Source organism: Zalophus californianus, chromosome 1 (genome assembly GCF_009762305.2).
Source record: "Zalophus californianus isolate mZalCal1 chromosome 1, mZalCal1.pri.v2, whole genome shotgun sequence".
Taxonomy (NCBI): domain Eukaryota; kingdom Metazoa; phylum Chordata; class Mammalia; order Carnivora; family Otariidae; genus Zalophus; species Zalophus californianus.
In genome coordinates this window covers 105,338,334-105,410,422 of record NC_045595.1, presented here as the reverse complement: position 1 = coordinate 105,410,422, position 72,089 = coordinate 105,338,334, and the positions used below count along the sequence as shown (strand labels likewise).

Sequence of the window (72,089 nt, the reverse complement as noted above, 5' to 3'; positions counted from 1 at the left end):
GATTTTTATGAAGAGTCTCAACATATTGGTAAAATAGGAGTAAGGAACAATCAGAAGAGATGGAGTTGAAAATTCTAAAGATGACAAGTCATGAATTCATTCATTGATATGAGCCCCTGTTAGAGAGAAGAGACTGTGTGGGGTGCTGGAAACAGGGCAGACAGCCACACGGGAATAGTTTCTGCCCTTGTAGAGCTTCACATTCCATCAGAGGACGCTGACCAAGCAACTATCTACATAAGGAAGTGATTACAATCATGAACAGCTCTGTGAAGGAGAAGTAGCAGAGGCTCTGAGATACAGTAGAGGGTCCTGACCCCGTCTAAGGGCTCAGGGAAGTGAAGTCTGAGTGGACATCTACAGGAGGAGTTCAGGGTCAGAAGAGGGGGTGGTGGTATAGGCTGAAGTGGAGGGGGCCATGCAGGGTGGGGAAGCTGAGCAAGCGGGAGGGACAAAAAGGTGGCCTGTGTGGCCTGTGGCCGCAGTACAAACATCAAGGAAAGGAGGCCAGAGACACAAGGCAGATCACAGGAGGTATTACAACTTGTGTTCAGGGTTTGACCTTTCTCCCAAAAGCAGTAAGAAGCCACTGTTTGAAGGGTTTTAAGTTGGGGAGCTAGATGATAGGATTGGATTTGCACTTTTATTTTATTTTTAAAAACCTGAATTATTTTATTTTCATTTTTTTAATTTAAATTCAATTAATTAACATATATTATTTATTTCAGGGGTACAGGCCTGTGATTCATCAGTTTTATATAATACCCAGTGCTCATTACAACACATACCCTCCCCAATGTCCATCACCCAGCCACCCCATCCCTCCAACCCACCTCCCTTCCAGCGACCCTCAATTTGTTTCCTATGATTAAGTCTCTCATGGTTTGTCTCCCTCTCTGGTTTCATCTTGTTTTATTTTTCCTCTCTTCCCCTATGATCTTCTGCCTTGTTTCTTAAATTCCACATATGAGTGAGATCATGTGATAATTGTCTTTCTCTGATTGACTTTATTTCACTTAGCATAATTCCCTCCAGTTCCATCCACGTCATTGCAAATGGCAAGATTTCATTTTTGCACTTTTAAATGATGACTCTGGCTGCAATCTGAAGAATGCAAAAATAAGAAGGAATGTAAGCAGATCTTTCAGGAAGGGATGTTAACTAATCCAGGCCAGAGACAAAGGTAATTTAAGTCCAGAATTGGGGACACTAGAGAGATTTGAGAAGAAACTAGGAGAAATTTTGAAGAAACTTCGTGAATGATTGGATTCAGGGGCTAGGAAGTGGAAGATGTCAAGGATGACTCTGTGGTTGGATACATAATGGCACCACAGATTTGATAATGTGGGGGAAGGAGCAGGTTGCGGATAAGGGAGCTCCTGAGTTCATTCCAGAGAAGCTAAATTTAGGTGCCTAGGAAACACCGAGCGGAGAGGTGGAGTGGACAGTCTGATATACAACTTTGGAACTCAGGGGATGCTCAGGGTGCAGATGGTAAATGTGGAGCCTTGGGTGGAGATAAGCTGATTTAGGGAAAAGGTGTGGAATTAGAAGAGAAGGAGCCTATTGATGAAGCATGAGTCACTGCAATATTTAAAGTCACATAGAAGAGAATTCACCAGCAGAAGAGGCTAAGGAGAGACGAAAGAGGTAAGATGAGAATTGGGAAAGTTACTTGAGTCAAGAGATAAGAGTTTCAAGGAGAGAGTAATCAACAGTATTAGAAACAACACAACGACCACTGGATTTAGCGACAGAGAGGTCACTGGTGACCTCAGCAGGACCTAATGTGTTGAGTGGGAGGGGCTGAAGTCAGGCTGGAGTGAGGTGAGGAAATTGAGAGGAGGTGAGTAGGCAACTCCTTTAAGAACTAAGGGGGTAAAGGGCATAAGAGGAGGAACAGCTAAAAGGAGATGTGCAGTCACGGGAGGGTTGCATTTAAGACGGCAAGCTGAGGCATATTTAAATATGGAGGAGAAAGACTCACCCTATTGATAGAAACAAGAGGATGAGGTACAGAGGCGACAAAGCTGAGTGACAAAGATCTCAGCTTCTGAAGCCAGACCACTTGGGTTCAATTCTGGCTCCTCTATCTGCTGCCCGTGTGGCTTTGAGTGGGATGTTTGGCCTCTCTGTGCCTCAGTTTTCTCATCTCTAAAATGGAGGAAAAAGGGGCACCCGGGTGGCTCAGTTGGTTGAGCATCTGACTCTCAGTTTTGGCTCAGGTCATGATCTCAGGGAGATGGGATCGAGCCCCACGTTGGACTCCGTGCTCAGTAGGGAGTCTGATTGAGATTCTCTCCCTCTGCCCCCACCCTCAGCTCACGCATGTGCTCTCTCTCTCAAATAAATAGAGAAATCTTTTTTAAAAAAGAAAATAAAATGGAGGGGGGGAAATGGGACTACTGTTGGAAGGGTTAAATAAGAGAGCATATGGAAAGGGATGAGATTTGGATAGAGTCACTTTGCCAATTCAGGATTCCAGAACCACACTGATCATCTTCACCAGTCTCTGGAGCTTTGCTCTCAGATAACCCCCTCTTGCTCCCCCTTTAAATTCTGACAGCAACAACCAGCTTCGGATTCAAAGGGGGTGATGGTAAACTATTTCTACAATTAAAAACAAAGCACCAACAGAATGTGAACGTAGGCTCACCAGAAGTCGTAGACTAGAAAGTTCAGAGCAGCATGATTCACAATAGCCTCAAGTTGGAAGCTATTCAAATACCCATCAACAGAATAATCAATAAACTGGTATATTCAGACAATGAATACCGTATGGCAACAAGAATACACAATCTACAACCACACACAGCAATACATGAGAGAAGCCAGATGCAAAAGAGTGTGTGTCGTATGGTTCTATTTATATAAAGGACAAAAAGAGACAAAACTCATCGTCACTGTTAGAATAACAGGACAGGGATTTCCCTTGGGGGTGGGTAGAGACTAGAAGTGGGGGAGGTTTGGACAAAAGGGAGTTTCCTAGGGGGTTGCTAATAATAATAATACTTTTTAAAAAAACGTTAAATAAAGGACATATTTGGAAAAATTACTGCTTGATGATGCTCTATAGCCATCTTTCAAATTCAAGTTTCTTTAGCGGGTTGGTAAAAAAAATACATCCGTTCTGAAATGCAAAGCGACACAAGTTTTTGCATTGTTCCCAAAAAGACAATGACCCCAGACTCTATAAAAGGTGTTCAAGAGGCACCACTTTACAGAGGAGAAAAAACAAAACAAAACAAAACAAAACAAAACAAAAACTTCTCATGTTTTCTTAGGATTTGAGGTCTTTCTTTTCTCAGAACATTCCAGATGAGTAGCTTTAAAGGAAGCATCTTCCTGACTGAGCCTCAGGGAGAGTCAGTATGTCTGGCCAGGCAGTCTCACCCATGGGTTTGAACCAGCATCTAACTGCTGACCTTCTCTCTAGGACATGCTTGCCCAGAAACTAGGAGTTCTGACTGACAGTTACTTCTCATCCGACATCGAAATCCCTGGATGTTTCCGAGACAAAGCTGAGTTGCAGCCGTAGCCCTACCCTGACCTTCTCCTGCCTGAGTCTCTTGATCTTATTTTGCTCTTCATTCAGAGCTTTTGCCTGGACTTCTGACAGAATGACTGGAGTGACCTAGCTCTGAAATTAGTATCAAACCTTTACCAAATTTTCTCTGAAACTATACCTTCAGCTCGTTTCCATCATACTGGATTCCCTAGGATTTGAGAAAATAAGAACTGCACTGGGTAGGTCACATGCTGCTTGGGACCTGACCTGAGTGATGGCCTCTTCCCTGGGCCCTGCTTCTGTTCCTACTTGTCCCTTATTTCTTGTTCTCTTCATATTTGGGCTCCTTCCCATTTTCCCAGGTGTGTCCCCTAATGTCCTGCTTGGGGCCAACTGTGATACTACAGGGTTAAAAATTTCCCCTTTCTCTTTCCTCCACCTGCCTGCTTAGCGCCGACGCCTATAAATAGATTCCTTCCAGTTTTTGGTAATTGCCTCAGGAAACATAATTCTTTTTTCTTCTTTCTTTTTTTTTTTTTTTAGAGAAAGGGGGAGAGAGCATGTGGGCAGGGGCTGAAGAAAAGGGAGAGAGAGAAGAGACCCATGCAGGGCTCAGTCTCATGACCCTGAGATCATGAACTGAGCTGAAATCAACAGTCAGATGCCTAACTGACTGAGTCACCCAGGTGCCCCAACATAATTATTTTCAAATTGAGCTGCCTTTGTTTTTGACTTAATTCCATAAATTAGTATTTGGAAATTCAACTACCTCACTTAGCCAATTCAAGAAGGGAGGAAGTAACTAAATAAATCACGTTCCATTTTGTCCTGAAGAACCAAGGCCTATATTAATAAAGTTCTCATTAAAATATGAATAAACAGCTATAAAAATAACACACTGCACATATCTTTGTGAAGTAAACACACAGTGAAATCTGCTTATCAGAGATGCTTCAAGTGAAGAGGTTTAAATGGCTTTGCAAGATATGCTATCGGAATTAGCCTGGAGAGAGAAACAGAATATTAGGAAATCAAAAGTAGAGTGGTTGTGCTCCTTTATGGTGAGCAGTTGATCTAGTCTAAACTGCAATCGTCTCCTCAATAATATAATGGTGAAGGATTCCAGAACTTCACAACTGAAAATGTCGGGCTCAATTATATTATTATTGGTATACGAACCCGTCTTTGTTAATTCCTACAAAACCAATCCAAGCATGTTGGCGCAGAGTGCTCTCAATGTTTGATCCCCAGACCAGTAATATCAGCATCATCCAGCAAATTGTTAGGAACAAAAAATTCCCAGAACCACCTCTGACCCACAGAATCAAAACCCCAGGGAGTGATGCCCACCAACCTATATTTTGACAAGCCTTCTAGGTAATTCTGACGCATACTCAAGTTTGACTCGAACTCATCTTCCCCTAGCACACAGAAACACCAGGTGCCCCTCCTTTTGTGTGCAGTCATACTGGTGTCTCTCCTCCGTGTCCCATTAGCCCACCTGGGTATGAGACTTCATTCTCTACCTCTCTTAACCAGGGCCATGATAGAGACTGCTATCCTCAGGACCCATTCATTCCTTATCCGTCTTACAATTACAATCATCACCTACCCCATTCCACAACTTTTAACAGGTCACCGGGCTTTCCAGCAAGAAATTACATATCCAATCCTCTCTTACCTCTAGAGATGACTATGCAAATAATTAGTCTGGATCAAGAACACATGAATGGAAGTGATGCATTCAACTTCCAGATTATATCTTTTTAAAAATCCCAAACAACCTGGTTACCCTCCCTCCTCCCCCTCCCCTCTCCCCAACCGGAATGCTAATATGGTTATTTGGCCCTGAGGGTGAGGACCACTTTGCTCTGAGAGAGCTGCAAGATAGAGGACACCTGGGTCCTTGGATGCTCCTAGATCAGAGCTGCCCCAAGAACCTCAACTACATTCTTCTGGACTGTTAAACGAGAGAGAAATAAATACACTGTGATTTTACTGCTATCTCTCTCTCTGTTACAACCTAGCCTATTTCTTTAGTGGGCAGAGCTTCCTTCCTAGAGCTTCAATCCTATTTCCTTTCCTAAGGCTGAGATTTCATGCCTCATTCCCATAAATCCACCTTTTATATACATTCCCATCCAAGACAGTTGGCACTTTACATAAAGGACTTCCAGTCATACCTGGATTTGGTAATTTGGACCAACTTTCCCACTGAGGACCTCTACAAAAGCCAGACACATCTACTTAAAGTCATTGAAGAGGTAACAAGGCAGTTTAGATAGCTAAGCTGAGATAATGGAGAAGAGGGAAATCCAAAATGGTACATTTGGGCTTGCTTTTTACCCAGGCATTTGACAATTCTGGAAGAGGTGACTGAGAGGCTGAGCAAGATTTCTGACAGCCTTGAATGGGCTAAGGAAATTTTTAAAGAAAGAGAATCAGAGTCCACCAACTACGGGAGAGAGGTGCCGCTAACCCCCACACTTGAGACGAGGACACTGAAGGCTGCATTCCAGCATAGGATGAAGTGGAAGTAGAATAATCCTCGTAGGGATGCAATCTAGCTTTGAATCACGGTAATCACCCGAAATTGGATTAAGGTAATCCTGGATTACGAGCCTTTCTAGATTCCTTCTTAAAGCAAATGTAATTCCTCTCCAGAGAAAGCTAATATTTTATAAACCTCAAATTACTTCTACAATTTTTCCAAATAACAATGTCTGGCACAAGATTAAAAAAAAATAAATAACCAGGTGTCACGGTGACAGATACACTTGTGGTGAACAGAGCATAACATATAGTATGTTGAATCACTATGTTGTACACCTGAAACTAGTGTAACATGTGCAAACTATATAAAAAAAAACAAAAGAAAAAAACCCATGTGTTTAGAGACAAGACTACATGAATAATAATAACAACTACAAAATGATCAGAAAAAAAAACAACAGAAACATACCTGGAGCATTCTGGATATTGGAGCTACTGGACATAGGCTTAAAAATGACTATGCTCACAAGGTTAAAAGAGACCAAAGACAAGACCGAATTTCAACAGGGGATCTGAAAATATTAAAAAGGACAGAACAGAGTCTTTTTTTCTAGAATTTCTAGAATTCTAGAATTTCCAAATAGAATTAGGAATTTCCTAGAATTAGGAAACTGTGGGCTGACTCCTGTTCATGGAGAGAGATTTTGAGGTCATCCTCATCTAAATCCCATGAACTGGGTTCTCCACAAGAAAGGTGAGTAGAGAGAAGGAATGCTGGGCCACCAGGAACAATCACTACCCACCAGAGGGATTTATAATGACAGGGACAGAGAGTGGATAGCTAATAAAATTAAACAGGGAGACATGTCAACTTTCAGAAAGTTTCCAAATTAAACCCATCCTTAGTAAAGAACTTTAGGGACCTACAGTATCCTCTATGCTCAGCCAGGTTTTTTTTTCCTGCATGGCCCCTGCTTTTTGGTTTTTTTGTTTCTGGAAATCCCAGACCCCATCTGCTCTCCACTATTCTGCATTCAAAACCTAAGCTCCCACAACTTTCCCACTGAGTCATCCAGTGGAAGGAGCTTCTGAGTCAGCAAATGGGCTGATGGAACAAGCCCCTGGGCACTTCCCCCGCCCCAACCCCTCCAAAGACCTGAAGTTATTTCCTCTCCTCTGGAAATAACAGAACAGGTCTCCACTTCCTCCTCTTTCCCTTTCTCCCCCACCTTCCCTCTACTTCCCTGTACCCACCAATGGACACAAGGACTGAAAGAGGGCAGAGAGCTTCCCAGGGCTGCTGTGAGCCTCTAACATTTAGGCTTACAAAGAGGATCTCCTCCCATCTCCTGAGGGAAGGAAAACCCCACAGGGCTGTGTTGAGAGGGAAGGGGACTGGGTCCCCCAGGCCACAAGTTGGGGACATAACGGAAGCTCCTCAGCATGATGTCGATATTTATTTAACCAGTGATTACGTATAATCCACCAAGTGTAATCAGTCATGGTGAATCTGCACACAGTTTAAATGTATTCAAATATTTTGTATTCTGGAACGCCTGGGAAGCTCAGTCAGTTAAGCATCTGACTCTTGATTTCACCTCAGGTCATGATCCTGAGGTCCTGAGATCAAGCCCCTCGTCAGGCTCCATGCTGGGCGTGAAGGCTGCTTAAGATTCTCTCTCTCCTCCCTCTGCCCCTACCCTCTCCCCGCCTTCAGAAAAAAAAAAAAAAAAAATGACTCAGGTGGTATTGTGACTATATATTTACTGCAAAAACATCTATATAGAGGTGTATACAGAGCTAAAATTAAAGGGCTTCTTCACTCCCCCCACCCCTAACTCATTCCTATTCCCCAGGGGTATTTGTTACTAACATTAAAAAAAAAAAGCCCTCTCCTCTACGTATGTGTATACACGTGTATGTATCTCCATCCGTACCTAGGGGTATCAAATGTGCGTTTATTCATTTTAGAGAAGTTCCAGCTACTGCACTATCTAGGCTACAACAGAAAAATCACTTTTAACTCTGTCATCTAGTGCCATACAACAAACCACCGCAAAACTTAGGGACTCCAAAAACAAACCAAAAAACTCACCATTTTATTTCGTTCACGATTCTGTAGTTCAGCTGTGCAGGTCTTCCGATCTGGGCCAGCTGGTTCAACCCTGTGGCCAGTTGGTGGGTGAGCTGGAGCTCTCCTTCACGTTGGGCTGGTTGGCAGCTGGTAGGTGTAAGGCCCCTCAGCCGTCCCAGCTTGCCCCGGCTCCACGTGGTCTCACACCCTGCAGCAGGCTAGCGCAGCCTCATCACACTGCGATCTCAGGGATCCCAGCAGCAAAAGCTGCCAAGTTTCCCAGCCCGTGCTCTGGGCTTCCGCCCACGTCACGTTTGCTAATGCCCCATTGGCCAACGCAAATCACGTGACCAAACCCAGCTCCTGGAGCGGAGAGGTGGGCTCGCTTCTTGATTGCAGGAGGGAAACTACATTGCAAAGGAGTGTACGGACGGGGGTGGGAATTTGCAGCCTATTTAAGCCACCAGACTCCTTGAGGGCATGGGGAGGGCACCTGGGAATTCCTAGGGACGTCTCTCCTAGAAGCCGTATCATTTGGTCAGAAGCACAAGTAGCTCCGTTGTCTTCTCAGACCTTTTGGGCTCTGGATATTTAAGGGAAAGGTCTTCCCTCAGGTGCACGACCTCAGGAGAGAAGGCTGACGGGACTTCTGGGTGTGAGAGGTGGTGGATCCTGGGACCTGGACTGGGGCAGCTATGATGGGAACAGAGGGGGGCTAAGAGCTATATCTTTATGATCCTAAGAGAGGGGCACTTAACAACGAGAATGGATGATCCTCTCTGGAAAGCCCAACACAGCTGCCTCAGCAGGTGAGTTACTTTAGGGGCTTCAGTGATTAACTGGGAAAAGAAAATGTGACTATTTCCCACCAAGTTTATGGAGTTTATACTAATTATACATATTTTAGCTAATTGCGAATCATTAAAGCTTGTCCTAATGTGTTTACTTTGAGAAATTTGCCAAGCTGTACACTTATAATTTGTACACTTTTCTGTGTGTCTATTTTAATTAAAAGTTTGTATTTTTAAAAAATTGGCCCAGGTTGATCATAACAGCTAGAAGGACACGTGGACCTTTTGTGGTGTTGGGCAGACAACATTTCCTGGGAGCCAGATGACTTGAGTTGTCATCCTCACTACTGGCCTGAGATAAATCACTGAGCTTCTCTGAGCCCAAGTAGTTCACCTGTGAAGTGAGGGATTCTAACTTATACCTAAAACCCATTTAATTTTCTGTGATTCAGCTCCTTTTATTAAGTACCTACTAGGCCTTCTGGACACACTGGAGGACAACATAGAGGCATTTCCTGCCCTGGTGGGGCTTACAACCTGGTAAGTACAGACAGACAAATAGACAAGCAGAACCTGTCTGTGATCTGTGCCATCCCCTGAGGAGTCACAGAGGGGCAGTCGGGCTGCTGGGGGAGCCTTGTGGAAATCACGAAAGATGTGCGTTAGCCAGGTGAGGCACAGGGGAAGGGTACATGGGAAGCAGGAACAGCATGCCTCAGGTCCTGAGGGAAGGATGGCAGGTGCATTTAAGGAGCGCAAAGACCTCGGGTAGACCCTGAACACAGGAGTGGGTAAAGGTCTCACGTGACATAGCGGAGACGTAGGGGCCCACAGCTTATTAAATCCGCCTGCACCTGAACCCTGGCTGAGCCGTTCACCAACAGAAGTCCCTGACAGGGCAGAGTGAACACGTAGACAGTTTAAAATCAACCTGCCACTTCCTTCTCGGGCCATAAATCTATTGAGATAATAGATTTATTATCTATTCCTGACCTTTAGTGCGGGGCTAAAGTCTGCATGTTGTCAGGGCTGGTCCCTTCTAAAGACTCTAGGGGAGAATTTGAAAAAATAAAAGAGGATGATGTGTTGGAGGCCTGGGGGTGGTTCCCTGTGAGGAAGTGCCACTTGAGGTAAATAATAGATTTATTATCTATTCCTGACCTCACTTATTTTTCAGATCACTGACACGCTTTCAAAGAGGCATCTACATGGCTGCCCCCATCCACAAACTGTTACTGCATTCTGGCTAATTGCAAGACAGTGGACAATCACAAATGTAAATGGATAATGTGATATTTACACTGTGCCAGGAGCTGTTCTAAGGTATTACATATATTAACTCATTGAACCCTTATGACTGGTCTATAAAATCGGTACGAAGAATATTAGTGCCCACCTCGTGGGCTTGTCAGGAGGATTAAATATTACTCCTGTTTTATAGATGTGGAGACTGAGGCATGGAGAAGTTAGTGTCTCAGGTCATGCTGAGGGTCAGTTTCAAGGCCAGGATTTAAACCCAAGTAGCTTGCTCCTTGAATCCATGCCCTTAAGTGTGGTTTTTAGCCTCTTCAGGCTCCTTCTCCCTTTTCTTCTCAGACTTCTCCCCGCCTTGGCGTGTAACTCTTGGAGGCTCCAAACTAACACAAAGCTCTTGAAGGATGAGCACACTTCTGCCCGGTCCCTGACAAATATCAGTCACCAGGATCCAGAAGTCTTTGCTCAGGCCTCAGTCATCACCTCTGGCACAATGGCTCGCCTGAAACCTTGGCTCCTTTGTTTCCTTCAAGGTAGATCTTGTGGACTGAATGTTTGTGCCTTCCCCAAATTCCTTATATCGAAGCCCTAATTCTGAGGGTGGTTATATTTGGAGATGAGGCCTCTAAGAAAGCAATCACAGTTAAATGAGGTAAGAGGGTGGGGCCTTGGTCCAATGGGATTAGTGTCCTTATAAGCAGAGATGCCAGAGAGCCCACCCGACTCCACTGGACTCATGCAGCAAGGAAGAAATGGCCAAGCAGCCATCTGCAAGCCAGGAAGAGGGCTTCCACCAGAAACCATACTTGCTGGCTCCTTGGTCATGACTTCCAACCTCTATAGCTACAAGAAAATTAACTTCTGTTGCCTCGGCCGGCCAGCCTGTGATATTGCCCTATGGAAGCCCTCGCCAACTGATAGAGTGGGAAAACCTAGCCCTCCACCTGCCCTCCACTGCTTTGTCAGTTTTCCTTTCTCCTGTGGTCAGAAGTCTGCAATGAGTGCGGGGCTAAAGTCTGCATATTGTCAGGGCTGGTTCCTTCTAAAGGCTCTAGGGGAGAATTTGAAAAAAATAAAAGAGGATGATGTGTTGGAGGCCCGGGGGTGGTTCCCTGTGAGGAAGTGCCACTTGAGGTAAGAGCCGCCTGAGGAGGAAGCAGGCACGTAGAGAGCTAAGGGGGAGAGGGAGAGCGAGAGCGAGAGCCTGGAGGTGGAAATAGCTTCGTGTATTAGTTTCCTGTTGCCACTATAATAAGTTACCACAAATTTGGTGACTTAAAACAGCACAAATTTACTATCTTACAGATAGAACTGCTTATTTATTTGTTTCCTTCTTTGATGTCTTTGTGTAACTTCCTTCCAAAATATAAACTTCATGAAGCCAAGGGCCTTGTAGGTCTCACTCCCAGCCATATCCTCCGAGACTAAAGCACTGAGGTCAAATATTTGTTGGATAATTTCTCTAACCGAATGCAAAAATTATGGAATAAACTGCTTGATGTGGCAGAAAAATTAAATGATTAGAATATTTATGATGTCATGTTCAAATGAAGAAAAGCATGGTACAAAATTATATATACTCACAAGATGTAAAACAAATAAATATTCAGAGAAAGATGACTCAGAAAATACCTCAAAATGTTAATAGTGTTTGTTTCAGGATGCTAGAAATATGGGTAGGCTTTTTTTTCCCCCTTTTACCTTTATTTCTGCATTTCCAGATTTTCTGTAGTGAGTGTGTATTACTTTTTAAATGTCTGGAGCTCTGGGTTAGAAATAATCTACCAGGGTCATACCAGGTAATGGCTGCCTCCTTCCTGAGTGTCTCCTGATTCCCCTCCCCTTGGTCCCTACCCAGGAGCAATCTCATCAAGCTCCAAGACATCCTCTGTGCCTGTCTGGCAGCCGGCCACACGTTTCATCTTCTGTTACAGTTATCAAAGAACTTGTCACATCTCCCCTCCCTCTCGGCTTCCTTATTCATCTCTATATTCCCAACAGTATTTCTTTGGCCCTTGGGCTGCACTTCAAACATACTGCCCATTACCATAACCTTTTATCTCTATCCTCTCTGATCCTGCTCTCCCAAAGTCTAGTGAGTCTAGCAGAGTCTAAATGTAACCACACCTTGCCCAAAGCCTCCAATGGCTCCCCATCTTCCCCAGAGGAAAAGCCAATATCCCTCCACAATTGATCACTTGCTTCCTCCACTCCAGCTACACTGCCCCCCCCACCCCCGCACTCCCTCCCTGTGCCTAGAATACTGGTCCCCAAGATCCCCCGGACCAGCTCCCTCACTTACCTCAGGCCTCTGCCCAAATATTACCCTACTAGAGAGGTCTTCCTGCCCCCCCCATCAAAAAGCAAGTATTCCTGCCCACAACTCTGCACCCCTCCTACACACACATTCACTTTATGTTTCTCCATAGCACTTAGGACCTTCAGACACACTACTTATGGTGTGGTCTTCCTCCAATCTAAGCACCATGAGTGAGAGCAGAAACTGTGTATGCCACTGCTTTCCCAGAGCCTGGAACGGTGCCTGCTATATAACAGGCGCTCGATAAGTATTTTTTGAATGAACAAATTACTGAGTGTACTAGATGGATGGATGGACGGACGGATGGATGGATGGAAGGAAGGGAAGTCATGTAGGAGGCAGGAAGGGGAGGGATAGCCCTCAGTAGTTAGCTTCAGCAGGGATAAAGAGCATCTACTTCTCTGTAACTGTAGGGACAGTCCAGAGACAAGAAACAATAAATAGAGTTAGGCTTACAGATTGAAAGGGGTGGAAGCAAAAGGGCTATAACGCCAGGCCTGACCTCAAAAGAACTAGTGAGAAGATATGAAACCAGGGCGGAGAGAGAAGGAGGATTTAGGGACTTCGGGTAGAGACAAGTGTTTACTACAACACCTTTCCAAGGCAGTCTCTGCTTCACACATAGCAATCAGGGGGAGATAGCGTTTGATATAAAATATTAAAGGGAAAGGGAAAGTGTATGTCACTGCTAATTAAGAGGCATTAAACATGCTTTCAGAAATCATCTTGTGAAACGAGCTTGTGGGAAGGGGGGGTCTGACATTTAAAGATGCCTCTCATAGCTAATTGTTATGGTCTGAATCCTTGTGTGCTCCCAAAAGTCTCATGTTGAAATATTAAATAAAGCCCAACATGATGGTATTAGGAGGTCGGGCCTTTGGGAGGTGCTTGGGCTCTCCTAGAGCCCTTGGAATGGATTCCTGTTCTTATAAAAGACCCCCACAGAGCCCCCTCCCCTGCCATTACCTGAGGACAGAGTGGAAAAAACAGAGGTCTATGAACCTGGAAGCAGGCTCTCACCAGACACCCAATCTGCCACCACCACATCTCCAGAACTGTGAGAAATAAAGGCCTATTGTTTATAAATAAGCCACCCTGTCTGTGGTATTTTGTCATAGCAGACCAAATGGACTAAGACACGAACACAGCCAGGCTCATTCTTCATCAGCCCTCATCAGGGCTGTGGTTCTTGCTATTGTTCCTCCACTATGAATAAGAGCAATGCTTAGCCACAGCATTCTGAAGGGACCCTGTGCTTTCCTTCTGAACTGAGAGCTAGCTACCAAAATATTCTGCGTGCAAATAGTGTTTGCACTGGGCAAAAATTCTCTCTCTCGCCTTTCTCAAAGTGGATGTATTCATGTCAGTCTTCTGAGAGACTGGTAAATAGAAAGAGAAACAATATACCAAATGATGACAACAGAGAACAATTATATAGGACTATATACTTTTGATAGGAAAAAAAATTTTAAATCGACTTAGCATTGGAAGCACCTAAAACATTTACAGATTATAAAAGTATCATTTTCTAAACAAAACTGTGTGGTTCGAAAAGTAAAACACAAGGGGCACCTAGGTGGCTTGGTCGTTTAAGTGACCGACTCTTGATTTTGGCTCAGGTCATGATCTCAGGGTCCTGGGATTGAGCTCCACATCCAGCCTCCGTGCTCAGGGGGGAATCTGCTTCTTTCCTCCCCCTCCCCCATCTGGTGCACACTCTCTCTGATAAATAAATCTTTTAAAAAATAAAAATTAGTTCTCAGTAAGAAAATGTTTTAATAACATGTATAATAAAAATAATAAATTGTGTCTCGAGGTGTTCCCGTGAATTAGATCAGAAATCTCAGATCCGGGCGCCTGGGTGGCTCAGTTGGTTAAGCGACTGCCTTCGGCTCAGGTCATGATCCTGGAGTCCCTGGATCGAGTCCCGCATCGGGCTCCCCGCTCAGCGGGGAGTCTGCTTCTCCCTCTGACCCTCCCCCCTCTCATGTGCTCTCTCTCTCTCATTCTCTCTGTCTCAAATAAATAAATAAAATCTTTAAAAAAAAAAAAAGAAATCTCAGATCCAGGGACTGAGGCTGAACAAGCTCAGAGTCAGTTAGTGAGGGGGTGGTGCCTGGTTCTCCAATCCCAGGCCCCCAATTTCAGAGAGTACCTGGACCAGGGGAGAGGAACAATAATGGCCCAGTGCCATCTTGTCTCTGCCCAAAACAGAGAATGAGGTTCCATTAGGGGAAATAAATTTCTTTGTAAATGGATCCAAGGGAAGGGATTCCTAAGACTTTCAAAAAGGCCTTAACAAAGGTCCTAAATAAGGCTTACTTAAAAATGAATTCACTACACAATTGAAAAAATGCTGTAACCGTCACTGAACCGAGGTAGGGGCGGGCAACTCAGAATAAGCACAAGGACTTTCACCCTTGCTCTCTCCTTCCCGCCCCCCCACATCCTCATTTCCATTCTGCTCTCTGAGGACCTTGGGAACAAACAAGCTTGCCTCCCCTGGAACAAGTCACTTCCCCACGTACAAGCAGCTGGTGAATTGCATGACCTCCAAGGGCCCTTCCAGCATCAAAATGCTTTTATTTGCCCAAAAAAGGGTTGGGCTGGTTTTTTTCAAATACCACTTAACTTATTTGTACCTCGACCCTCTCTACGGCACTTCCCTGGGCCAGCCCCTTTTCCTGCCCTAAGCCTGTTGGCATTTTTGACTGCTTTTCACCTCCTCTCCAACACCCACATTTTACCCTGCCTTCCAGAGCAGCTCATCTTCTCTCATCTGTACCGACTGTTTTGCTAGCCTACGAGAACTCTCCTTCTTTCCAACAATATTCCGAGTATCTTTCTCTCTGATTTTCCGGAGTGCCTGGGCGGTTTTGTGCCTTCACCTGCCCTGTCCTGCCCCAGTGCCCCATAACTTGCCAGACCGCTGCCAAGGCGCAGGCGCTGTCAGTGCGTGGTGAGGGCAGGGACAATGCCTCTCCTCTTCACCGCCGTGGCCCAGCACCCGGCAGAGGGCTAGCTCCTAGTGCTCATTAAATATTTGACAGTCATATTGCTTGTGATTCCAGATACCTAACTTCTCACTTCCTGCTCCCTTGAGAGCCCTGTTAGTACAAGTCTTCGGGGCTGGAAAGCTCATAAATGGGAGTCCCTGATGCCAGGAACTGACCAAATATTCACAGCTAGCTCTCATGATTATTACAAGCTGGTCTGACACAGCCAGGCCACTTTGTTTTCCTGTTGGACAGAAAGATTCTGGAAGAATAATAACCTCAGACAAGATGCTATAGACTAAATGTGTACTCTTAAAATTCTTATGCTGAAACCTGATTTCCATGGTGATGGTATTTGGGGTGGGGCCTTTGGGAGGTGATTAGGTCTCAAGGGGAGAGTTCTCATGAATGGGATTAGTGCTCCTCATAAAAGAGGCCCCAAGGAGTTCCCTTGTTTTCTGCCACATGAGGACAGAGCCAAAAGACAGAGGTGTATGAACCCGGAAGCGGATTCTCACTAGACATCAAGTCCACCTGACCTTGTTCTTCCCAGCCTCTAGAACCATAAGAATAAATTTCTGCTCTTTATAAACCACCCTGTTTATGGTGTTTTGGTATAGCAGCCCACACTAAGTAAAACACAAGGTGACTCTGACACCATGATAAAATGAAATAAAACAAAGCCATCTCATAATTTTGTCTAATCATAAAAATAAGGTCACCGAGCCACCACAAAAATACTCCATCATAGAATAGCCCCCACTTTCTGACAGCGTCCAATTCAGAGCAAGAGCCTGCTTGCTTAGACCCTCTCCCAAATCATATAACTGAAGGCTACACCCTACCATGCTCTAAGACACCTTGCTGTCATTGGTGATAAGGTATTTAACTACATGTGTGTTCCTAGGGTGGTCTTTGGCTGAAATGCACGGACAGTTATAGGCTGTCATTTCACATTCACTGATATCCACAAACATCTTAGGGGTAAAGTATTATTATTCCCAATTTACCCCCAGGAAACTGAAGCTGAATGAGGTCAAGCGATTGAACAGATATCATACAAGGAGACTGCTAGACCTAACCCTGTTCACTTAATATCAGGATCAGTCCAGGCCCTTTTTACAACACCCAGATGTCCTCAGCCACAGAGAATCTCAATTTGCTTCCTTTACCTTAGAGGTGAAGTCAAACAGCAAAAACCACAACTCCTCCCACCAGGAGCATTTTTCAGACTTAAGAGGCCTTTAAAAGGAAGCTGAACTCTACAGTGAAGATGAATACTCCAGTCTGGGTGGTAAGTAAACGGATGTCCCTTACCTATGTTGTCTACCTCCTTGTGTGTACTACAGATATTTTACAAAAAAAAAAAAAAAAAAAATACAATGAACTGAAAAAAAAAAGCCCCCCGGAAAGACACAGGTGGTACTTAGCGTAGCAAAACTGCGACCCAAAGGCCGGCGCCTGTTTTTGTAATAAAGTTTTATCGTAAGTTCCAACAAGCATATGTCTACTCAAAAACCAAAGTCCAGCATCAACAATACCAAGCGGCCTCGCAGTGTCACTAGTAGTAGGCTCTCCCTACCCCACTCAAACAAACAAACACTCTTCAAAGGAGCTGAGAGGAAAGGGAGGTCAGTTCGCCACAGGCTGCTAGGGGAAAGCAGGTGAGAAGGCTCCTGAGCAGCTCTCTGCCCCGCCGCTCCTCGCTCCTCTCCCCGCACCGCGGGTCCTTCCGCTTTAAATCACAGCGGCTTGGAGCGCGCGGCGGGCCGTTGTCCAGGGAGACAGACGCACAATAGCGCGCACGCTCCCCGGCCCGGACCCGCGGCCGCGCTGGCCACTGCGCTAGCGGCCTCTTCCTCCGCTCCCCGCCAGCCGTGGCCAACTTGTACTCGTGTCGCAGCTTCAGAAAGCCCGAGATGGAGGAGGACAGGCAGGAGGAAGAGGAAGAGGAGGTGTTGGTAGAGGATGGAGGAGGAGGAGGAGGTGGAAGGAGGAAGAGGTGATGGAGGAGGAGAAAGAGGAGGAGGCGGCCGGCGACGCGGAGAAGACGTTGGAGGTCCATGGGACGTCCAGCGATGAGTACTTCTGAAGGTTGTGGCGTCGGTGATAGCAATGGCGAAAATTCAGAGCCCTTCCTTCCCCGCTTAGCCAGCATCGTCAGCCCCAGCCTGAGCCCGACCCCGCCGCTCAGCCAGACGTCGAGCCCGTCGTGGAGCGAGACCCCCGAGCTGGAGCTCACAGTGGAGCACGTCCTCCCAGAAAAGTACAGCCCCCTGCTCGCCCCTTTCCTCTAAGGCTTCCCGGGCCCTAGGGGCCGCCGGTCCCGCGACTCCAGAGCCTTGGTCTCCTCGCGGCGTCTGGTTTCTAATACATGCCCCACTCCACACACAACCCAGTCTACCACCGGCCCTTCCGTCAAAGGCGCTGAAATCGGCTGAGCCTTTGTGATGGCTCACAATTTCGGACATCGTTGAAACGCTTGGTGAAACTGGAAGCTTGGTAGTGCCATACGGAGCGCATTTGTAGTACTCCTTTGTGCATTCACGCCGTGATTGTGTTCTCTCCCCACCCCCATTCTCCTCTCTCTCTTACACACACACGCGCGCACACACACACACTCCTGGAAGACTAGTGCCTTCAGTGTTGTGCTACTAAGACAATCCTGCGAAAAACTCATTTTTGTGTTTAAGTTCCTGTGCTAAAACCACTTTAGTCACTTCTTTAAAAAGAGACGCAGAACAGTTATTTAGAGTAGGAATCTCAACCTCCCAGTATTGACATTTCTGTCAGGATCCTTCTTTGTTGGGCAGAGGGTGGGAGGGGGCTGTCCTCTGCATTATAGATGTTTAGTCGCATCCCTAGCCTCTAGCGGGGACTATGCCATTAGCCCCCACTCTTAATGATAATCAAAAATGTCTTTAGACGTTGCCAAAGGTCTCGTGGGGCCGGGGGGGGGGGCATAATTGTTCTTTTGAGAACCACTGTTATAGAAGGAGTGGCTAAATTTTTTAATGTTTCATTCAACAGGTTTTCCTAAAATATTTCAGACATTTAGGAAAGACTTGTCTGGAATGAATTTAGATAGGTAAGAAAGGTTTTCATATTATTTTGCAAGCTTATGATTGTTTACCTCTTGGATAAACATGTCTGGAAATAGAGTAAAATAATCCAGAGCACTTACAACTAATTTATTCAAAAAGGTTTTTTAAAAAATCATACTGTTAGACACTTTGGAGATAGAGAGCAGGTCCCTGTTCATCTACCTGCAGAGATGGCATGTCCTCTTAATATAACATGAAATAATAAACATCCTGCCAGGTGGGCAATAGCAAGGGCTCTGAACGTTTAGGACACAGGTCTCTATTGGCTAAATGAGAGACCGTGATTATAGACACCTTCTGTGAAGGAGACTGGAAATTATGGTCTTTTTTTTCTCTCTCTTATTGTTGTTATTGCTATTAGTCTTCAAGCACAGGAAGACACCAGAGAAATACCTTTTGGAACATCTTTATAAATCTTCCCTGAACTCTCACACCAAACCTGAGTCCACAGTCTTGAATTACTGTTCACCAAAGCTTTGCTTTTACAAGCAACTTTTAAATTCCTAAGCATCGGGAGGATTGTTCTGTCCCATTTTTACATTTTTATTTATCCTTTTAATTCAACTTTTTAAGGAAAAAATAATGTGTACATGGCTAAAATATTAAAGTATACAAAGGTATAAAATAAAAAATCTCCATGCCCTTCTTCATCCCCACACTCCTACTCATCAGTTAACATATGTTAATGATTTGTTTCTAATATAATTTTATTTTTTATTTTTTTAAAGATTTTGATTTTAAGTAATCTCTTCACCCAATGTGGGGCTTGAACTCACAACCTCGAGATCAAGAGTTACATGCTCTACTGACTTTGGCCAACCAGGTGCCCCTTCAATATAATTTTAAATAGCATATTTTCATTCCCTGATTTATCCATTTTTGACATTATTATGGGCTTCCCACCCATGAAGGATGAGGAATATAACTCATACTATTTCCCTCCTCTTCATTTTTGGTAATTATGCTATTTTTAGTTTTTCTAGCCTTTAGGACTTTAAAGGTATTCAAGTCTCTACTATCAAATTTATCAACTTTAGTGACTACCTGTTAACTCTTATTATGAGAAGTTAACACACTAATGCACTTGTACTTTCTTCTATCCTCTCACCCCTTCCTCCTCCAATTAACAACAAATTATATACATTTTATAACTATATTAATGTGTAATATATATTCATATAAAGTCATTTTACTTTGCCAAGGTTTGTTAAGTTCATATTATGTTTTATAATCATAATTAACTCAGTACAGGTTAATTCTAAAAATTGAAAACCAATCAACAATATAATTTCATGCTAAGAACCCAATAATGTGATTGGATTCGTGCACCAAAAAAAAAAAAAAAAAAAAAAAAAAATCCTTTGTCAGTAAAACTTGGCTCCTAAAAGGAGAACTTTTCAACTCTCAGTTGTTTTTAATTGTCTTCAGTTTTCCTGAGTTGGGTTGCAGTGGCCACACTTTCTTGATTCCCATATTACTTGCTTGCTTCTGTTCCTTTTCCCTTGCCTGGAGTAACTCCTCAGGTAATTCTCTCATGCAGATCTCATGAGTAGTCAGACTTCTGAGTTCTTGCCTGTCTGAAGATTTCTTCATTTTACCCTCATACTTAATTAATAATATAACCTGGCATAGAAGAATACATTTAAAACCCTTTTCCTCAGAGCTCTGAAGACATTGCTTCTTTGCCTTCTAGTACCCAGTATTGCTGATCATTCTGATTCTCAGACAGTAGTGATGATACGTGAGTACTTCCTTCATTCGTCTCTGTCCTTTCCTTTAGGACTCCTACTAGGTAGCTGTTGGGCCTCTTGGATATCTTCAAGATTTGGGGTGTTGATATGGTAATATGCAGCCCTTGAGCAAAAATTTTTATTTTGGTATTCATTTTTGTCATTTTGAGGAGCCAGATCTTGTTCTCTTTTGCTGTTCAAATAGTGGTTGCTTTTAACTCTCTTTTGAGAGTACTCTTTACCAAGTTCTTTTTTTTTCAGGGTTAGTTCTGTTTATCTGGTGCTTCTCTTCCGTACTATTGATTGCCCTTAGGTTACTGATAATCCTTGGTTATCGATTTGTATTTATAAATGAATGGCCAGTAGGTAGCCAAAATGGCATCGTTCTGCAGCTGAGTAGTTTCTCACAGGGCTTGCCTGGAAGGTTAGCTGGGAGTCCTATGTGGGTGGTTGGGGGGATATCAGAGCCAGCCTCTTGTGGAGTGTCTGCAGGAAGCAGGCAAGCTGGATGCTCCACTATTACTAGATAAGGACATGTCACTCTGTGGTTGGAGTTCTTCATGCATTTCATTTCTGGATGGAATGTCCCTTCCTCCTTTCTCATCCAGGTCTATTGGGCAGGTCCTCTGGAACCTCATACTGTGCTCTGCTTCTCTTTCAGACCTAAAGCCTCCCCAGAGAGGCTGCCCACTCTTTGTAGGAAGCAGTTCTTTGGGCTGCTTCTGGAAATAAAAACAACTGCCCTGTGTCAGGGGAGAAGAAGGGGACCTGCCTGCCTGCCCAGTTGCTTTGAGTTGACTTCTTTAACTCCTCCAATGGCAGTCCCCAGCTCCCTCCTCGCTCACTTGGTTGAGTCTGAGCTAGGAACTTCCCAGAAAAATTTGACTTACCTCTTTTGTCTGGAGCTGTGGTGTTCTCCACTGTGGTTTTCCATCAAATGAAAGCCATTTATTTTCATTCTTTAAGGACTTCAATATTACTTGTCTACTGATGACACCTTTCTTATTTTAAAGGGCTATTTTTGTATTTGTTTGTTTGTATTTGTTATTGCAGTAAGATCTTGGAAAGGAAGGGAATTGGGTGCTCAACTGCCATCTTGACCTGAACTTCCTAATATATGGGAACATCTCTTTACTTGATCAAACTCTTAATTGCTTCTCATAAATCTTCCTAAGAAGGTGCTTCTTTTATATTTCTAAGCGTTCTCTGGTGAATTTGGTTGAGACTGTGTTTTTAAGGAAATCTGTTCTTAAAAAGTCATAAAAATGCAACCAATACTGACTCACCTTCTATTCTGAATTGCTATTCTCACATTACTATTCTGGTTGAAAACGGGGCCAGCTGTAGATGGCAGATGAATGTGGAGAAACACAGGTTTTGAAGCCAAACAGGTCCGACCCCATCTCCATCTGCCCCATGCAATGTTTCAGAAGTTCCCTAGAGCCTCAGTTTCCTTGCCTAGAGAAAGGGACTATTAATACATGCCTTGATTGGTTTTTGTTAATATGAATGAAATAACATGAGTAAGGCAAGTACTGTGAAAGTACTACTACATAGTAAGTTCTCAGTAAATGTTAATTTTGTTATCCTCAGTCACCTGCCATCTTTACACAGAATTTCAGAAAAAATCTTTGGGGTTGGTTTAAGGAAGGCAAAGAGACCTTGATGAATAATGTATTGATTTTGCTAACCATTGAATTGGGGAAAAAAAGCCAAACATGAAATGTTGTGTAGGGATTGCTCTTTAATAAACCCTCGGTCCCTATAACTTGTTTCTCTGGGAGGTGCGATAAACAGGACTCCCCCAGAGACTTGCACAGGTGGCTTTGGCAGAGTTATTCATCACTTATTACAAGACACAGTCATTTCAGAATTATAACACCCCACTGATGCAACATGCCAAGGAACCAAGCATCCAAAAAGGAAGGTAGAGACATAAGAGAACTAAGAATGGGGGGGGGGGGAGTGACAACCTAAAATTGACTCAATTATTTAAAAAGATTTGATAATTTTAGAAGATCCAGCAAATTATTAGAAAAAACTGAAATTCAAAGAGGCAAAGGAACTTGAAGCAATAGTTATTTACTTGTTACCGATAACGGTCATTTTAACTAATAAAAATCAATAAATTTCTGCCTTCCTATCATGTCAGTGATAACTCAAGTAACTGAACTACTTGTAGAAAGAATAAAAATTGTTTGATTACGATGCAATTAACTTCAAACCTCTTAAAAAATTTTGGATTATTTTTAAGCTATTTAATTGGGGCTCCTGGCTGGCTCAGTCGGAGGAGCACAGGACTCTTGATCTCAGAGTTGTGAGTTCGAGCCCCATGTTGGATGTAGAAATAACTTAAATAAATAAAATGAACAATATGTCTCATTTAAATTCAAGTAAATGCTTAAACACACACACCGTCACTGCTGCCCCCAGCACACACTCACAGATATAGTGGTAGTAATTTATTCCCCAGAGCAGGGGGCAATACGGTATTGGGAGCCTCTGGGACTTAGGAGCGCTTTCCCTACGATGCAAACACACTGCCTGACTTTACTGAGACATAAGAATGGAAGAAAATATTTCAAAGAAAATAGAAACCAGAATCTTCTCTGTACATGCATTATTTGACTGTTAAAATGTGCTATATTTGGAAGAACTGCTAACAAGTATTTAGGTATACTCAAAACCAACCCTTTGTCTAAACTTCAGGACTATGTATCACACTTTGTATCCAGGAATCCCAACATCAGTACAAACAGAAGAAAGCTGGCTTCAAGAATTTTCTGGCAAAAGGCAGAGGAGTGAGTAGTGTATTTCTTAGCCTTTGCTGGGCTATAGGCTTGCACACTGGAAAGAGCGTGGCCGGAGGTGGTGGGAGAGCCAGGTTTGAATCCCAGCCCAATACAAACTGACCTTTGCCCCACAGAGTCTTAGGCTCTTCATGTGCTGGTAATAAGAATAATACTTCCATCACAGAATTGTTAGGAAGATCAAAATGAGATTAAATCTTTAAACTCTTTGGCACCTAACCTGTGATAAATACCAACGTTTATGTTCACATCAAGAAATAATCTGCCTTTATGTTTTGATACATATCTTAATTTTTTTATTAAGAAGTAACATGCATGCTGTTTCTAAATGCTAACCATTAAGAAATATGTAATATAAAAGTAAAAATTTTAATTTATCTCAGTATAAGGAATTATGAATAGCTTTTCCTTTGAACTTTTCTATTTTATATTATGTCACTTATTCATCAGATGTTTATTGAGCACCTACCACGTGCCAAGCACCCATCATAGTCCAAACCCTGTTTTAGGGAAATGGCAATGGAAAAAAAAAAAAAAACCCGTCTCAGTGATCTGGTCTTAAAGTGTGCAAGGTGTGGGGTGTGGTAAGCAAATATGTGGTACATTAGGCTATAGACGTGCTAAGAAGAAAAAGCAGAGGAAAGGACAGGAAATGCTGGGTGGGAAGGGTGCAAGGTTACATGGGGTGCTGAGGGAAATCTTCACTGAGAAGCTAAAATACTTGAGCAAAGACCTCAAGGATGCAAGGGAGTGAGCCAGGATGATCCCTGGGGAAAGATGGTTCCAGGCACTAGGACTAGCGCCTCCTCCTAGAACAAGGGGGCAGTCGGTGTGGTTGCAGCGAAGTAAGTGGGAGGAGAATCTGAGGGGAGAGGGTCAAAGGCACAATTGAGGACCAGATCTTTTTCAGTGGGAATGAAGTGGAAAGACACTAGAGAGTTTGCATAGAAGAGTGACACAATCTAACATAAAAATGGACCAAATACTAAAAAGATGTTAATAATTCCCAAATTAATCTGCACAGTCAGTGTAACTCTGATGGGATTTTTCAATGGAATGTGAAAAGTTGATTTGTTGCCCTGGCTTAGCAGTGTTAAAAGACAAACTGAGGCATTTTCAGATTTCTGAATTTGAGCAAATATGGATTGAAATGGACCAGTGCCCAACAGGAGATAATTAGGAGCGCTCCACAGACAAGAGCGAGGGGAGAGGTTCTTACAGAGAAGACACCGGAGCAGAACAAGAAAATTTTTTGATTGGCTAGCTTACGGGCTTGAGTTATTTGGAAAGCCTAGTTGGCTGTTCCTAGTTGGCTGTTCTTAACCTTGAGGCATTTACAGGAATTGACTGGCACAGATCTTGTTTGCTTACCCAGGCTACCAAGGAAGGCTTTAGAGCTACCTCATCTGATGGCCGCTCAGTCTGAACCAAGCAGGAACCTAGTGAGCCTACGTGTGCCTCTCCATTTCTTTCAGATCTTCCATAGTTTTATGGGGTTTTTTCCCCATAAAGGATTCATGCAGCTCTTCCTAGTTTATTCCTAGGTATTTTATAGTCTTGTACTGATGTAACAATTGGACACCTTTTTCCTGTTATATTTTCTAATTATTGTCAATGCATAGGAAAATTATTGATTTCTATATATTAATCTTGTATCTGACACCCCCCCTTGGTGAAATTCCTTATTAATTGTAATAGTTTGTACGTTGAAAGCCTATGAAACAATTAACATTTCCTGTGAGTAATGGCAACTTTATCTCTTCTTAAGCTTTTTTACTTAGCAGTGCATCATGGACATCTTTCCATGTCATGAAAGATTGATCTAATTCATTGAAACAGCATAGTGTTCCCTTTTATACCATTATTGTGGGTTATGTAATAAAGCTGATTGCTAGATATTTCAGAGTTGGGTTGGTTTGGTTTGATGTTTTGAGCTCTTCCCCTTAACAACTAAATGCCTTAATAAAAATCTTTGTGCATTCGTTTTTTTTTTTTATACCTGTGCTGGTATTTCTGTTGGACAAAATGCCTAAAACGTACTTAAAATTTTCTTCAGATACTTCACATAGGAAGTGCATCATTTTCTGAAGCCCACTTCTTTCTCCAACAGCAGTCCTTGCTGGCCCTGGCTCTGTGAGCAACTGGGCCAGCTCCCTCCCCTTACCTCTGTCCCATTGTAGGTTGGTCTGGTTGGTTTTCATCATTCCAATTCTATCCGTTTAAATCTTCTAGACATTTATTCGAAGTTGCTGATGGTCACCTTCCCCATTTCCAGTACTGCCGTGGAATCTGGGAAGGGAATAATCCTCATGGTTGAGTTCAGTGTCTTAAAGGAGGACCCCCAGCACCCTTTGACCTGAAAAGTCTTTTACAGAATACCAGGCATAAGATAGACAAAGTAGTACTTTCAAAAAAGCAGAAAACAAAAGAGTCTGCAAACCATGTTTATAATCAAGTACAGTGTGCATCTCCATAGTAGTCTAGGACCAGAAAGGAACAGGGAAACATTTTTAAATGTGATCCATCAGTGGTGGCTTTCCTCTGTTCCCCACTGTTGATAAAAAGCTATTTGGAAAAGGCAAAAAAAGTAAAAAGTAAAACAAACACAAATAAGCGTATTTGTTTTTCCAAAGGGCATATTTTCTTTTACATTAAACTTCCTTCCTACTTTGTCAGTATTGATGACAAATGTACATTCATTTTACAGGGAAGAAAGCATCCTCTGTAATTAAAGAAACTGAACATGAAAATCTGGCTTCTAAGTTAAGAGGTAAATGGATGTTTGGAGACCTTCCCTTTGCCCACGAAGGCAAACTGCCACTGGGGAACAAGCTTTGACTGGGACAGTGCCCACCCCCTCTCGGAAAGCCCTCCCCTAAGAATCTATATGAGGAGGTGGTGAAAAGGCTTCAGGGCATTGTAACTGTGTGTGTGTGTGTGTGTGTGTGTTTGAGATGGGTAGTAGGTGCCGAGAAAGTATAAGACCCTGTTATGAAGGTTTTAAACTTTATTGATGCTTTTCTCTTCAGAAAAATGGGTAATTAATCCAAAAGAGCGAAGACTGAGCATTTTATGTGAGCTGGAGGTAAGAAATGTTTATCAGTCCAATAGTACACAGTGTTCATGGTAAATATCATTTATTCAAACTTCAATTCTCTCTCTTTCTAAAAATGTAGTTTAAAGAAGACTTCATAACCCTGTTTGAGCCTTCTCTGAGAACATTGCCTAGCATCGGGCCGCCGTCCATTCTGACGTTCAAACAAGAGAGTTCCAATTTAGGCATTAACTTCAAGGTGATTTTAATTCATATTATTTTAAAATTTTGAAATTTTGTTTATTAATGAATGATGTAATAAGCCACACGACGATTTGCACAGAAGACGTGAACATACTTTAAAAAAAACAAAAATAGGTGAAGAACTCTTCCCTGGAACAGCACTTAGGGTGGCTGTGTCCCTCTGCTGGGGCTGCTAGAACAAAGTACTGCCAACGGGCGGCCTAAAACCACAGCAACTTGTTGTCTCATGGTTCTGAAGGCTGGAAGTTCAAAGTCAATGTGTCAGCCAGTCCAGCCTCTAGGGGAGCATCTTTCCTTGCCTCTTCCTAGCTTCCGGCGGGGCCATTGAACCCTGGCCTTCCTTGGCTTGTGCCTGTTCCACTCCTTTGTCCGCCTCAGCTGTCCCGGCATTCTCTGTGGGTCTGTGTCCCAGTGTCCCTCTTCTCCAAGGACACCAGTCATGCTGGATTGTGATCTGATCACCTCATCCTCATTTGATGACATCTGCAAAGACCCCATTTCTACATAAGGCCCCATTCCCAGGTACCAGCAGTTGGGACTTCAAAATATCTTTTCAGGAGACACGATTCATCCCATGACAGTGGCCACAGGGCCTGGAAACAAAGGTGAATGTTTGCCATACTTGAGCATCTTAAGTGACCGATTAATGCCTCTGCCTGATGGGCAAGGGAAGGGCCGCCCTCCTAATTCCAACAGTACCACACACTGTCCTGCGGCACCAGAGCTGTGAGGGACTGATTGGTGGTAGGATTATTTCCAAACTCAGATGGCCTGGCCATGTGGAGAAAGCTGCACGCTCCCCAGATCAGAGCCCCCTTCATTATTTCCTTCGGGGTACGCTAAAGGTGCAGGCTTACTCCCTGGAAATAAGAGCCAGCAACCGTGGGAGGTGGCCTGCAGCAGGTGTGTGTGCGGCGTTGCTGGGAATGCTGGGTGGGCGCACTCTGTGCTGCTCATGGCCGCCTTGGGCAGTGCATTAAACTATACAAGTCTAAATATGCCACATAATGTAACATCAGTCAGTATTTGCTGCTTGTATTTGTCCTGGTTTTTCTAAACTTTAGGGTCACCCTTTAGACTCTTCAGGCTGAAATTCTTTATTCAAACATAGCTCCTTCCTCTTTCTGAACCACAAAGGCTTGTACCCAAGGAAGTGTCTATAGAGTTTTCTTCTGCTGACACCCAGAGATGGTCCTGAACATAAGGAAAGCCTGGTGGCCTTTCTTCCAGGGGAGTTGTCCCTGTGCTGGCCCCCAGATCTTGGGCAGATCTTTCAGGACCGCTTACACGGGGCTTTGACAGGGACAGCGGTAGCTGGCCTGCCTGCTCTCCTCTCCAGCTGCACCCTCTTTGGGTGCAGATTCTGCCCTGCTCATGGTCTTTGGAAGCATCCCCGCCTTGCTTCCCCTGCAGGTGAAGGGGTGAAGGGACTGTGGGCTGAGGAGCTAATTACCAAGACCCTGGTAGGGAAGTGGCCTGGCCTCACCACACCTTTTGTGCTGTCACCTGAGAGACAAACTAGATGTTTCACCACCATCTCTCCAGGGCAGGTCTTTACCCTCCCCCTCACACCCCATGGTTCCACTTTCAGCCATGTGCAGTACTGATTATCGGGTAGTTTCTTTCTTTCTTTTTTTTTAAGATTTTATTTGACAGAGAGAGACACAGCGAGAGAGGGAACACAAGCAGGGGGAGTAGGAGAGGGAGAAGCGGCCTTCCTGCTGAGCAGGGAGCCTGATGTGGGGCTCGATCCGAGGACCCTGGGATCATGACCCGAGCTGAAGGCAGACGCCCAATGACTGAGCCACCCAGGTGCCCCTATCAGGTAGTTTCAATAGCCTCAAGATAGTGGCCATCACTCCAGAGTGGTGAAGGCCTGGCTGCACTGGCCACTTCAGCCACCCTTTGGCCCCACAGTGGCCATTGTGCCAGTCCCAGAGAATGGCAGATACAGCTGGCCTGGTAGTGTTCATGACCTGCGAGTCACACATGAGTCACACACGAGGTGGGTTTCTCCTGGAGGCCTATGCTGAGACTTGGCTGCTTGCCTGCCCAGGAGCCCCTGCAGTCACAGTGGTGACCTCAGGCCACTCACATGACCATAGCGCCTCAATCCTTGAGCCCCTGACTCCAAGTCTCCTGTTGCTTCCCTTGGCCTCCCACACCCCTTCTGAATTACCCTCACCGCACAGACAGGAGAATTCAGAGCCCCAACCTGTGGCTCATGTGTGTTATCCTTTGTCTCCTGCATCTAGTCACATACTGTAACCCCCCTCCCCCACAAGGGACTCTGATGTCAACAGTAAAGTCAATTGTGCAACTTTCTTTCTTCACTGAGGAGGCATCCTAAGGACCCACGAGCTCCTGATGGGCTCAGCTGCGCTCTGGTGAACCAGACAGAGGCCCTCAAAACACCACCCCTGCCTCTTCAGGCCTCCCCAGCCCCTGAATAGAAATAATGTCTCCTTACTGGAATATACAGATCTTGCTGGCTTGGTGCCTTCTGGTATAGGATCTCAGCCCCCTGCAAGTTCCCCACCAACTATTTCAGCCCCCAGGGATTCTGACAGGTTGGCACAGCCCCCACCACCCCTTGCTCCCCTACTGGACGTTTGCTGGCCCTGCCCAGAGCCCTGGATCCTACTGCTCCCAGAGGCTGTGGGCCTCCTTGTGGGCACCGATTCATTTCTGTTTTCCTTTCTCTGAAGGAAGAAGAGGAGGAAATATCACCCCAGTGTGAATTTTGTGGGTGCGATCTAAGAACATTTCTTTCCAATATGGATATTTTCTCTGATGATGATAACTCGGAATCAATAGAAGAAGTAAGTTCTAAAGCGGGTTTATGGAGGAAATTGTATTATTTTTCAATGTATGAAGTATGTTTGCATCTTCCCCTGCACTTCAATGCTTAAAAGAGTTACATGTTAGCTGGTGGGGAAATATAAATCATAGTCACAATGGGATAGCGTTTCATACCCACTCCGATAGCTATAATCAAAAGGATGGATAATACTAACAAATGTTGGCAAGGATGTAGAGAAACTGGAAGATAATATGGTGTAGCCACTTTGAGAAACAGTCTGGCAATTCCTTGAAGAGTTAAATACATGGTTACCTATAGCCCAGCAATTACACTTCTAGGTTTATGCCCAAGAGAATTGACAACCTCTATCGACACAAAAACTTGTACACAACTGTTCATAATAACATGATTCATAACAGCTGAAAAATGAAAACAACCCAAAATACCCATCAGCTGATAAACAGGTAAATAAATGTGGTGTATCCATACAATGGAATTTTATTCAACCATAAAAAGAACTGAAGTACTGATACATGCTTACATGCTACAACATAGATGGACCTAGAAAACGTTATGCTAAGCAAAAGCCAATCACAAAGTACCACAAGTGTATGATTCCACTTATATGACCTGTACAGAACAGCAAATCTGTGCAGACAGAACACGGGTCGGTTGCTTCCAGGGGCTGAGAGGAGAAGAAGGTGGGGGGTGGGGGGAAGGGTTAAGGGATAAGGGTTCACGTTCTAAAAAGTGGCTGAGGTGATGGTTTTGCACAACTCTGTGAGTTCACTAAAAACCATTGACTTGTACACTTGAAATGGATGCCAATTACGGAATGTGAATTCTATCTCAAGAAAGCTGTTACCAAAAAAATTTACCATAGATCATTATCCAAAGTTCATTAGCCATTTTGGGTTTTTTCCCCCCCTAAGTATCTTCTTCGAGGACTGGTGAGATGAAAAATGACCTCTTTGTTTTTCAGGCCTCCTGTTGTAGGTATTTTCAAAATCTGATTGACTACATCTATGAGGAAAAAAAAAAAAACCCAGGGCCCGAAAGAGGAATTAATCTGTATTAACCCTCACGCAGCTCACGGCAGTGAAGTTGATAGACTCAAAGCAAAGGAAAAAGCCCTGCAGAGGTAACACTGAGCCTTTGATATTGAAACTCAGGCCCACTGAAGTAGAGAGCTTTTGGTCGATGAACCTTGTTTTTTTCAAAACTTATAATTTTGAAGAGGCGTTCCCAGGAAAGAAATAAAAATTGGGAGCCCCTGGGTGGCTGGGTCGGTTAAGCGTCTGCCTTCGGCTCAAGTCATGACCCCGGCATCCTGGGATCAGTCCCACGGCGGGCTCCCTGCTCAGCAGGGGGTCTGCTTCTCCCTCTGCCCTTCACCCCACTTGTGTGCCCTCTCTCTCCCTATCTCAAATAAATAAATAAAATCTTTAAAAATAAATAAATAAAAGATTGGCCAAAGCAAACCCATTAAAATTCCTGGTAGATGTTTTTGAGATTCAGAAGCTCCCAGAAACTCTGTGAATTTTTTAACGATTTAAGGTAGAAATCTACCAACTGCAAATTCTCAGCTCAATTTAGAATTCCCATGTTGGAGAAATTTGTCGACTAAAGAGAGTAGAGACCCATATGTACTGATTAAATGCCTGGATTCCCAAGTAATGATAGGTAAAAATAATAAGGGACAGCATTTGAACAGTTAAAATTTGCACTAAAATTCTGTTTTAAGCTTCAAAACACATTTCAGACTTTTGCATCATATTTTTCAATTTTGTAGAAAACAGGAGCGACAAATGGCCAGACAATTTACAATAATGACAAATGGACAGCCCAATTTTTCTGAAGAAGGTGAGTTCCTCAACACTGATGCTATCGATCAGTTCTACAACAGAAAGCTCAGATGTTTGACCAAGAGCTGAAATTGGTATATTTAAAATGTTCATTCCAAGGGTGCCTGGGTGGCTCAGTCATTAAGGGTCTCTGCCTTTGGCTCAGGTCATGATTTGGGAGTTCTGGGATTGAGCCCCCCCATCAGGCTCCCTGCTCTTCGGGGTGTCTGCTTCTCCCTCTCTGCCCCTCCCCCTGCTTCTTCTCTCTCTCTCTCTCTCTCTCTCTCTCTCTCTCTCTCTCTCGTGTGTGCGTGTGTGCGCACGCACGCTCTTGCTCTCTCTCAAGTAAATAAATAAAATCTAAAAAAATTGTAATAATTAAAAATAAATAAAATATTCATTCCAGTCAATGCATCAGTTAAGATGGTTCAGAAAATCTGGTATTTCACTTAAGTGGCTTCCGCTTACTGTTGTTATCGATCGAAATAAATTAGCAACATCCATAGAGCACTTTACAGGTAGCTGCAAAGAGCTTATGAGTTGCTATAGTATGGATAAAATTGAAGGAGCACTGATTTTTAGAATCAGAAGTTTTTGATTTATCTCCTTGCTTTTCTCCCTATAGGCTGGCTGATTTAGGGTAATTACTTAATCTTTCTGAGCATCAGGCAGCAACTCTACCACTCAGGAGCTATTGAAAAGATACTTAGAAAAGATAAATGTTTGTTGTGGTTTAAACTAAATCCCTAGTATAAAGTTCCTTGATATTCAACTATTTCCTACTAAAGATAAGGCCAGAAAATTCATCTTTCTTCTTTTAACAAAGGAATGTTTTCCTTTTTTAACAAAAGAAGGCACTCACTTTAATTTCATGAAGGACCTCATTTTTCTTCCATTAAAAAAAAAGTCTGATGAATCAATGAATTTGTAATAGGGTTTGAAATTTCATTTTAGGGAGAGGTTTTGGAACATTTTAAACAAATATCTACTTTCATGTGTTTTTTTTTCCTTAGATTCAAAGCACTTAAAAACAATTTCTTATCAACTTTCCATGGATATTCCAGAAAAAGAGCTAATTGCTGACAGACTACTTGATTTCCAACTAGAAAATAGAAACATTTCCATCGTTTGCTGTGATGCTAGAATAGCATGTGGAAAGGTGATTCTCTTGTAATGCTTTTACTCGTGACTCTTTAAAATCAGTTTTTCCTAAAATCGTAAAAGCTGTCATAATGAATATAACAGGTTGGCTACATAACACATTTAACTCTTTGTCAAGAAGAAATGGTACACACTTGGCTCTTTAACTTCTACTAGACTTTATGTTTTTTTAGTCTCCATTGGATAAATTCTAGTTCACCACTCTCTAAACCGCGTCTGTGAGAATTAAAAAGTCATTTTTGAGGGTCATAACCAGTAGAAATCAGACCAGGACTGCGTACTGCTCTTATTTTGGATGTCGGGGCCCTTGGGATGTAGCTGAAGACTGTGTCATCTTCCTTGGAGGCCTCCTGCACTGCTGAGTTGTTGACATGAGCCCGCAGACCATTTTGGACTCTCTGACCCTTTCAGCGGTTAGCCCCGTCACCACCACTCATCATGCTTACATTGTTGTTGTTCTTAATAAAGCTTCTCAAAACTTTTTTAAAAAGTGCTTTTACATACATTTTATGGCAAGCTATTTTGGTTAAAGCCTTTTTACTTTAAAATGTGATCATTGGAACATTTGGAACCCTTAAAAAACTAGAAAAAAGGGGAAGAAAATCACCAAAAGCCTTAAGCACTTCCCCAAAATCATTGCTAATATTTCAATATTTTCTAGATCCACACTGCCCAATAGGGTAGCAACAACTACATATGGCTATCTAAATTTAAAATAACTAAAATTAAATAAAATTTAAAATGGAATTCTTCAGTCACACTAGTCTCATTTCTAGTGCTGAACAGCTGTGTGTGACTAAGGGCTACCATATTGCAGTGCTGATACAGAACATTCTTGTGGTCACCAAAATTTCTGCTAGACAGCACTGTTCTAGACTTTCTACCCACTGGTTTTGGTTGATATTCTTGTAATTATATTACACATATAATTTTTATCTTTTTAAAATTTATTATAAAAATATTTCCATGCTATTATATAGCTTACATTAACAGCATTTTGATACCTATGTGCTTCTTTATGTGGTTTATCTCACCGTTCCCCTATTATTGGACAATACAGGTTAACAGTTTTTTTGCTATACTAAATAACATTGCTTTGAATATCTTTGTGTATAAATGTATGTTTATATAAGTATATTTTTTTCAGAATAGATATCTAGAAATTAAATTATGGAGACCAGATTTCTTTCTCTTGGGTGATATAGAATTTAAGGTGTGGCAGTGAACTGAGGTAACTGACAGAATCAAATCCACATCCTGTCTGGGGGAAAGTCACCTGCCCGGCCCTCAGATTTCTCCTGCAAATTATACTTCAGGTTCAGTTACTAGCACATAGTGAAAAAGAATCAAGAATGCAAGGAAACTCAACACCACAATTAAAAACCCAGAGGAATAATATCTAATTAAAAAAAGACCTGCAAAGACTTTGGAAATTAAACTATGCTTGTAGAAATAAAATATCAGGGTGCCTGGATGGCTCAGTTGGTTAAGTGACTGCCTTCGGCTCAGGTCATGATCCTGGAGTCCCTGGATCGAGTCCTGCATCGGGCTCCCTGCTCGGTGGGGAGTTTGCTTCTCCCTCTGACCCTCCCCTGCCATGTGCTTTCTCTCTCTCTCATTCTCTCTCTCTCATATAAATAAATAAAATCTTTAAAAAAAAGAAATAAAATATCAACTTGAAGGTATATGGAGGGAACAGAAATCTATTGTGACATAATCAGTTTGTAAAGAAAAAATGGAACTTATAGAAATGAAAAATATAACAACTGAAGTTAAAAACTTAAAAGATGACAGTAACACAGGTTAGACCCAACTAGAGAGAGAACCAGTGACCTGGAAAAAAGGGGAAAAAATTTATAAAATTCTGGAAAAAAGGTAAAAAAAATTATAAAATTCTCCACGGGAAAGAAAATAAGAATACAGAATATAAAGTGTATGATATGATATGAAAATGAGGTGTCTAAAACACATTTGTTCAAAATCCCAAAAGGAGAAGAAAAAGATAATCAGAAAGAGGCAGTATCTGAATTTCCTAGAACTGATAAATGGGAAGACCCTGCAGATTTTGCCCAGTGAATCCCAATCAAGATGAAATAAAGAAAAAAAAAATCCTAGACATGTCAGAGCAAAACCAAGGAACACAGAGGAAAAAAAAAATCTTAAAAGCAGCAGAGAACAAAAAGTTCTGTTTATATTTAAAGAGAATTATACCATCGGATAACCCCCCAACAGCAACAATGGAAGCCAGAAGGCAATGGGAATATATTTAGGGTGCTTCAAGAAAATAGTGGTCAATCTAGAAGTCTATAACCAGTTAAAATATTTTTTAAGAAAATGTGTCCAAAAAGACATTGTCTAGTAAAGTCAAAGATAATTTGTCACTAGTAGCCCCTCATTGAAGGAAATTCTAAAGAATGTGCTTTGTGTAATTGGATGATCTGAGATTCAAGAAGGATGAAGAGAAAAAGTGGTACGTTAGACCTTTTTTCATGTGGATTTATAAAAATTCTTTATACATTTAGGATACGAGCCCTTTGTATGTCATATTGCTGCAACCACTTTCCACTTCTTGGATTGTCCTTCACCATTTTAATTGTAATTTATCAAATCCTTCATGGATATTGCTTTTTTTATTGGTTGGTAAATCTTTCCCAGACCTGAGATAATACAGCTCTTCTCCTATGTTAAAGAAATCTCTGTAGTTCTGCATTTCACATTTAGGTCTTTAATCCACTTGGAATTGATTTTTGCATATAATGTGCGGTAGTGGTCCTAATTTCATTTAAAAAATATGAAGGGGCACCTGGGTAGCTCAGTTGGTTAAGCGTCTGCCTTTGGCTCAGGTCATGATCCCAGGGTCCTGAGATCGAGCCCCTCATCGGGCTCCCTGCTCAGCAGGAAGCCTGCTTCTCCCTCTCCCACTCCCCCTGCTTGTGTTCCCTCTCTCGCTGTGTCTCTCTCTGTCAAATAAATAAATTAAATAAATAAATAAATAAATAAATAAATAAAAGAATGTCTTGGCTCTTCTAAGTTCTTGATATTTCCTGTAAATTTTAGAATTGACTTGTGAAGACCTCCCTTACCCCAACACACACAAATAATACAATCTTGTTAAAATGTGAATTGCAGTTGCATTGGATCTAAAATCAATTTGGGAAGAATGTCATCTTTAAAAAACTTAATCTTCCAATCCATGAACATTGGGTCAAATTTATTAGAGGGATTGTTCAAATATTCTATTGTTTTATTACTTTTTTGGTCTAACAATCCTTGCAATTTTTGAGAGCGGTAGGCTAAAATATCCCATTATGATAATGGAATTTTTAATTTTCCCTTTTCCTTTTGTGAAATTTTGCTTTGTATATATTGAAACTATCTTAATATGGGAAAAATATTTTGTAAGGTTATATCCTCCTAGTGGATTTAAACTTTTATCATTATGAAGTAATCTTCTTTATCTCTGGTAATATTCCTTAGTATTTTCATGTATCATTTTTATTTATAATCTTTTTGTATCCTTATATTTTAGATTTGTCTCTTGTAAACAATATATGGTTGGGATTTTTCCTTAAAAAAAGAACTAATCTGACATTCTTTGCCTATTAACTGGAGTATTTAGTCTATTTACATATAATTACTGACATTCCTTGATATTTTCTATTTGTTCCCTGTTATGTGTTTTTCTTTTCCTTTATCCTTTCTTGTCTTTTGGGGGAGTATTTAAAATATGTCATGCTATTTTTTCTTCTACCTCTAAAAGCTTGGAAGTTATATTCTCTGCTTCTATCATTTTTCTGGCTATCCTAGAAATTTCAGCAAGTAAACTTAATTAATCCATGTCTGAAGTTAAGCTATATTATTTGCCCTTCTCTCACATATTATACCCAGAGATAGAATGGCTGAGTCCCAAGATATACCTGTCTTCACTTTACTAGATGAAGCCAAAATGATTTCCAAGTTTTTGGACCAAATTACATTGATCCACTAGAGGCAGACAATGGTGACTGTTGTTCTGCATCCTTTCCAATAGTTAGTACTATCAGACGTCACATTTTCTTTGCCAGTATGATAGGTATGTACTGATCTCTAACTGCGGTTTTAATTTTCCTTTCCCAGGTTACTAATGATGTTGAGCACCTTTTCATTTATTGACTGAGATTTCTCCTTTGAGAAGTGCTCAAGGATGTTTTGAGCCCATTTTTTTCAAATGGTCATAATATCCAGGAGGAACTGGGTACCAGCATACTTGCATAAGAATGTTTGTGGTATCATTGTTTACAATAGTCAAAAACTGGGAATGACCCAAATATCTATTAAATAAATAGTGATAAATTCATACCATGAAATACTATACACAAATGAAAGTTAGTGGACCACAGCTACAAACTGGAACATGCATGAAACTCACATACATAATATTGACAGAAAGAAACAAAATATTAAAGATATTTTCTTTATGTTTCTACTTAGGTAAAATTCAAAATGAGAAAAAATTAAAGCTATATTGTTTAGAAATTATAAAAGTGCAAAGCAATGACTATGAAATCAGAATAGAGGTTATGTCTAGGAAAGAAAGGTATCGACTTTGAGATAGACACACAGAGGGGCTCCTCGAGTATTGGCATTGTTCTATTTCTTGACCCGGATGGCGATAACAATGGGTGTTCACTTTATAATTACTCATTAACAAAACAGCATGTTTTAGCACTTTTCTGAATGTATTTCATATTTCATAATTTTTAAAATGAAAAAAATGTGTTATCTTCCAAAATAAATGGCAACATTTACATGAATATTTCAGTGGTTTCATTGTTTAGCCCTAGAAATTCTTGAATCTATTTTACTACAATACAGGATTAGGAATAAAAAGAATCTTTAACTAGAAATGTTACTGGGGATGCCTGGGTGGCTCAGTTAGTTAAGCGGTTGCCTCCGGCTCAGGTCATGATCCCAGAGTCCTGGGATCGAGCCCCGCGTCGGGCTCCCTGCTCGGCGGGAAGCCTGCTTCTCCCTCTCCCACTCCCCCTGCTGTGTTCCCTCTCTCGCTGTGTCTCTCTCTGTCAAATAAATAAATAAAATATTTAAAAAAAATAAATGGCTTTTATCACTGTCTAGCAAGCAAGGAATGCCTATTATTATCATAATTAATGCGTTGTATCTGGAACAATTAACAGTTAAGGGTCCTTTCATTTTCTGTGCTATATACATAGATCATGAGGAACGAGCTCTTAGAGAAGCACTACAAACATGGAAGCAAGTTTCTGACTTCATTTCCAGATGGAACAACACAAATATTGTATCCTTTCAACAAGTTGTTTTTATTAGCTTTATTTCTTCACAGAAAAAGAGAAAAAATATATAGAAAACTATAGAGAAAAAACAGATATTGCCCCAAATCCTACCACCCAGAGAAAAGCTATTAACATCTTTTTAATATATCTTTCCTTTTTTCTATGAGCATACATATATAATTCTTTAAAAATTAATTTAACTCATTATTCATATCTTTCAACTTGCCCTCTTTGTATAATAATATTAAATAGTAATGTTATGAGTATATCATACACAATAAAGATAGAAATACACCACCATTTTTATAACCACAAGGTATTTCATTATAGGGATGTACTATAATTCATTTAGCCTAACCACAAAGGCGGTTTCACAATTTTTTGCCATATATACAACAGCTAAATGAACAGGTTTGTGCAGACTTTGTTGCATACTTATCACTTACTTCCTTGAATTGAATGTCTAGGGGTAGAAACTCTGGCTAAGAAATTACAGACATTTTAAAGCTTTGATAGATTTTGTCCCCCAGAAAATGTGTACCAATTTACACATCCATGAGCAGCACATTATTTTTTAATACAAAAATTCGATATCCATTTTATGGAACACTAAGTTATTCATCACTTGAACTTCTGCCTGGTGGCCAAGCCATTTGCTATTTGGACATAAAGGCCATTTAATACATCAAGGAAAGTAAAAAAAACAAAAAAACTATGAAATAAGGAGAGCTTTTTGGTGAATGAAGGTCCCACTTTTATAGGAGAAAATCATGTTTACTTATAGTTTCCTAAAAGTTTAGTCAAACCCCAATAATCAACCAGAAAAATGACTTTCATGGCATAGGAAGTATATGAAGTTTTTGTTCAGGCCCCATGAGAAAAAGTGTAGGTTTTGTCTTATTTACATCAATAAATTTTCCATAACGCCCCCCAAATTTTATTATTAGTTATCATTTCATGCCCTGGCTTTAATTCTTAATTCTCCTGAAAGCTTTGGCTGCTTTTCAAAATGACTCAATCTTGTGTTTACTTTTCCTCTGGGCTTCGCTGATCAGCTTGGATGGGACTGAGTATTAACAGTAAATTATCCTCAGTAGACTTTACTCATTTTGATGCTATTGTAAATGGAATTATCTTCTTAATTACATTTTCAGAATGTTCACTGCTAGTATACAAAAGTACAATTTAATTTTTGTACATCAGTCTTGTAGCCTACAATCCTGCGGAACTCATTTGTTAGTTCTAATATATTGTTTTGTGGATTCCTTAGGATTTTCTATATACAAGAGTAGGATAGTTTCACATCATTCATTTCCAATCTGGATGGCTTTCGTTTCTTCTTCTTTCATAAAATTTCCCTAGTTAGACCCTTCAGTGCAATGTTGAATAGAAGTGGGGATAGTAGACATTTTCATTTTGTTCCTAATCTTAGGGGGAAATCACTCAGTCTTTCACCATTAAGTATGATGTCAGCTGTGGGTTTTTGTTAAACACTATCAGGTTGAGGAGTTTCCCTTTTATTCCTAGTTCATTGAGTTGTTTATCATGAAAAGGTATTGGATTTTGTCAAATGCTTTTTCTGTATATATTGAGATTATAATTTTTTTGCGCTTTATTCTATCAATATATTTCATTGATTGATTTTTAGATGTCAAGCCAACCTTGCATTCTTGGGATAACTCCACGTTGTCATTGTATATATGTTTTTTTATATGTTGCTAGTATTTTGTTGAGACTTTTTGCATCTTGTAAAACTATTTTGATCCCATAAAAAGCATAAAATTCTTTTTGTAATAACAGTAGCTCTCATTCCAGAATGGTTTCAAAGTCTCTCTCATAAATTGAATTTATTCCCAGAAGGACATTAGAACAACTCAAATGACCTTATCTGATCTCAGCTACCCATCTGGAAATCTAGCCATCATCCGAGTGCCCAACAAAGTAAGTGGTTTCACTTGTATAGTCCAAGAAGACATGCCAACTGACCCTGCGATCCTGGCATTGCTAGATTCTTCTGGCAGAAGTTCATGCTATCATCCCAATGGAAATGTCTGGTAGGCTTCTAGGTTTCTCCTGCTGCCATTTTGGGGGGAGGTGGTTGTGAAATTTTACTTTTTCTTTTATTTTTCCCAACTTTATAATTGACATATAACATTGTGTAAGTTAAAGGCATAAAATGTGTTGATTTGATACACTTACATATTGCAAAATGATTATCACATTGCATTAGCTAACACCATTATGTCACATAATTATCACTTCTTTTCTGTGTTGAGAACATTTAAGATATACCCTCTTAGCAACTTTCAAATACACACACACACACACACACACACACACACAGTATTATTAACTATAATCTCTATGCAGTACATAAATCCCTAGAATTTATTCATCTTATAGCTGGAAGTTTTCTTTTCCTTTCAAACGATAAAAATAAAAATAATTTAAGAATTATTTAAGTTAGTGATCTTTAGATAGTAATGTTCAACTCAGAGAAAATTTTTATTTATGTCATCCCATTTCTTCTCAGTGGAAGAATCCCAGGCAACTATGTAAAACAAAGCTCATCATATTCTTTCTATAAAATGTAAGAAAATATGAACTTTGTGATTTCAACATTAGAAAAAAGTCTCTAAACAAATTATATGGTCACCCAAGGGATTTGTGATATGAATCCAGGTGGTCTCTCTAGAGCCTATGCCTGTTAATGTTATACTACCTCATCTATGGAAATAATTTACAATGGATAGCTGCCACACTGTGTTGTTATAGTTTGTGTGTGTGTGTGTGTTATGTTTTGAGATATATCTATAACCATTCCAAGATTCCTATAGCCACAACCAACAATAACATACAAACAAAATCTCAGCAGATCCTGATCTTATTTTGATCTACGAACTTATCTACTCTGTGACTTTGCATTATTTCATTTAGCCTGAGAAAGTGAAATTTGTGTTCTAACTTCAAAGGCACTTCCAACTTCCTGAGCTTTTCAGAAAGAGATACTATTCCCCTTTAAATTATTTACAGGAATAACAATCTCATCTTGAGAAATTCCGTTCATAATTGACAAAGTCTGGACATTCTGCCAGTACTTGAGAAAATTAAGACATTTGTGTTTTTCAGGTCTAATGCAGTAGTCAGTCCATTAACCCTATGTGTAGTGGAGAATTTCTATTTATCCTTCAGGGTTCAATAACAATTCTGTATTACATCTGGTCTGGTACTGTATTAATTGTCACCAGATATCCATTGGTTTCTAGGACATTTGCCCTGTCTGTGAAGTCCCCTGACCCACTAGCTGGATCCCTGGTCCTCTGATGCGACTTCTGCATACTCTCAGTGCCCCTTCTAGCTGCCTCTGCCTTTCGTGTAGCAAGCTCATCTCCCCTGCTGGCCCCATGTTCTTTGAAGGCATACTCTGAATCTTTGCCACTACAAGCATGTATCTGTACATGATATAGACTCAAATAATGTTTATTAAATGAACAATTTATCTACATAATTTTAGCCAAGTATTATTTCCATCCATATTTCAAGACAAAAGGAAACTTCCTCCTCCCACATACAGTAAGATCATCACCGCAATTTCTCATTTGCACTTTTGGTATTAGATAACTGCCATTAATCAACAGTGGGGAAATAAAATGTGATCTTACTCTAGGGCCCCTCATGGCCAATTCATCTAGTTTTAAAAATATAATTTATTATCAAATTCAGCCAACTTTCTAAATACCCAGAACTGTACCTCTTCCCTCTCCTCAAGAAAGCGATGGCGATCCAAGTTGGAAGAAGGTGAGAGAAGAGGAGATAACTAAGTAGAATGGCAGTCCTTAGTGCCACTGGAGCTCAGACTGTGCTGGGCCTAATATGCATGTAATGTAGTAAAATGTGGCATCAGCTACACCAAGAGACTGGGGAGACCCTGTTAGTCTAAGCTCCACCTTGTGCTCCATCACAAGGCTCTTCACTGGCACTCTGAGTCATCTGAGAGATGTTCCCTGAGCCTCTCCTGCCCACACCTGGCCCTGATGAGAGCCCTCCTAGAAGGATTCCTGGCTCCCAATTGCTGGGTACTGTTAGAACACAGCTGTCCTGTACTGAGGCCAATGGGACCTCCCCCAAGACTTAGAGCCACTGGTCTTCATTTTGTCCTGGGGAAAATCTAAGCACTGGTCTTCTCCCCTCTTCGGGTACAGCCTGCTCGCCTCTCCTACATGTCTTCTTGTCTAGACTAAACCTTCCCTGCTCCCCCTTCATTCTTCCCAGCACACAGTTTTCCAGACCCCTTTACGATCCCAGTTCTCTCTTTGGGACCCAGTTTGGTTTATCAGTAGGTCTTGGATTGGATCCACCACTTTAACTTAGTATGAAATTCAGTCACAGTATTATCATTCCCACGATTACCTGAGGTTTTGCGCTATTCATATGCTGTTGGCTAGCATTAACTGTTGCTCCCCTTGGCTAGCAAGTGACAGGGCTAAATTTAAGGTCGAAGTATAATGTTACTGTTTATAATTTTTAATTTCCTTTCTGCCCAGGGTATACATCAATATCTTGGGAGGTCAATACTCAGATCAAGCTGGCAACAGAATAAGGGCTTGGAATTGGTCCAGTTCTGTCGCTTCCTCACCCTTTGTTTCATTTAAACCTGTCTTTCTGGCTTTGAACCATTACATTGGAATTCGCATCCTAGAACAAGACAAGATTTCAATCACTTTTCTAGCAATGGGCCAACAGGCAAGAATCAGCGTTGGGACCAAAGTGAAGGTAGGTACATTTTTGAAAACAGTTCAAAGCATTTAGAATAATAAGAGTAAATGACTTTTGTTAATGTTATTACTGACAGATTATACTTGTGTGTAATCTACTGTCCACTAAGAGTTTTGGAATTCAATGAAAAAAACACATAATGAAAATTTCATATGGAATTGAGGTAAGCTTTTTGTTTGTTCTTCAGAAGTTCCTTTTAGTTCAGAGTGGATCCAACTAACATTTACTGTGTTTACTCTGTGCCCAAGTAGTGCTACTTTGGGGGTTTGGTTTTAGGATTTTGTATTGTGTATGTTTTTCCTTCGTGCTATAGCAGAAAGCCCTGGGCTGAGTCAGGAGACCCGGGTTCTAACCATGTTCAAGACCAAGCATAAGTCCCATCTCCTTGGAGACACTTCCCAGACCTCCTAGCCCTTCGCCCAATCAGGGTCCATCATGGCTTTCCCTAGGGTATCCACTGTCCCTGCGCTTGCTGGACCATGCCGCCTTACTTGCCCTTGGGCCTGCCTTTCCTACCAGATGGTGAGCTCCAGAAGGACAAAATCTCTGCCTTACTGATTCCTCTACCCCACCCAGGGCATGGCCTCGAAGACATTCTCAGTAACTGGCAGTGGTTAAGAACGTGGTCTTCAGGTTACAGGGACACAGTTTCATACCTCAACTTTGCCACTTAGCTAAGTGGGTGAACTTGAACTTCAGTTCCCTCTTCTATAAGATGAGGATAATGATTCCCACCAAATAGATAGCTGTGAAGATTCAATGCGAATGCTAATTACTTAGCATGGTGCTTGGTACCAACTAAGTACTCAGTAAACGATAGCTCCATATAGACTTTGTCAATTATATGTCATTAATGTTGAAATATATATAGATATAGAGATAGAGATAAATAAAAAAAATCGAGATTCCACTTTCATCCTTTCATCTTTTCTAACCCCTTTCCCAAAAGTAATCACCACCCTGAATTTAGTATTCCTCTGTTCAGTGTATTTATAAATTATTCCTACACATCTTTTTTAAAATAAAAGTTGAATCCTATTGCTTGTATTGTTGGGGGGATTCTCTTTGCTTTCATTTTCCATTTAAGGAGTATTAGGGGTTTTTCCATGTCTACATTTCCAGGCATATTTGTCTATTTTATTTTTAATTGCTCCATAACGTTTCATATGCACTATAGTTAATTTATGCCACATAGAGCGGCCTCCCAGTGGCACCGGCCAATTATTCACTTCCTCCTCCTAGAAGCATTTCTTGCCTTGCTTCCAGGACACTCCTCTCCCTTGATTTTCCTTCCACCTCGGGGACTGTTCCTTCTCATTTTTCTTTGCTGACTCTCTTCACCTCCCCATTTTCTACATATTGAGGGGCTCCAGGCCTCTCCCTGGGGCTCTTCTTCATCTCCTTACGTGAATCACTCCCTGGGTGGTCTCATGGAGTCTCCTGTCCTTAAATACCACCTTCATCTTGATAACCCTTTCATCTTCTCTCCCATGAACTCTTAGCTTTGCACATCCCGGATTCCAACCCTGCATCTCTGTTTGCGTGTCTAAGAGGGCATTAAAAACTTAGCGAAATTACATCTTAGAGCTTGCCCCACCCTCAGTCTTCTCCACCGTGGACAATGACAACTGAGTTCCTTCGGTGCTCAGGCCACTTTGGAGCAGTACTCCCCCTCTCCATGTCACAGCCTCACATCTGTTCCCTGCAGGTCCTCTAAACCCTACCTCCCACACAGCTCCGGTCTCAAACCCTTGGTCTCAAACCTTCTCATGTCCTCTCATACCATCCTTCTTGTCTGCCTCTTGGGCCGAGTCCATCTCTTGTTTAGATCATTGTAAGAGCTTCCTAATGAGTCTCCCTGCTTCCGGCCTTCCCCAGGTTGACTCTTAAGGCTCTGTCATTAGGAAATTCAAGATGTTGACTATCTTCTTGGCACCTTGTGCCTTCTGCCTTGGGCCGGCCTGATCTTCCACCTCACGCACATATTAGCTCTTCAGCTCTGCCCATTACGGGGCTCAGTGTAATCAGTGAAGTTCTTTTTTTTTTTATTTTGACAAATAGATTATAATATTATCAATATGTATTATTCCCAATGTCCCTACTAGTGACCTTTGCCTCAAATGCTATTCTGTATGATGTTAAATTGCTACACCTGCTTTCTTTTTTGTTAGCATTTGCTTGGTACATTTTTTGCATCCTTTGATTTTCGATGTTTTTATACAGTTTTAAGTTAGATGTGTCTCTTGCAAACAGTATATAACTGGATTTTTTGCTTTCCCCAACCTAATAGACTTAATCTTTTAATACGTTTGATTTTAATGATCACTCTAAAATTGTTAACACCTCTTTTTTTCTATATGCCTAGAATTTCCAAGTCCTCTAGTTATTGCTTCTCTTTGACAACAATAATTTTCTCCAATCCCTCAGAAGATATTTACCATATATATCCCAGAGTCTTCCTCTGGCTACTGTCTCCCTGAGTATTGGTATCTCTGACAGGTAAATCTGGCCTCTCTCTCACGGCCTCAAATTTCCTCAGATATTTGGTGATTCCTGGTTGTGTGTTCATTTTGTATTTGAGAATCCCTGCTTTCCTGCATGTTCTGCTTACTGAAGTTTGTGTGTGGGGACTGTGGGAAAGTGGTATGCGCTGTTGAGGGGTAGAAGCCTAGCCCCAGTGCCAGACTTCCAGCTCCAGCCTGTGCAGCCTGGGGGCACCAGGGTTGAAAAACGGGAACACCCCCACCCACGTAAGGGCTGCCTCCCAACTGATTAACTGATCCTTCTAATATTTACCTCAGGGCCCCTCCTCCTTCTCACTTCCGTTAACTTTGATCTCAGGATGTGTGTGTTTGGGTTAGTGGTTTCATTTGGTCGTTTATCTCTCTATGGTCGTTTATCTCTCTATGGCTATGTCCCATCCGTTTTTTGATATTCAGGAATTCCGTAAGATTATTCCTGCTGATCTAAATCTTTTCTATTTCCTAGAACCATTATTGATTTACTCTCTTAAAAAGTTTTCTGTGATTCTATGGAATTCGGGATTGAAGGGAAGTTAAAAATGCTGGTGCATTCTTTGTTACTCCTCCATCTCACACTCCCTCCCCGGCCGGCCGTCCCTCCCCCCTTCCCTCCCTCCCTCCCTCCCTTCCGATGCCGACGCCGACGCCGACGCCGGAGGGAAGGCGGTGCGTTCCGCGTCTCTTGCAGGTGGGTGGTCACTCGGCTCGCGGCAGGTAGTGGTTCAGCTTGCATTTAGCCCACCCCACTGAGGCTAAACGCCCCTCCTCCGCTGGTCCTGAATCCACACACGGGAAACACACACACAGGTGAGACTGTCCTGACAGAGCCATTCCCCTTCCTGCCGCTGCAAGGAGGCGACATCCCCCTGCATCACCAAAGGCTGTGAGGCAGGGGAAGAGCAGAGGCCAAGGGAGGCTCAGGGAAAGGTTAATGCGGACCTGCTTCCTGGAGGTAGCGGCACAGGTTAGAAGGAACGGAGCTTCAGCCGTCCGGATCCTACTTGAAAGCTCGGCTGAGGTGCCGCCGTCTCTGAGGAAGGGTGCCCGCGCAGGGCCTTCCTAGCCTCCAGCCCAGCACTGACCACGCTCTCCCCACTGGGCATCGCCCCGCGAAGGGACCGTGCTCGCGGCATCTTGGCGCTCCCCTCAGTATACGCTGAGACATTACTTGAATAAATTGTAAGGCTTTGAAAGTGTCCAAATTCTATGTGGTCGGGCCTGCTGTGGTCTCTCAAATCTCCAGAGCATTCTAGCTCATTCTTCCTTCAGATGAGATTAACACCGCTGCCCCCCGTTTGTAGATAATGAGACTCAGGGGATCCAGCTCCAAAATTAGTGCCGCCCGCTCACGTCCTCCCGCCTCCCCGCTGCCACAGGTGGACCCTGAGCTTCCCTTCTCTTTCTTTTTGCTGAAAAGCTCCCTAACCCTGAGGAGATTCCAGTTCTCCGGTACCTGAATGGGGATGACCTGCTGCTGCTGGCCAATTTAATAAAGATTCGACGCCTGTTTCATAAACTTGAAGGATGTGCCCACTTTCCCTCCAGCCAGGTTTGGGAAAAATTAAAGCAACCTTCCTACCTTTCCTCACTTTCTGTAAAACTAATTGCCCTTTGTCACAATTCCGGTATAAAGAAAGATACAATAAAAACAATATCAGCTATAATAAATGAAAACACTTAACAAATGATGGTGCCTTCATTTTTTATTTTGGGAGGGGGCCTGAGAGATTTCAAGAAAAATGTAATGAGCAGGGAATACCAAGAAATATGCTTTATTGCACGTTTAGAACACATCCTGAGTCACCAGTAGCTTACATTCGTAGTCGGAAAACCAAACTACTCACCTTCGGGACACGGGAGAATGAGCGTGGTCATTCCTAAGTGTCCATTATCAGAGTTCTATCAGGAAAACCGAAAGCAGGGAGGATTAGATGCTTCCAAAACCATCCGAAAGGCTCCGGAAGTGAAGGTCAAGGAAATCCCCTGCTGGCTCTTGGGAAATCCGGAGGAGAAGGAATCTCAGGAGGCCGTGAAGCCAACAGCACCACAGTGAGCCGGAGCTCTTCGGATGAGCCGCAGCCGCACAGAGGAGCGCAGGATCACAAGAAGGGGCCATCTACCCCACGTCCACCCCTCCTGCCCACCTCGCAACCTACAGGCCTCTCCCTGGGGAATGGACAGAGGTTCCTAGACTCAGATCTTGATCAATGCTAAGTGTTCCAATTTTATTTTTGCCTTCTCCCCTCTTCCTTTTCACTGATGGATGAACTTTTAGTTTCTATCAAGTAAGACAAATATTAAACTAATTGAAGGTGTATCTGTATAGCCCTGAAAAAATAGCACATTAGTACAACACATAACAATCACAACAAAGCCTTAACTGAATCTGTTTTTTGTACATCAGTAAGAATTATTTTGGGAAGCTAAACCCAGAGTGGATACTGAATGAGGCCTTGATTAATTGGAGACTGGCAGGATAAAGAAATGACATCGTTTATCATGTGGCTTCATGTTTAGTGACAGAATGTTATTTAAAATTATCTTCACTTTTATACTCTGGTTTCTCTTCAGATCAGATAAAGCTTTCACCTTTTAAAATTATCTTAACTTTAAAAATAATTACATGTAGGGCGCCTGGGTGGCTCAGTTGGTTAAGCGACTGCCTTCGGCTCAGGTCACGATCCTGGAGTCCTGGGATCGAGTCCTGCATCGGGCTCCCCGCTCAGCAGGGAGTCTGCTTCTCCCTCTGACCCTCCCCCCTCTCGTGCTCTCTTTATCTCTCTCATTCTCTCTCTCTCAAACAAATAAAATCTTTTAAAAAATTAAAAATAAAGAAATAAAAATAATTACATGTAATAAAGAAATTGATGTTGCTTCTTTAAAAATGTATTAAAAATAAAAATGTTTCCAAGTGAAGAACATATCTATATCTATTAATCTATTAGGGTCATATCTCAAGGCAGTTTTATTTATTTAAAGGATTGGGTTGTTAAAAATAACAATAATGACATATCTTACTTTGAGTATATATATACAAAAAGTAGATTGGGGTATGCCATAGATTTTATATATATCAATGTCTGCTTTTTCATATGGTTGTTTTAGGCAATCTCAGTGTTTTTTTTTTAAAGATTTTATTTATTTGAGAGAGAGAGAATGAGAGATAGAGAGCATGAGAGGAAAGAGGGTCAGAGGGAGAAGCAGACTCCCCGCTGAGCAGGGAGCCCTATGCGGGACTCGATCCCGGGACTCCAGGATCATGACCTGAGCCGAAGGCAGTCACTTAACCAACTGAGCCACCCAGGCGCCCAGTTTTGAATAATCCACTCTGCTAATTCATGGGTGGTTTTTCCTTTTTTTCACAATAACAACCTCTTCAAAAAAATTAAACTCTTATGGCCATAAAGTTGTCATATACTAACACTACATAAATTGAAGGAGAAGAAAACACTTTAAATGTGTAGGTTTTCCCAGATGTAAATGTTAATTACTGATGTACTTAAAGCTTAAAGGAGTACTACAAATCTTTGTCTCTCTTCATTTCTGATCTCAGGATTATGACTTTTATTTTTATTTTGTTTATGCATATTTTAGATTTTATGTATACATTTCTGACAGATAAAATGATCATATTTTAAGAAGACACATATATGCACTTCAATGTAACTGATAAGCAAAGAAATTACACTTTGCTCCAGGTAAAGTTGGCAGCAAAGTGTGTTCAGCAAAGCCCGGCCTGGATCAAGATGTAAAAATCATGTCCGATGTATCAGCCTACACAAACTTTTTATGATACATGAGTCAAATATTTTAAAGTACATTTCATTGGTGGCCTTTTCTGCTAACAAAAGTAATACCAACTTGTTGTAGAAAATTTGGGAGATTACAGAAAAGTATAAAGATTTTAAAAGTACTCATAATCCCACCACAGGGAGACAGTCATCTTTAATATTGTGCTCTATTTCTTTCTAGTCCCTTATCTGTATTTATGTATGGATATTTTTTCAAAGATTTTTTATTTATTTGAGAGAGAGAGAGAGCACAAGCAGAGGGAGAGGCAAAAGGAGAGGGAGAAGCAGGCTCCCCACTGAGCAGGGAGCCCAATGTGGGACTCAATCCCAGGACCCTGGGATCATGATCTGAGCCAAAGGCAGACGCTTAACCAACTGAGCCACCGGGGCACCCCTGGATATGTTTTTAAAAAAATTTTTTTTCAAGCATGGGAATCAGTCATTGCCAATAAGCATTTTGAAAGCTGGAGCAGCGACTCTGGAAAACAGTATAGAGGTTCCTCAAAACGTTGAAAATAGAGCTACTGTACAACCCAGCAATTGCACTACTGGGTATTTACCCCAAAGATACAAATGTAGTGATCCGAAGGGGTACATGCACCCCAATGCTTATAGCAGCAATGTCCACAATAGCCAAACTGTGGAAAGAGCCAAAATGTCCATCAAGAGACAAATGGATAAAGAAGATGTGGTATATACATACAATGGAATATTATGCAGCCATCAAAAAAACCGAAATCTTGCCATTTGCAATGACGTGGATGGAACTAGAGGGTATTATGCTAAGCAAAATAAGTCAATCAGAGAAAGACAAGTATCATATGATCTCACTGATATGAGGAATTCTTAATCTCAGGAAACAAACAGTGTTGCTGGAGTGCTGGGGGGGGTGGGAGGGATGGGGTGGCTGGGTGATAGACACCAGGAGGGTATGTGCTATGGTGAGTGCTGTGAATTGTGTAAGACTGTTGAATCACAGACCTGTACCTCTGAAACAAATAATAACATTATATGTTAAAAAAAAAAAAAAGGATAGTAGGAAGGGAAAAATGAAGGGGAAATCAGAGGGGGAGACAAACCATGAGAGACTATGGACTCTGAGAAACAAACTGAGGGTTCTAGAGGGGAGGGGTGTGGGGGGATGGGTTAGCCTGGTGATGGGTATTAAAGAGGGCACGTACTGCATGGAGCACTGGGTGTTATACAATGAATCATGGAACACTACATCAAAAACTAATGATGTAATGTATGGTGATTAACATAACATAATAAAATTAAATTTAAAAAAATAGGAAGAAAATTACATTTCTGGGCACCTGGGTGGCTCAGTCGTTAAGCGTCTGCCTTCGGCTCAAGTCATGATCCCAGGGTCCTGGGATCGAGTCCCGCATCGGGCTCCCTGCTCCGCGGGGAGCCTGCTTCTCCCTCTCCCACTCCCCCTGCTTGTGTTCTTGCTCTTGCTGTCTCTCTCTGTCAAATAAATAAATAAAATCTTTAAAAAAAAATTACATTTCTACTCCCCAAAGAAAGTTGTAGAAATTAATCTCTACTAAATGGAGAGCTACTAAATAAGCCAATAAATTAAATGCACACTATTTTTTAGTAAAGAAACAAATACCTTCTGGAACTGTTAGTATTTCCATTTTCACAGGTAAATTCACTACCAGTTTATAAAAAAATAAATGAATGAATAAAGCAAAATCTTTTCAAGTTTAAATTTTAATGAAGGTACTAAATAAAATTGGTAACGGGTAGGATGCCAATCACATATTCAGAAGCAAATGTTATACTTTAATAATAATTTTTTAAAACACAGAAATGAACTGTGCTTTTCTCCAACTGTGTTAGATAACACACAAAGGGTGATTTAAAAATATATTTTACTTCAAACTAAGAAATTTATTATGATCATTCTACTGTTTCATTTTCCTACAACAAATATTACATATGTATATTTTGTGCTCTACCTTATTCCAGAAACAATGTAAGGAATCTTTTAGGAATATATTCAATTTAGAAAAAGAAAATAACTTTAGAGCATGTAAATATAGCTGAGGCACTATGAAATGGGTTAAACTGTTTCAAAAACACATCGCCTAGTCGTCTTGCTGAAGCCGGCACAAGACAACCTAGAGTGAAAAGATAACTCTCCTCAAATTACACGCTTCTTTGGAGGGAGTGTCTTAGCAGACACTACACTTGATCTTAGCTAAAAGGCTGAAAAGCTATGGGGAGCGATGGGGCGTGTCTTGTCATTTTTTCCCCTGTGACACAGAGTGAAATGCAGGAACTAGGAATACCCTGGTTGGAGCCAAACTGGCAAATCAAAAGCAGGTGATAAAGAGACTGTATGTGTGTCCACAGCCAGAAAGAGAACCGCTGAACTCTCTCTGTCACACCTCATGGTGGCCCAGCAGTAGAAGCTGCACAGAAAAGTCTAGGTGCAAACCAACACTGCTCTCCTCACCCACTTTTTACACACTGCTCTACAGGACTGGCACTGAGAAACGAAAACAACGGTGCAACGTCCATCCAGATTCTTCAGAGATGATGCTCAATTGAATCATTTTCCAAATACCGCGGGCACTTCCTCTGTGTGAAACCATCAAGCAAAGTGACAACACAGTGGGAAAACAATCCGCCTCTTGCTTGCCTGTTCCTGGGAAAACCTACAAGCACCTGACAAATGCTGAATGAATCAACAAAGGGAAATCTCTACTGGGGACATACACGGCATGGAGCAGAATTCTGGGTGTCGCGTCGCTGCCCCAGCCTAAGGACAGACTAACAGTGCCCCCAGTTCAAAGGCTAGTTCTTACCTCAACAGTGTGTGGAGAACCTGGTTTTCTCTGGAGCTGTGCTGTGCCTGCTTACAAATTTCTGTCACACACACAGCTGGTACTCTCTCTGTATGAATCAAATGTATTCATAAACCAGGTTTTCATTCCAGGTCTAGAATTCACCCCATTTATTTGTTCATCTGCTTAATAAACATTTATTAAATGACTCCTTTGTGCCAAGCACTGGTGATACAAAGTTTAAACTCATAGTTTCCTCTCCTCAGGGAAAAAGAGAGCATGACACAACAATGAGGTAAGTGCAGTGATTGGAAGTAGTACAGGGAGCACCCAAAAGAGACCACCTGTCCCAGCCCAGGATCTAGGTGTCATGAGGGTGGAGGGCACAAAGGTGAGCGAATCAACTGATCGATCTCAGAATAATCACAGTATTTTCTCCCAGAAGCAACAAGTAATCCTTTAGTAGGTCAACTGGATGCAGGAATCACCGGTGATTCAAATGATGCCCACAAAGTCACCACTGCCCAGACGATGAGTAAATGAATTATTCTCAGAGCCTTGAGGAGTCTTCCTCACCATCAGTTAGCAAGAAAGGGCCAGAGGTGAGTCAGGCAAACCTCATTCTTTACTAAGCACTTTACGGAAGCAACAACGACCTCCAGAAAGATGGTGGGAGTCATTGGTTCTGGGCATTGCAGGTGGGGGGGGGGGGGTGGCCTGACTTTAGTCCAAAGAGGAAGGTTCAACTATGGATAGAGTCAATGCCTGAGATCTTGGGACATCTCAGAAGGAAACAGATAGCACTAGACAGTGTGTCTGTATAGGATACCATCAGGGTCCTCTACATTCACCCTAATCTATACATGCACCAGTGACCAGAAAAATGCTGGGACAGTGAATGTGGGAAAAGTGATAGGAAGGGGTAACAAGTCACCAAGTGGAGAAGGCATCAATGTGTACATTCATTCACTCAATAAAAATTTGGCACATGTCAGGCATCGTATGTGGCCCTCATAGAGTTTATATTCCAGTGAGAGAAACAAAGTAAATAATTTCAAATTCTGATAAATACAGTGAAAAAAAAAAAAAACCAGTAATGTGAATGAGAGCTATGGGTTAGGTAGGAAGATAAATAGGAGGACTACTTTATATTGTGTTCAGAGAAGGCCTCTCCGAGGGGCTGATATACAAAGGTTGAGAAGAAACCAGTCATGCTGGGCACCTGGACAACTCAGTTGGTTGAGCATCTGCCTTTGGCTCAGGTCATGATCCTGGAGTCCCAGGCTCGAGTCCCACATCAGGCTCCCTGCTCAGCAGGGGGTCTGCTTCTCCTCTGACCCTCCCCCCGTCTCATGCTCTCTCTCTCTCGTTCTCCCTCTCTCTCACATAAATAAATAAAATCTTAAAAAAAAAAAAACGGTCATGCAATGAGCTGGGAGGAGAGTGCTAGGCAGAGAGAGCATCCAACTCTGAGGTGGGAATGAGTTTGCCAGTATGTTTCTGTCACAGAAAGAAGGCCACCCAGAATGAAGTGAGGCTGGAGAGGTTGGTCAGGCAAGGCAGGGCCGTGTGTGCCATGGTAAGGAGTTTGGATTTTATTCCACAGACACTTGTCCTTTTCTTTAAAAGGGGCTCCAATTTCCAGTCTGCGGAGTTGACCCTACACTTTTTCTCTGTCCTACCCAGTAATGACAGCTGGGAGCAAGGATGAAAAGCCATGGGGACACCCAAGTACCTTTGGAGAAAATATAAACTGGCAGCATCACTTTGGCCAGCAATCTACACTAATAAAGCTGAGGGTGTGTATACCCAACACAAGGAGACAAAAACAAGCTTGTGCACTACAGCAGTTTATAATAGCAAAACAAATTGTCCATCGACAGAAGAACAGGTAAATTGTGGTGTGTTATGGACTGAATGTTTGTGTTCCTCCAAAACTCATATGTTGAAATCTAATCCCCAATGTGGTGGTCTTTGGAAGTGGGGGCCTTTGGGAGATTATTAGGTCATAAAGACCGGGCTCTTTAGAATGAGGATAGTGCCATTATAAGAAGAACCCAGAGAGTTAGCTCATGCTCTTTCCTCCACGTTAAGAATAAAATGAAAAATCAGTCTGCAACCCAGAGGAGGGCTTTCACCAGAACCCACCCATACTGACACCCTGATCTCAGACTTCTGGCTTCCAGAACTGTAAAAAATGAATTCGTGTTGTTTATAAGCTATCAAGTCTGTGGTACTTTGTTATAGCAGCCCAAACTAAGACATGGTGTCTTCATACAGTGGAATTCCATACAACAGTGAAAATGAATAAACTAGAACTATCTGAGTCAAAATAACCCTCAAAAACATTCCCATTTTGAAGGGAAAAATCAAAAGGGAAGAGGAATACCTTCAGTATTATTCTATTTATATAAAGTCTTAAAACATGCAAAGCAATCCCACATACCATTTAGGTAGACACACCCATGTAGGAAAATTATGAAGAAAGGCATGGGAGTGATAGATGTCAGGTTTCAGGCTAGTGCTTCCCACTGGAGGCTTACATGATGGGGAGAGGGATGCAGGGGCTTTGACTATCTCTCAAACAAGATGGTAAGTTCTTGGGCCTTCATTAATTATTCTTTATATGTATTTTTAATATCCAAAATTGGTCTTTTGTTCTCTTTTAAAAGGCTAGCCAGAAGCAAGCAAGCAAACATAGAAGGCACTTGAAGAATTTTTTAGGAGAAGAAACAATCTTTGAGTCAGCAGAAGCTTTAACTGGATTCTTGAAATTAGAGGAGGGAATCAGACCAGGTAACCAGAACTTAGAAATTTCTTCTTTCCTCAGCCAAAGAATAAGTGATGTTCCTTTAATACATGACATTCTTGTTTTTTAACTCTACCCTTACATAATTCACCAGAGACAGAGACCAGATTCAGAGCTTAACATGAACCATTTAGACATTCTTTACTCAGGTTCATTCCATTCACGGATTATCTGGAATGCTCACAGGTGATATTTTTCTATCTAAAAAGATGTGCTACATTTTCCTGTGTCCACACTGCCTGACCCCTTTCCCCAGTGCCAGAATTATGCAGGGATACTACACACTTCCATACACTTCCAAGCACTTGACAATCCATTCACTGCAGCATTCAAGAGATGGGGAAAAAATCTCATTCCTAATTCCATAAAATCAAATGATGTTTTATGAACTCCTCTGTGGTCAAAAGGTAGATATGATGGTTTTTGACTAATTCTACAACAAAATAAGAGTGGGAGACAGGGTAAACTAATCCTCTGTCATACACCTCCATTGATTATAGTTTAAATCTCACATAATCCTGCAAATTTCCAACACCACCACAGACTGAAAGATGCTAAGTGACTTACTTAGGTCTCACAGCTGACCAGACAGTGGAACTAGAAAGTGAGCCCTGGTCTTCAGATCTGATCCAGTGTTCTTCCTGTTCCTCACCTGGATGCTCTTTGCCCAGAGCCAGAGCCCTGAGAGCCATGGGCTGACGTGGAAATCATCAGTTAGACCCTCCAGGGGCGAGTCCCACTTCTCCAACTAGCTTTGTGCCCTTGGGCTGGTTACTGAACCTCTGTGAGCCTCAGTTCTCTCAGCTGTAAAATGAAAAAGATAAAATCAACGTCCCATAGCTATAGTGGCCATGAGAGAGAATAGGGTGCCCAGCCAGTGGCAAGCTGTGCTCAGCCTTTGGAACCACTATGATTGCTACGGAGACCCGGCAAAGCTCGTGCGAGGATCGCAGCAGCCCATTCACACAGTCCTTCCCAAACCAGGAAAGGACCTCACCTCTCTTCTGAGGACCAACAGAATTAGAAATCCATCACAGAATAGTTTAAAAGTACTAATAGGAATGGAAAGCTGATTTCAGAAGAGAATGATTTCATTATTACTATTAAGTTATATTAATAAGTATTAAAAATAGTGAAAGTAACTTTGTGTCATACAAGCACACTGGCTTCTCTGTTACCCACAGATTAGATAGAAAGTGCTAGATCAAACATACACACACAATTCTGTAAGGGCGTATTTAAGTTTCTGCCGCACTTATTGTTTATCAGTCCTAAAACAGATGAAATTGTAGGGTATGGATCCATTTCTGCTTCATTGAACTAAAGGTTTAAACCTTTGAACTAGACAAGGTTTAAAATAAATTATATCCTAGTGAATGGCCACAGGCCCTCCAGAAGGAAAAAAGCGATCCATCCAGACCAGTGATGTCAAACTTTTCCCTTCTCGTGCCCTTAAAAAAATGTTTTTAATGCATGTTTTCCCTTGCATATCTTTCATTTGATGTCTATAAGGAAGGATTCATAATAAGTTTAAGAGGTTGTGAGGAACGTAATTTCTAATGTACTGTGAATCTTGACATTTTGAAATAAAACATTACTTTCTAAGATGAATTCAGTGGAATCTAAATGCCACCAACCTTAATGTAATATGACACCCACCCTTATCCATTTAAACAATATACAAACTAGCTCTTCTTCAATATACCACCAGTTTGAAGATCACTATTCTTTCTACTTTGGTATATATTTTAAAAGTTCCACATAATAAGTAAATAAACGAACAAACACCACACAACATACAAATATATATACATACATTTTATATTATATATATGTATATTTTTATACTTATACACACACACATATATACACGCACAAAATCAGATGGCCTGGGTTCTAAATTTAAATTGGTCTGGTATGTAGATGGGCCTCATTATTTTTTATTAAAGCTTCCCAGCGGATTCTCCAGAGCAGCCAAGGTTGATGACGACTGGATTAGGGCTAACATCAGGGAGAAAAACCGTTTCCCTAAAAGCATCCTAATCAGCACAGACTCCTGCCGACACTGGGACCAGCACAGTAGGTAGGGGCAGCAGGGCCCTACTCCTTGTGCTCTTTCCCTTTGTGCTGGAAAGAAAAATCACCACCTCTACTCTGAAGAACTCTGGGACACAGTGGTTGTCCAGGAATTCAGGGGCAGCGAAGGGTTCTGTCTCGTAAAGCATACTGCCTCATGCAGAGATCAAGCTGAGAACCTCAGACTCAAAGGAAATGTGCTTTTTTTGTTTAATCTGCTTCTCTAAAGAATCACTGCATCCGTTTCAAGTGTAGGGCTATTCCATCATCTGCTGTATTGCAGGGCTTCATCTGCCTCTATAAGCAATGTGTCTGGGGTTCTACCGGCTGCTTTAAAGATTTTTCTCTTTATTATTGGTTTCCAGAAGGTAGAAAAGCAATAGAAAAAAAAAATCAATGACACCAAAATTTGGTTCTTTGAAAATATCAACAGAATTGACAAACCTTTAGCTAGACCAGTCAAAGGAGGAGAGAAGACTCAAATTACTTCAAACAGGAATAAAGGAGGGGACATTTACCAAACTTACAGAAATAAAAAGGATTATAAGGGAAAACTAGGAGCAGCTGTATGCTAACACATCAGATAATTTAAATGAAATGGAAAAATTGCCAGGATACACAAAATACTGAAACTGACATAAAATGAAATGGAAAATGTGACTTGGTCTATAATAATAAGTAAAGAGATTAAATTAGTAATTTTTAAATTTCCACAAAGAAAAGCTCAGGCCCAAAGAAAAGATAGTGTCATTGGTGAATTTTGCCAAATAGTCAGAGAAGAATTAAGATGAGTTCTTCACAAGTTCCAGAAAACAGAAGAGGAATAGACACTTCCTAACCCATTCATTGTATGAGGCCAGTATTACCCTGATAGCAAATCAGACAAAAATTGCCCAAGAAACTAAAGATCTACATTGCTTGTGAAAAGAGATGTAAAAATTCTCAACAAACACTAGTAAACCAAATCCAGCAACATATGAAAAAGATTATACACTGTGACCAAGTGAAATTTATCCCAGAAATATAAGGCTGGTTTAACATCTGAAAATTAATGAATGTAACAGACAATAATACAGCGTAAAAGGGAGAAAATACGATCATTTCAATAAATGCAGAAAAAGCAGGGGACTTCCTCACCCTGACAGAGGACATCTCTGGAAACTTCACAGCTAGCATCAGGCTTAAAGGTGAAAGACTGGATGCTTTCCACCAAGATCAGAAAAGGCAAGGATGTCTGCTCTAGTTACTTCTAATTATCATTGTACTGGAGGTTCTGGTCAGGGCAAGAAAAAGAAATAAAAAGCATCCAGATCAAAAAAGAAAAAAGTAAAACTATCTCTATTTGCAGATGGAATGATCTTATATATAAAAAAGCCTAAGTAATCCACACATAAACACAAATATTAGAACAAATACACAACTTCAGCCAAGTTACAGAACACAGGATTACTATACAAAAATAAATTGTATTTCTACACACTAGCAATGAACATTCTGAAATGAAATTAAGAAAACAGTTCCATTTATGATACCATCAAAAAATAAAATACCTAGTTATAATTTTAACAAAAGAATCCAAGACTTATACACTGAAATTTACAAAATATTGTTTAAAGAAATTAAAACCTAAGTAAATGGAATAACACCCAGGTTCATGGATCAGAAGACTTAATATTGTTAGGATGGCAATACTCTCCAAACTGATCTACAGATTAACATAATTTCTACCCAAATCCTGGCTTTTGTGCAGAAATTGACAAGCTAATCCTAAAATTCATGTGGAAATGCAAGGGACCCAGAATACCCAAAACAATTTTGAAAAGGCAGAAGAAAGTTGAAGGACTCATACACCCCTAATTTAAAACTCACTACAGGGGTGCCTGGGTGGCTCAGTCGGTTAAGCATCCAACTCTTGATTTCAGCTCAGGTCATGATCTCAGGGTTGTGAGATCAAGCCCTGCATTGAGCCCTGCGTTGGACTCCACGCTCAGTGCAGAGTCTGCTAAGATTCTCTCTCTCTCTCTCTCTTACTCTCTCCCTCTGCCCCTCCCCTTGCTCTTTCTCTCTCAAAATAAAAAAATAAATCTTAAAAAAAAACCTACTACAAAACTACAGTGATCAAGATAGTGTCATCCTGGCATAAGGCTAGACATGCAGATCAATGGAACAGAATTGAGAATCCATATATAAACTCTTGCATTTATAATCAATTGATTTTTGACAAGGTGACAGCACAATTCAACAAGAAAACAATAGTCTTTTCAACAAATGGTCTGGGATAACTGGATATTCATATGCAAATAACAAAATTGGGCCCCCCCTTCATACAATATACAAAAATTAATGCAAAATGGATCAGAGACCTAACTTTAAGAACTAAAACTATAAAACATTAAAAGAAAACATAAGCATAAATCTCAATGACCTTGAATTAGGCAATGGTTTTCAGACATGACACCAAAAGAAAATACATCAGTTCATCAATATTAAAATTTTTTGTGCTTCAAAAGACACAATTAAGAAAGCAAAAAGACAACCTGCAGAATGGGAGAAAATATTTGTAAATCATATATCTAATAAAAATCTGGTATGCAGAATATATAAAGAACTCTTACAACTCATAAATAAGACAAATAACCCGATTAAAAATGGGCAAAAGATCTCAATAGACATTTCTCCAAGGAAGATATACAAATGGCCAATAACACATGAGAAGATCAACATCATCTGCTATCAAGAAAAAAATGCAAATAAAACCTCAGTGAAATACTACATCATAACCACAAGGATGGCTGTAATCAAATACTGAGATAAGATTTCAAGTGTTGGCCAAGGATGTAGAGAAATTATAATACTCATACAATACTGGTGGAAATGTAAAACAGTACAGCCACTTTGGAAAGCCATTCTGTTCATTCCTAAAAGTACTAAACATAAAGTTACCAAATGACCTGGTAACTCCACTCCTAGGTATATACCCAAGAGAACTGAAAACATATTTCCATACAAAAATTTTCACATAAATGTTTATAGCAGCATTATTCTTACCAGGCAAAAGAAACAACCCAAATGTCCATCAACTGATGCAATAGAAAGTGGTATATCCATACAAGGGAATATTATTCAGCAATAAAAAATACTGACCACATGCCACAACATGGATGAAACTTGAAAATATTATGCTAAGTGAAAGAAACTAGTCACGCAACATCACAAATTATATGATGACTTCATTCATATGAATTGTCCAGAATTAGCATTCTGTGGAGACAGAACATAGATTAGGGTTGCCTAGGGCTGGAGGGTTCCAGAACAGGGGGAGGATGCCTAACGGGCATAGGCTTTTTCTTTGAGGTGATTAAAATACTCTAAAACTGACTGTGATTGCAGGGGTTTGTTTTAGGGAGGACAAAAATGATCTAAAATTAGGTTGTAGTGATAGTTGCACAAGCCTATAAATATCCTAAACCTCAAATTGTATAGTTTAAATGAGTGAATTGTATGGCATGTGAATTATATTTCAATAAAACTTTAAAATTTTTTGGAACATTTTTCACCATTATTTTTCAAATATTTTCTTCTCCCTGCCCCTTTGAGATTCTAATTACTCAAAAACTGTATCTCATCATATTGTCCCACAGGTCACTGATGCTCTGTTAATTTTTTCAGTCTTTGGTCTCTTCCTTTAGTTTAGTTTCTTTTGCCATGTCTTCGAGTTCACCAATCTTTTCATCAGGGTTTAATCTTCTTTTAAGCTCCTCCAGTGAATTATTCATACAAGATATTGCATTGTTTCACTGCTAGAAATTCCATTTGGTTTTTTTATACATCCAATTTCTCTCATCATTGTATTCATGTTTTTAAATATTTGAACATATGTAGAAAAAATTATATTAAAATCTTTGCTAATTCCATCATTTTAGTCATTTCTGGGTGGTTTCTACTTATTGGTTTTTCAACTGGCTATGATTCACATTTTCCTACTTCTTTCCATGTGCGGTAATTGCTTATTAAATCAACATTGAAAACTCTATACTGGGGAGTGTTAAATTTTGTTCTTTCTTTTATAGGGTGTAAGAATGTCGTGTGAGGCCGTTAGTTTAATTTTGAATCATGCTGAGCCTTTCAAGGCTTGTTATTAAGCTCAAGGCTTGTTATTAAGCTCAGAGGTGTGAGTTGAGGGCAGTCTTTACTCTGGACTAGTTTAGCCCTATTGCCAAGGTGTGACCCTTCCAGAATCTCATTTGAATGCCCTATATGTATAACTCCATCCTGGCAGCTCAGAACATGAATGTTTCCCAGTCCTTTTGAGCTCTGGGAATTGTTCGGCCTACAACTCCCTGTTCTTTTTGCAGCCTCCTGGAGTTTCAGCAATACTAAGGAAACTCCTACAGAGACTTCTGGGGGTCTTTCTTCACATAGCTTCCACCTCTTTCTGCCCTAAAATTCTAGCCACCACCTTGAACTCCAATCTGCATCCTCAGCTTGGTAAAATTACTGTGTTCTGCTTGGGATCTCTGCACCTTGGACTGAAAAGTGCCCCTGTTATGGACTGAATTGTGTTCCCTTCAATATGTTGGAGCCCTAACCCTCAATGTGACTGTATTCAGAGATAGGGCCTTTAGTAAGGTAATTAAAGTAAATAAGCTCATAAGAATGGGGCCCTAATCCTATAGGACTGGTGTCCTTCTAAGAAGAGACACCAGGGTTCTCTTTCTCGCTCTCCATGTAGGCACAGAAGAATAGCGAGGACACAGTGAGAAGACAGTCATCCATAAGCTAGAAGGGAGGCCTTACCAGGAACCAACCCTGATCTCACCTTGACTTTGGCCTTCTAGTTTTCAGAACTGTGAGAACATAAATTTCTGTTGTTTAAGCCACCCACTCTATGGTATTTTGTTACAGCACTCTGAGCCAATACAGCCTCCAAGAGAAAGCCTGGACTATATGTGTTTCCTTGCTATTTTCCTCTTAGGGATCAAGGTCCTGCACTGCCTGCTGTCCAATTTCTGAAAATAGTCATTTTACATATTTCATCTACTTGAAGGCTAGCTCAGTCCCAGTTAATCCATCATGGCTAGAAGTATGAGTCTCTTTGTAACATGTTTTGTATCTTTTAACTAAATGATTTTCAGAAATTACTGAGAAGAGGAAAAGATGGAGAGTCACAACCCCACATTGAGGGACACTTGAGAAATCTTCAGTCACCACCCACTATTCTCCAGGAAAAAAACAAGTACGTTATGACATCTTGACTGGGGTGGGAGTGATAGTCCTAGCAAGATTTCAGATTTCAGCACGGTAACCCTTCCAGTCCTATTCATACTTGTACTGACATGGAGTTCTCATTCAGTCCAAGAGGGTAATCAATTTACTTTCCATCATACAATTTTCCTTGGAATGAATAAGAAAAATTAATCCCACAAGTGAATGTCTAGGCTCAGTGTCCTTCCTGAAATCAGTACTCACAGGACATGTATTGTCCCTGGAGATTAAAGCCAGGATTATATCCTGTGCTGGGCCACAAAGGGCAAGGATGACTTCTCAGAAAAACAAGAAAGAACAATCACCCTAAACCACAGGCACTTTAATTACAGTGAATTTCATGCTCTCAGGGCAAGAAGGGAAGCTCCTTAGCCATGGAGCAGAAAATAGATACCAAGAGGAATGTAAATGATACCCAAGGGTTAAAAACTAGACTGTAAACACGAAACTTTAGATTTAAGGAGGAGAATTCTGAGGGAGTCTAGTTTCAGCATGACACTGAACCCTAAAGTAAAAGAAAACTCTGGAATACAAAGGGACTATGACCACAAAAGTTGACAGTGATTTTTTTAATTGAATAAATTATTGTATATATTTCCAAGGTCAAAGATGTCTAAAGGGATACTAAGAGAATGCCAGAATAATGTTTTTGTTAGAGCCTCTGGTGATTTCTTTTCCCTCTGCTGCCTCCCCTTTATTCCCACCCCCATATAGGCAGAATCACTTAAAACCCAGATATAATCGTAATGCTAATCTGCACAAAAACCTTCTGTGGCTATCATCCATAGAATGCAGCCCAGTTCCTCAGCTCTTAATGCCCTCAATCATCTTTCCCCAACCTCCCTCTCCAGTGTATTTCCCACCGTATCACCCATCCCTCCTCCCTTGCCCCTCCCCCATATGCTATGCCCCAGCCACATTCCCCTACAGGAATTAACCACAAAGATCCTGTGCCTCTGTGCTTTCTTATCTCTAAAATGCTGTTCCTTCTGTGCCTTCCCCCCTCACACCCATTTATTGAAAATTCTGTCTTCAAGGTTTAAATCCACTGCCGCATCCCTCTCTGTTCTCCTAGCCCTCTTGTGAGGATTTAACATGTTTTGCTGTGTTTGGTATTTTTGTGTGGTTGGCTCTTCTGCTATAAGCTCCTCGCATGCAGAAATTGTGTTACACATTTTCACAACTTTTATCTTCCACGTTACCAAACACATAGGAACCCCTCCAAAAAAAAGGTTTTAAGGAACCAAATGGAAATGTTATTCTGAAGGTGGAAAATTCCAAAAATAGGGTTGACTTACAAGTGTGGATTTGCTTGGCTCTCAGTGCAGATTCCAAAGCTAGTTTTCCCCCTTCAGTCAGCCTAAGGAAAGGTAGAAGCCCAGAGGATTAAAATACAGGTTATTTTATTTGTTGGAAAACATTTCTGCACTCCAGTGGTCCAGAATGTTATCACTTCTTATCATCCAACTCATTAATACAAAAGCTGGGGGGGTGGGGCGTGGAGAGGGGCTCTACACCAAAGTCAGTCTTTTCTTCCCCCTTAAGTTATATATTTCAAAGCTGCTGCTGATCACAGGTTCACTTTCCCACACGTTCCAAGGAAAGAGAACTTCCTTAGAAAGCACTGTGAACCCTCTTCTTTCTGTTCTGTCCTCTAGGTGGCCCACTACCAACTTTAAGCCCTCAAAGTTCTCTGGCATCTTCCCCTATTCAAAAACAAAAAGGATTTAATCAGAGCCATTTCTCTTTGTTGGCTTGTTACACTTGACAGTCTTCCCCACGAAAATGTTTGTCCCCTTCAATTTAGCCTTTATTTCATTATTGGAATGAAAGACGTCCTCTGTTAAGGTAATTTTAAACATAAACACAGAAAAACTTCTCAAAGAGGCGAAGGAGAAGCTTTGAAAGCACACTAGGACTCTCTGATGGCAAATCCCTTTCAGGCTTGGCCAAAAGAGAAGGGCTGCCCTCTCCCACCCCAAGGGGCAGATCCGGCTAAGGCATCTCCCCACCTAGGTTCCAACTAGAGGCTGTGGCTGTGAGGCTCCATTCCAGGACCCCAAGAGGCCACTCTGCACAAGCACGTCTCTGAGCACGTGTCCCCTGACTGGTCTCTCTTCTTCTTCTCCTTTCCCAGCCCCTGCCAACTCTCCTAACCTTAACCCAGAGTTCTCAACACCAGCCCTATTGACATTTTAGACCAGATTATTCGTTGTGGTGAGTTGTCTCGGACATTGTAGTTATTTTGCAGCATCTCTGGCTCTACTCACAGCTGCCAGGAACAGCGCACCCCTGCCTCCCAGTCATGACAATCAGAAGTATCCCATCACCAGTGTCTCCTAGAGAGTAAAACTCCCACTTGAGAACCAATGCCTTAACAAAACCCATTCCTTCATCTACCCTTTCACTCACAGGTGGCATTTATTGGACTACCATTTCTGCCCTCAAGACTTTCAGAGGCTTATGTTCTCAGCATGTTTGTCACTACTTTACTCTTTTAGCTTTTCGGTATTTTAACTCTCTTTATGTAACATTTTATAACTCATAGTTGTGCTTCTCATATGATCTTTCCACATGCATCTTCTGGAAACAAATTGCCTGGAACATTTCCTTCAGCTACTATAGTAATTCTTAAGCATAGTCCTTCACTGCAGATTATACAGAAAGTTCATGTAAGTTTAAAGAAAGTGAGTCTATAATGTAGATCACTTGGTTTCCTAGGATGATGTGTACACACAAGCACACTCCCCCAATACCCCAAGAGAAATAAGATGCAATGGAACAGAAGTTACACACAGCCTCAGGACAAACACAATTTTTTAAGAGTATGAATTTTGCTTGAAGCTTTAGAAAGTTATTAAGAATAAAACAAAATTTTTATGTTAAAACCAGTATAAACAATTTGGAGTGAAATGAATTTTTTTTTTGCATGAATTTTAAACTAAAGGAGGTCAACGAAGTTTTTTTGCAATGGGTCACATCGAGCCACGGTTTTAGGCAGACCTGTGCTTCAGGAGGAACACTGAGAAACCCTAGTTTGGTGGCATGAAGAATCTTCATTGCATTAAAAATCCAAGAACCTAAAGAGAACATATGATCCAAACTCCAGCTCAGAGGCAGTGGTGAGCATAGCACCGCTGTGGTGTTCACCTGAAACTCATGGACACTGTGTGTCAACCACACTCACATCACTTCTTCATCTGCCTCTTCCCAGTGCAGTGACACAGTCTGGTAGAAATCAGATGTGCATTAACCTGTCGACTCTGCCAATGTCTGCATGGCTAACTAGCAAAATAAAGGAACATACTACATGGTAATCTGTATTATCATTAAAGTCTTTTTTTTCTTAGCAGGATATACATTACTTAGAAATTAAAAACTATAATGCTATTCTTTCCATAACTAAAAAAAAAAAACATTTTCTAGAGATGGAATCTAGAGATGAGACACTTTTTTTTAAAGCATTAAAATATATGTTTAAACAATTTTAAACTCATCTTACGGATGTTTTTAAACTCATCTTATGGATGAAGTAACTTCCCTGCCTAGGACAAGAAAATGGAAATCTCTCCATAGGCTTTGCAATTGTCACACAAGCAGTGAAGAGGATAAGTGGTCAGGAAAACCGCAATTCGTAAATCCGATTTTAGGGCTTTCTGGGGGGGGGAAACAGGCTGAGTCCATCTGTAGCTTGCATTTGCTTGTGTTGGGTAAGAATCTGTCCTGTCAACTTGCCTTCTCTCCGGGTGTCTCCTGCACTCCCTTGCTTTTTTAGTTTGGTTGATTTGGAAAATTCCAGTCCACCTTAGCTAAAGTAAAAGTAAAATAAACAGTTGTAAAGTGAAGCTGAGATTAAAATTTTAAGTCTGCTTTGTTACTGTCTCTTCTCTTCCTACCCGAGTAATTTCTAACAAAGCCCTCTTTACTGTTACTCCTTCTTCCCCAAGCCGCACCAAGGATAGAGTTGTTTTTTTGTTGTAGCACTGCACAGACTATAGAAACATGGCAAGATACTTAACCTCTCCCGCCCTTTCCTTCAAGTATTGAAGTAGATCTCAAAATCTTTTACAACACCAAATTTCTATATATTATAGAATTTTACTGGGAGAATCACATTTATAGGTAACCTATCGTTTAAACATATATTTTAATGCTTAAAAAAAAGTGTCTCATCTCTAGATTCCATCTCTAGAAAATGTCATCAGCACACTTACCTGCAAGCATATGTGCTCCTAGCAACTCAAAAGTAACAATAAACAAAGGAGCAGTAATTGTTTTTTTCTTTAGTAAGAGTTGCTAGTACACAAAGTAAAGGAGCATAGCCAGTGGCCCGAGGGAATCTGGGAACCCGCTGCCCAGATTCTAATGCCTGTGTTAACCAGGCCAAGCGACCCAATGCTGGCTCTACCCATTCCAGATTAATTCTCCAATAGCTAAGTATTTAATCTGAGCAGCTTATAACCACAAAGCCATAAACTTGTCTTAAAGAATTATAATCCTCAATAGGAAGGAGGTTGGGTGAGGGAGTAAAGTCACTAATTAGAGGAAAGGAAGGGTTAACAGAGCACAGTATTTGCAGAGTGGCTATCAAATGAGAAATAGGATTCAAAGATAGGAACGTGACCCAAGTTGCACCAGAACAGTTTTCTGAGATTTTATCCATGCTCATTCCTCCCCCATCCTCCCCAGCCCCATGCAGTCTTCTCCCACTTTGGTGAAGGCGCATGGAGAAGTGAGACCAACTTAGATGGAGAGTTCGGACAATCACATTTGAATCCCTGAGGACAACTCTACAATTTTTCAGTTACATGAACTAATAAGTCCTTTGCTTTGCTTTGGTGGGGGGACTGAATTAAGTTCAGACTGGGTTTCCCTACTGATTTTATGGATTCGATTATGGTTACTACAATGAAACTAAAAGTATGCATTTTCCCGACTCAGAATTATAAGCATTTAAAAAGATTTGTTTTGGGGTGCCTGCGTAGCTCACTCAGTTAAGCGTCTGCCTTTGGCTCAGGTCATGATCCCAGGACCCAGGGATGGAGTCCCACAACGAGCCCCACAACAGGCTCTCTGCTCAGCAGACAGCCTACTTCTCCCTTTCCCTCTGCCTGTCGCTACCCCCTGCTTGTGCTGTCAAATAAATAAAAAATCTTAAAAAAAAAAATAGATTTGTTTTACATAAAAATCAAGATTGGTTGTGACTATTAAATATAAGCATAACGTAGCCTCTGGAAAAATCTACAATTAAAATCAATTTGATATCCAAAGATTTAACATTTCCTTTTAAAACATCCATCTAAAAAGTTTCAAAATATAAACTCAACAAAGTTTAATAGGCCGCACTGATAAAACAGATTACTTGGGACAAATCCTCAATGTTTTCTAGAAACACAATCTCCCTCTCACTGTTTCTCTCCTCTTTGAGTTCCCACCTTACTGAATTCTTACTAAGTCATTCTTCTTTTTGAAGATTTTATTTATTTGAGAGAGAGAGCAAATGCAGAAGCAGGGGCAGAGGCAGAGGGAGAGGGAGAAGCAGGCTCCCCGCTGAGCAGGGAGCCCAATGCGAGGCTCGATCCCAGGACCCTGGGATCATGACCTGAGCCGGAGGCAGACGCTTAACGACTGAGCCACCCAGGCGCCCCTCTTACTAAGTCATTCTATAAATGTGAAGCAAATAGACAAAATTTTCTTCTGTTCCATGAATTACATTTTCTTCCAGGATGAGTCATTAAGTCTTTTGCATTGTGCTGTAGGTATAGCGCTCCTCAGAACCACAGACTGACATGACAGCGTCAGCGTTACCTGGAAGCTTGTTTGAAATGCAAATTATTTGGTCCCATCTCAGACCAACTGAATCAGAATCTCTATGGATGGAATCCCGGATTTTGTCCCAGTGATTCTTAGGCACACGGAAGTTTTAAAACTAATGCTGCTGTATGTTTACATAGTTATGTTTCTTTTTATTTTGCTCAAGCTTAACATAGGCAGCAGAAGACATTCCATAAGCTCTGATAGCGTAGGTGACTTAACAGTTCCCACTCTGAGACCAGTTTATTTTCTTCTTCAAGATACAGTTCGGAGCTGAGTCTATATCTATTCGCTTTTCTGAAGCCTAGTGAAAAAGAGCCAAGGACTGTGAAGGGAAAGGCTCACCTGGATTATCAAAAAATATTTGAACTTTGTTTTCTCTTCTGAGATTAAGCTGTCTCTATTAGTCAAGAGGGAAGTTCCTCATACTATTTGGCAATGTATTACTTCCTTAGGAATTCTGGAGGTTGGGAGTAATGATGGACAATGACGTAAACTGCTGCTTTCTGCTCCAAGCCAGCACAGAATTACACCACAGGGTTGTTGTTAGTTCGGCAACACCGCAACACAAGTGGACCATAAGGCTTGAGAAGTAGTTTAAGGTCCAAGAGCTGTAAGACTTCAGTGCCAGACTGAGAGGGAGGGGTGAAGTGTTAGCACTGATTGGGTTAAGAAGTCATTAGAAAGTGAACATACTATTTGATACCAACAGTTTTTACAAAACAAAATTTCCTAAATACAGTTATCATGTGAAATGTTCTAGCACAGATTTAATTCCACAAAAGAGGGGTTCCTTTTACATCAGCTTAATAGAAGTTTATTTTCACGATGCTATGGTAGTAAGCCCCTGAACTTTACAATCCCTCATGTTTCTCTCAAGAGATATTTTTAAAGCCTTAGTGTTGAATATCATCAAATCATGCTTAAAAATCCTGCAGGCTGGTTTTAAAATCTGAGTTAACTAAAATTATGACAATGATAAAATGCCAACCAATCAAGGTCCCAAACTAACAACATTCAAAATAAGAAAGAATTATTATTGGAATCCTGCTGTATTTTGACAATGGTAAAGGCTGACCAACTGTTGTCATTAATGTTAATGCCATAAAAAAATGTATTTATATTCTGAAAGCGTATTTGTCTTGCACATCTTGACACTGAGGTATAAAGCCATGTTTTGTCAACATTTTTTTATTAATCTAACAAGTAATTTCTTCCATAACAGCAACTGTGGTAAAAAACCCCAATAACATTAGCCAATCTGCTATAATGTTCTATAGTCTTCTACTTAATATAGTACATAAACATTTATAAACTACACAGCCACACCAATTTGTAAGCAACTAATAAATTCTGAAATGTCAGAAATATAATAAAACTAATTCTAAATAGTTTCTAACTTTCCCCTTTTCCTTGTTTATATTCATGCTTCCTACTAATTTTTCACTAGACTCTATTAAATCCTAGATTTAAATAGGGTCAAAGGTAAAACAGTATTGAGATGCGTGTCAAAAGAACACACTGAGTTTTATCAGTGTCTAAGCCACTTTAAAGCTATTCTCCAAAAGACAAGTTATTCACCCAAGACAAACATGAAAAAAGTTAGAATTTAATCTTAAGTTTTTCAGGGTTGACCTGTCACATACATGGGAACATCCAAAGGCTCGAGTTTGGAAGGTCTAAATGCCAAAACGTTAATTTGTCACTAGTGGAATGGCCATCCGCTGAAGAAGGGCCCTACACACACTCAGCACTGTGTTCAACGTACAGAAGACAGACACTTGGGCTGCTACAAATGAAGGTAACGAGGCTTTAAGCCTTTACTGTAAGGTAAAATATTACACCTGAATAATAACCTCTAAGTCACTTCCAGATTAATCTCTATTGACTCTTGCCACTGTATCTACTTAGGTTAACAGTTCTGCAGTTTTAATTAAAAGGAGAAGTCATTAAATCAATTTTCTGCAGTGAATTATCAGACTACCTTCCTGTTAGCTAGAAATTACAGTATGTTCCACCTTGAGGCTATAAAATCATGATGATTACCAGACATTAATTCAACAAATATTCAGTGATAAATGAAGTATATGGTTGTGCTAAGTGTTTGGTAGACCAAATGTTGAATTATCTCATAATTTTTCCTCAAATCCCTTTATTTCTAGCAACAAATCTAGACCTACCCCTTCTATTCCCATATGGAAGCTAAAATATGTTAAGACTGCTGATATATGACTATTTTTCTACATTATGATCCTATTTCTGCTAAATTACCTTTACAGTCCAACAGTTTTAAGTTTTTTGCTTAAAAAAACTATTTTTAGAACTCTGAAAAGATATTAAATTCACTGAATAAAAAACTTTTCGATTTTGTTCCTTAAATATAATAAAATTCTGATATATGATGTTAAACAAGTTAAATTATTAGACAAGTAATCTCTATTCACCTAAAATTAATGGTGTAAAGAGGTTTAACTGAACTTTCAAGGGAACTAAGTTTCAATTACCCTAAAACTGGTAAATGACTTATTATTTGTGTGTGAAACTAAAGTATGTTCCTTATGAAATTATCTGTAAGTCAAAAACAAAAATTGAGGAAGACAACTTTTAAATATAATGTTAATAGGTACGCTGGGTAATAAATTCAAACTTTTTATTTGAATTTATCTGCTTAGTTTTTTATTGAGTTAAGTATAAAGGCCCAGTTAATCAACTCATTAGATTGGTCAAGGCAAGACACTTGAACTACATAACAATATTTAAAAAGCAGTTGGTCTTTTAGTAATTCTCTGGTAATCACACACACACACACACACACACACACACACACACACACACACACGCACATACACACAAATTGGTAGAGTACTCTGGATATAGGATTTCCCCCCATAATCTCGTCTAATACACGGTTCACAATCTGCAGTATTTTGAAAACTGTGTAAACTGGACATGACCAAATTAAAGATGCCTGATAACCTCTTATAAAATATTGGGGAACTTCAGCTGTATTCCCAAAAGATCAATTTTAAACTATGAAAAAGGAAAATTCATATAAAATCACAACAGATTTAACAGACATCTTCAAAAAGAAAGTCAAATTGTAACTCAATTTTCTACTTTTCCAAATATGACTAAGGAAAAAAGGTACAAGTGGTAATGTCTACATTTTTTAAAAACTGTTAACTGAGTGGATTTGGGGAAGAAAAAAAAAGCTATACAGTATTATTGCACTCCACGAATGTGCAGAATTCCAAAATGTGCCAGCACTGAAAAACTGTCTTGCATTGAGGTTTTTCAAGAGGTACAACGAGCCTGCCAAGAAAGCATCTGGTCTGTACTAACAGCTTGCTGTCTTCAGTACAGGCCTTCATAATGTCAGTCACGCTGCTCTTGCAAAAAATCCCTTAATGTCTGAAAGAGAAAAAAGAATATTTTATTTCAAAATTCCCTCTTATAAAATCAACCCATTGATAAGAAAAGAACTGAGAACATCTCTGCTATGCAAAAGTTAACTGACATTCAACTGTGTTCACACACGTTTGCTTACAAATTTTCTATCTCGAGCATGTTAAAAGAATCTGCATACTCTTAGGAACTAGTTATTTGCAGGTAAAGAGAAGACATGTATATAAATATTCTAGCATAATATATCAACTCTATTAGGAGTTCCAGTCAAAAAAGTGATGTTACATAAAAGCCCAGTTATCAACCCTTGAAGATAAAATTAGTAGCACAACCTTACCTTGTTTTGGCAGGTCCAAACGCTCTTGATCACTTAATAAATTTTAATAAAGAAAACATCCATCTATTAAATCTTAAATTGGGAACTCAAGTGGTAATATATGGAATATCTGGTATCTTTTGTGATGAGAATGATATCTATAAATGGTTACTGTATTCTTAAACTACTTACAAAAGAGTTTTCAGTGCTGATAGGTGGGGCTATGATCGATGATGTGGGATTGAATCCATATGCACATTGAGCTTCATTTCATTGTCAAGAATTTGAACAAGCTGTTGCATGGATGGGAGGTGACCAGATTCCAGCTTAGACCACACAGGCACATCTATAATAAAAATAAACAGTACCACCTCTTAAAATTAAACATGAGTCTACAATTAAAGATGAGTTCCACAAATATTTACTGTCTATATATACAGCTGGGGGTACAGTAGTGAACCAGAGAATTACCCTTCTTGCTGGTATGGAGTTTACATTCCAGTAGGGGAGATACGAAAAGCACTACACAAATAGCTACAAATCACAATTGTGTGCTAAGAATTAAAACCAGAAGATGCTGAGGGACATAGGAGGCTAGAAAGGAGCTTTGTACTTATTAAGTGAGAGGTATCACTAAAATTGAAATATACTGTCATTAAAAGTGAGAGCTGAAATACAGAAGAAGAGGGGTACAAAGGAAGCTGGAGAGGCAAGCAGGGTCTTAGATCAGGGTCAGCAAACTATAAAGCACCAGACAGCAAGCATTTTCAGCTTGGGAAGACATACAGTCCATCACAGCTACTCAACTCTTAATTGTAGTCTGAAAGAAACAAAAGGCAATACATAAATGAGTAGGCACGGTTGTGTTCCAATAAAATTTTATTTACAAAAAAAGGCAGGTGGACATAGGGGTCCACGTGGCCATGGTTTGCCAATCCTGAGGCTACATCAAGCAGGGCCTTTTGGGTGTTATTAAATGTTCTGGTCTTTATCGTGAAGACAAAGTAAAGCCACTTAATAAACTTGAGGCAGTGAAGCAA

At 40.9% G+C, this 72,089-nt stretch overlaps 2 protein-coding genes across 2 annotated transcripts in view; one reads left to right on the top strand and one right to left on the bottom strand.

Moving 5' to 3' along the window:
* Nucleotides 1-17,236: 17,236 nt before the first annotated feature.
* Nucleotides 17,237-51,128, top strand: ERICH6 (glutamate rich 6). The gene is given in 19 exon segments (XM_027581861.2): nucleotides 17,237-17,406; nucleotides 17,409-17,536; nucleotides 17,538-17,648; nucleotides 17,650-17,702; nucleotides 18,467-18,524; nucleotides 22,980-23,071; nucleotides 25,788-25,850; nucleotides 26,110-26,165; nucleotides 26,257-26,373; nucleotides 29,087-29,200; nucleotides 30,164-30,214; nucleotides 30,216-30,322; nucleotides 30,974-31,044; nucleotides 32,039-32,184; nucleotides 37,397-37,482; nucleotides 39,376-39,531; nucleotides 42,022-42,250; nucleotides 46,193-46,446; nucleotides 51,059-51,128. Coding segments are annotated over 19 exon segments (2,013 nt in total). The 5' UTR covers nucleotides 17,237-17,355.
* Nucleotides 51,129-69,963: 18,835 nt separating this feature from the next.
* SELENOT (selenoprotein T) overlaps nucleotides 69,964-72,089 on the bottom strand; it is a 24,059-nt gene continuing 21,933 nt past the window's right edge. Inside the window, exons 5-6 of the mRNA XM_027585513.2 lie at nucleotides 71,242-71,395; nucleotides 69,964-70,739 (exon numbers count right to left, since the gene is read on the bottom strand). Of these exons, the coding sequence (XP_027441314.1) occupies nucleotides 71,271-71,395 (125 nt within the window). The 3' untranslated portion in view covers nucleotides 69,964-70,739; nucleotides 71,242-71,270. The remainder of the gene's footprint in view (nucleotides 70,740-71,241; nucleotides 71,396-72,089) is intronic.